This window comes from Macaca fascicularis, chromosome 2, assembly GCF_037993035.2.
Source record: "Macaca fascicularis isolate 582-1 chromosome 2, T2T-MFA8v1.1".
In the NCBI taxonomy this organism is placed as follows: Eukaryota; Metazoa; Chordata; class Mammalia; order Primates; family Cercopithecidae; genus Macaca; species Macaca fascicularis.
This window is the reverse complement of record NC_088376.1, coordinates 17,856,178-17,928,266: the sequence shown is the minus strand read 5'-3', so window position 1 is coordinate 17,928,266 and position 72,089 is coordinate 17,856,178. Positions and strand designations below refer to the sequence as shown.

At 37.9% G+C, this 72,089-nt stretch overlaps 2 long non-coding RNA genes across 5 annotated transcripts; one reads left to right on the top strand and one right to left on the bottom strand.

The window, feature by feature from the left end:
• The first annotated feature begins 15,676 nt into the window (after positions 1 to 15,676).
• On the top strand, positions 15,677 to 68,278 carry LOC123571912 (uncharacterized). Of its 4 annotated transcripts, XR_012430620.1 has the most exons (5): positions 15,680 to 15,795; positions 17,554 to 17,811; positions 21,040 to 21,161; positions 54,968 to 55,057; positions 68,052 to 68,278. It is a non-coding gene; the product is annotated as an uncharacterized lncRNA (long non-coding RNA). The 4 variants fall into 4 exon arrangements; XR_010584895.1 differs by lacking the exon at positions 17,554 to 17,811 and having other exon boundaries at positions 15,677 to 15,795; positions 68,052 to 68,240; XR_012430621.1 differs by lacking the exon at positions 17,554 to 17,811 and having other exon boundaries at positions 15,681 to 15,795; positions 21,044 to 21,161; positions 68,052 to 68,243.
• Positions 21,170 to 46,538, bottom strand: LOC135969605 (uncharacterized). Its single transcript, XR_010584896.1, has 3 exons — positions 46,403 to 46,538; positions 23,560 to 23,756; positions 21,170 to 21,781 (listed from the first exon to the last, which is right to left on the bottom strand). It is a non-coding gene; the product is annotated as an uncharacterized lncRNA (long non-coding RNA).
• Positions 68,279 to 72,089: the final 3,811 nt, after the last annotated feature.

Here is a 72,089-nt window from a genome sequence, read left to right as displayed (position 1 = left end):
TAACCTTTCATGCATACTATTAATGTGATAGTGTGGTAAATGGGTGGGGCTATCACCAGACAAATTTTGTTTTACATTCTAGTTTCATAGCTCATCAACTGTTAGAGCTTGGGCAAGTTACTCACCTTTTGGAGACTCATTTATAAAACAGAGAGAGTACTTACATTGCAAAGTTGTTATGAAATTAAACACCACCTGGCGCATAGTAGGAACTCAACAAACGAAAGCCATCATTCTGAGATTATTTCCTAAAAACTAGAGGGTGATGGGTGTTCAAGTGGGTACTGAAGTTGGAGTGGCAGAGAGAGAGACAGGGTTGGGGGAGAATAGGTGCACTAGTGCTCAATTACTGTTGTTCTGTTTAAACACCTATTACTTTATGAAATGCAACAATTTTTACATGAAACATTATGATTATTTATACTTTAAACAACCAGAGACCAAGAAATAGTTTGTTGTTTTCTTTCTCTGTAGAGATCGGTTGATGAATATTGATGACACTCTTTCCTCCATACTTGCAAAGCTACAGAGAAACCCACTAATGCAAATTCTAGGTTGAGGCAGTATCTGAGGTTCTTGTTGATCCCATTTCCCATCCACCTAGCTCTTTCCAAAAAAGGCTATTCCAACATGGAAAACAGAGGAAAATATCAGCTCCTTACAAAGCAGAATCAGTCCTGCCTCCTCTGGATTCTGGGGAATGGACTCAGGTCTTGGGTCTCTACATAAACCCCCAAATGCCAAGACATCTAGCTGTCTGCCCTCCAGTTATGATTCATCACAAGACTGACAGACATCCAGTCAATGTTTTTCTACAAACGACCCAGAATCTTCCTCATTCTTTTAGTAGGTGGTTTCTACTTCCTTAGTGACTTTTTGTGTGTGCCATTTGAAAACTGGTATTTGTGCCATATGTCACACCAAAATTTCTCTGCTTGCCTGCATTGAGTATATATTTGCTGACAGTCTTGGGAGTTAATAAAAAAAGAACACCTGTTCTTAGGTAAAATGTCCCCCAAGAACTCTGCTTTCATGTCATCGCATTTTCTTTCTTTCTTTCTTTTCTTTCTTTCTTTCTTTTCTTTCTTTCTTTGTTTCTTTCTTTCTTTCTTTCTTTCTTTCTTTCTTTCTTCTTTTTTCTTTTTTTTTTTTTTTTTTTTTTTTACGGAGTCTAGCTCTGTCACCCAGGTTGGAGTGCAGTAGTGTGATCTTGGCTCACTACAAGCTCTGCCTCCCGGGTTCATGCCATTCTCCTGCCTCAGCCTACTGAGTAGCTGGGACTACAGGTGCCCACCACCACTCCCAGCTAATTTTTTTTTTTTTTGTATTTTTAGTAGAGACAGGATTTCACCACGTTAGCCAGGATGGTCTCGATCTCCTGACCTCGTGATCCGCCCACCTCGGCCTCCCCATGTCATCCCATTTTCTAAGCTGTTGAGTCCCTGATTCTGTGAATATAAACTATGTTATACCTCTCTGATTCTGAAAGTGTAAATTAGAATATGAGACAGTGTTTGCCAACTATAGGATCTTCTGATACAGATGCTGATTCATTCGCTCTTTTTGTAATGGTTGCCATATTTACCCTAGTTTATGATAGTTTTATTATATAATAACTTAGAAAGAAAAAGATTGTTTACTGTGGTCTCAGAACTATTCTCAGCAATTTTCATGGACTTACCTCCTTCGGTTCTCAAAACAAAACCATGAGGTAGAAAGCTACTATTATACCTGTTTTACAACTGATAAAGCTATGGTGTAGAGGATTAAACAACTTGCCCAAAGTCAAACGGTGAAAAGGGGAGCTGGTATTTGATCATGGGGCCAACTGATTCTGGCACATACATTCTTAACACTTGTACCTTACAGAGTGTCAATTGTGAGTGAATTCTGTTAACTTTCTCTTCAAAGGCAAGAACACTCTCCAACTCTAATTGTTTGAGACATACACTTTTTTTTTTTTTTTTTTTTTTTTTTTGAGATGGAGTCTTGCCCTGTAGCCCAGGCTGGAGTGCATGGTGCAATCTAGGCTCACTACAATCTCTGCCTCCCAGGTTCAAGCAATTCTGTCACCTCGGCCTCCCGAGTAGCTGGGATTACAGGCGTATGCCACCATGCCTGGCTAATTTTTGTATTTTTTTTAGTAGAGGTGGCCATGTTGGCCAGGCTGGTCTCAAACTCCTGACCCCAGACATACACTGTCTAAAAGTTAAATGAACTAAATTCCAATCAACTTTAGACATGTGGTATGACAGGGCAGCTGAGCTATGTAAATAAAGTATTGTGAGTTACATTTCTTTGAACACCTACTGTATTAGTCTGTTAGCACTGCCATAACAAAATATCATCCACTGGGTGGCTTAAACAACCGAAATTTGCTTTCCTGTGGTTCTGGAGGCTAGAAGTCTGAGAACAGGTGCTGGCAAAATGCATTTTTCCTGAGGCCTTTTTTCTTGGCTTACAGATATCCCCTTCTTGCTGTGCATTTGCATGGTAGCTAATCTCCTTTACTTATGGGAATACAAGTCATTAAATTAAGGCCTACACTAATGATCCTATTTTAATTGGTTACCTTTCTAAAGACCCTATCTCCAAATATAATCACATTCAGAAGTACTAGGGATTAGGACTTCAACATTTTAATATTTGGGATATACAATTTAGCCCATAACACCTACTAAATACTTGGCACTACAATGACATTTTGGAAAATAACTTACAAAGGTGAATGAATCAGGCTTACTTCCTCTCTGCAAGGGATCTACAAGTTTCTGCATAACACTATTATGGGGAATAAGGTGAGATTTGGCACTTAAGAAATACAGAATAAAGTTCAGTAGGCATTCAGGAAAATGAGAGGTGACTTACTGTTCAGAGAGTAGGTCAAAACATGCTTCACGGTAAATATAGCATTTGAGAAAGTTTCTATGCAGGATTTGATCTGAGGTAAAAAAAAAAAAAAGGCAAACGTAGATAATTTTTGTCCATAATAGTCTAAATTCAAAGAAACAATGGGACAATGGGATAGCACACTGCTTATTCATGATTTTTGTTCTTTTTTTGTTCTTTTTTTTTTTTTTTTTTTGGTCTTTCTGTAACCATTCCCTCACCCCTTCTGATTGGAGGTCAGTTATTGGAGCTCACAGTTTCAAAGGAAACATGATAAGATGGGGGAAGATGGTTGTTAGATCTTAGGTGACTACAGTGGATGGATTCTTACTCATACCTCTCATCCCATTTGACCCCTCTCCAAACATTTAAAGTTGTGCCACCAGTCATTTAACTGATAGAGGGTAATAAGTCTCACCTAGATCCAGTGAGGATCTTGAGTCATGAACAGGTCACAAAAGTTAATATATAGGCCTTTCAGTCATATCACACATTGTGCCTTTCAAAGTATTTTGCCATATTTGATTCTCATGACAATGACACTGTGAAAGAAATGTTTAATAATAATGTGATGGGGGTTTTTTTGCACTACTTGCCTTATCAGATCAATTCTCCAGTCTTTTCTGTCCTGTTGCTTTCCTCTGTGTTGTTCAAAGCCTCGCTCTTGTTCAAAGGCTTCTTACTGGGTTTTGTAGCATCTCTTCAAGATTATTCCACTTCACAGATAAACTCCTACACACATACAACCTACCATGAATGAATCATGAAGATATCCGAAATCTCACCAAATCAATAACAAGTGAAGAGATTGAAGCTACAATATAAAGTTTCCCATCAAAGAAAAACCCAGGATCTGAAGGATTCATTGACACATTCTACCAAACATTTAAAGAAGAACTAATACCAATTCTACTTAAATGCTTCAAAAATATTGAAGAAAAAAGAATACTTCTAACTCATTATTTGAGGCCAGCATTACCCTGATACCAAAACCAGACAAGAACGCAACAAAAAAAGAAAACCACAAGCCAATATTACTGATGAACATAGATGCAAAAATCCTCAACAAAATACTAGCAAACCAAATTCAGCAATACATTAAAAAGATCGTTCATCGCAGTCAGTGAGAACCATCCAAGGATGGTTCAACACATGCAAATCAATAAACACAATACATCACACTAACAGAATCAAGAACAAAATCAATGACTGTTTTAAGAGATGCCAAGAAAGCATTTGATAAAATTCAACATTCCTTTCTTATAAAAATGCTCATCAAAATGCATATAGAAGGAATATGCCTCCAAATAATAAAGGCCATATATTACAAACCTATGGTTAACATCATACTGAATGAGCAAAAATTGAAGGCCTTTCCTCTGGAACAATTCTGGAAAAAGACAAAGATGCCCACTTTTGCTGCTATTATTCAACATAATACTAGAAGTCCTGGTGAGAGCACTAGGCAAGAGAAATAAAAAGAAAATATCCATGTTGGAAGGGAAGAAGTCGAATTAGCCTTGCTCTCAGACAACATGATTTTATCCTCAGAAAAACCTCATGACTCCACCAAAAAAACCTAAAACTCTAAGAACTGAACAGGACACAAAATCAATATATAAAAATCAGTAGCATTTATATACACCAACAGCAAACAATATGAAAAGTACATCAAGAAAGCAATTCCATTTAAAATAGCTTCAAGAATATTAATATAAAATACTTAGGAATCAACATAACCAAAGAAGTGAAAGATTTATACAAGGAAAACTAACACTAATGAAAGAATAGGAGAGGACACATGAAAAAATGAAAAGATATTATATGTTAAAAGATTTAAAGAATCAATATTCTTAAAATGGCAATACTACCCAAAGCAATTTATAGATTCAATGCAATCTCTATCAAAATACCAATAACAATCTTCACAAATACAGAAAAATAATCCTAAAATTTATATAGAACCAAAAAATTCCCCAGATAGCAAAAGTTAACTTGAGGGGAAAAAAAAAAGCTGGAGGCATCATACTACCTGACTTCAAAATTTACTACAAAGCTGTTGTAACCAAAACAGCATGGTAGTGGCATAAACACAGACACAAAGCAATGGAACAAAATAGAAAACCCAGTTATAAATACATGTATTTATAACCAACTCATCTCCAACAAAGGCACCAACAACATACAATGGAGAAACAACAGTCTGTTCCATAAATGTTGCTGTGAAAACTGCATAATTATATGCAGAAAAATGAAACTAGGTCCCTCTCTCTTACCATACACAAAAATAAAATAAAAATGGATTAAAGAATCTAAGACCTGAAACTATGAAACTACTAGAAAAAAAATTGGGGAAATGCTTCAGGACATTGATGTAGGCAAAGATTTCTTTTGTGTAAGAATTCAAAAGCACAGGCAACCAAACCAAAAATAGACAATTGGTATTGGTATTATATCCATATAAAAAGCCTCTGCACAGTGAAGGAAACAATCAACAAAGTGAAGAAACATCCACAGAATGGGGGGAAATATTTGCAAACCATCCATTTGGCAAAATATTAATAACAAGAATATATAAGACCTCAAACAACTCAACGGCAAAAAAACACAAATAATCCAATTTAAAATGGGCAAAAGATCTGAACAGATATTTCTCAAAAGAAAAGTACAAATGGCCAATAGGTGTATAAAAAAATGCTCAGCATCACTAATCATCAGCAAAATGCAAATCAAAGCCACAATAAGGTATCATTTCACTCGAGTTAAAATGGCTTGTGTGAAAAAGACAGAGAGTAACAGATGCTGGCAAGGATGTGGAGAAATAGGAACCCTCACACAGTGTTGCTGGGCATGTAAATTAGTACGGCCACTATAAGGAACAGTATGAAGTCTCCTCAAAAAACTAAAAATAGAACTATCATATGGTCCAGCATCCCATTTCTGTGTATATAATCAAAAAAAAAAAAAGGAAATTAATGTATCCCAAGGAGCTATCTACACCTCCACGTTTATTGCAGCACTATTCACAATAGCCAAAATATGGAATCAATCTAAGCACCCATCGACAAATGAATGGATAAAAAATATGTGGCATACATACACAATAGAATATTTTTCAGCCATAAAAAATAATGAAATCTTGTCATTTGCAGCAACCTGGACAGAACTGGGGCCGTTATATTAAGTGAAATAAGCCAAGCACAGAAAGACAAGCATCACACTCATACGCGGATGCTAAAAAACTAGATCTCATGAAAATAGAGAGTAGACTGTTGGTTACCAGAGGCCTGGAAGAGGAGACGAGAGAGGCTAAGAGAAAAGGAAAATCCACTGACTAGATGTATTATCTTTTTTTAAATTTTTAAAATTCCTTAATTTTTATTTCAATAGCTTTTGGGGTACAAACTTTTTTTCACCTACATATATAGGTGAATTCTGATATTTCATTTCACTTGACCCTGAAGTAGAATACATTGTACCTAACACAGTGTTTTTTATCCCTCTTCTCTCTCCCATCCTCCCCATTCTGAGTCTCTGAAGTTTATTATATCACTCTGTGTGTCTTTGATTACTCTTAGCTTAGCTTCTGCTTATAAGTGAGAACATACAGTTTTTGGTTTTCCACTCCTGTGTTACTTCACATAGAATAATGGCCTCCAGCGCCATCTAAGTTATGGCAAAATACATTATTTCATTCTTTTTAATGGCCAAGGAGTATTTCATGGCGTCCATATATCTATATACATATATATGATATCTATCTATCATATATATGATATATCTGTCTATATACATATATGATATATGGCTATATACATATACATTATATATATCTATATACATATATATTATACACATATATACATATATGAGATATATACACATATATGATATATATAATATCACATTTTCTTATCCACTCATTAGTTGATGGGCACTTAGGTTGGTTCCACATCTTTGCAATTGTGACTTGTCCTGCCATCAACATACATGCACAAGTGTCTTTTCCATAAAATGACTTATTTCCCTTTGGGTAGATAGCCAGCAGTGGGATTGCTGAATCCAATGGTAGATCTACTTTTATTTCTTTAAGGAATCTCCATATTGTTTTCCATATAGGGTATGCTAATATACATTCCCGAGGAGTGTATAAATATTTCCTTTTCCCCAAATTCACACCAACATCTATGTTTTTTGACTTTTTAATAATGGCTATTCTTACAGGTATAAGCTGGTATCTCACTGTGGTTTTAATTTGCATTTCCCTGATAATTAGTGATGTTGAGCATTTTTTCCTTTGTTTTTTGGCCATTTATATATCTTTTTTTTTTTCTAAGAGAGGATCTTGCTCTGTCGCCCAGGCTGGAGTGCAGTGGAGCAATCTTGGCTCACTGCAACCACCTCCTGGGTTCGAGCGATTCTCCTGCCTCAGTCTTCTGAGTACCTGGGACTACAGGTGCCCACCACCATACCCGGCTAATTTTTTGTATTTTTAGCAGAGACAGGGTTTCACCATGTTAGCCAGGATGGTCTTGATCTCCTGACCTTGTCATCCTCCTGCCTCAGCCTCCCAAAGTGCTGGGATTACATGCGTGAGCCACTGCACATGGCTTTGTGTATCTTCTTTTGAGAATTATCTATGCATGTCCTTCGCCCACTTTTTAATAGGATTATTTGGTATTTTTCTTGCTGTTTTTTTGAGTTCAGGCAGATATATTATCTTTCATTTAATTATTTATTTATCGTTGGATTTTGTAATGTTTTCAAATTTCATCATTAAAACCAAAGCCGTAAGAAAAAATGTTTCATTGCATTCCAGAAAATATAGAGCTGCTGCATTCTTTTTAATAGCTCCCTAATTTTACACTCTGTGCATTTTTTGTAACTTAAGGGTTAGTAATCTTCAAAAGAAGAATGATATACTGAAGACCCCTTCCCCCTGAGGTTTTTGCAGTGGGGAGGCATTACAGAAGTGGAACATAGATCCGTATGCTAAGACATTGTTCTTTGCATTCCTAATTTGTTAAGCAATCTTCTAGATCACATTATATAATAACCTTCTGCTATGACAAATAATACAACAATGTTCATATTGTTCGCTATTGTATGTATGTCACTTCTTACATAGAGAAGTATACTATTTCTAGAAATTGAGTCATCATGGGGTCAAACTGTATGCCATTTTTAATGCAAAAAACAAGCTTCTGATTTTTCTCCTTAAAAGATCTAACTATTTACACTCCTATACAGCGATGTAAAAGACATGTGTAGAGTCAAACTATATTAATAAGAAAGATAAAAATTGTTACCTCGATGATTTTAATTTGAATTTATTTTATTAAAATAAAAATGCACATTTTATTATTATTTAAGAGTCACTTGTATTTCATTCATCTCTAAACTCTCAATTTTTGTCTATCAGGTTGTCCTTTTTCTATTCATTCATAGAAACTTGGTTATGTGCTGCAAAACACACACATTTACACAACACGTATATTAAGTTTTTATTTGTGCTTTGAAAATAGTGTTTTGTGACCTGTAATGTTTTACATGTAGTTTAAGAGAATGCCATTCTTATACACATTTATTGCATACAGTACATTACTGTGGTTAAATACGTCCTTCCCTCCTATTTCCTTCCGCCCACCTCTTTCTTCACTCTTCCCACCAGCAGATACTGAAGAATTGCTAAATGACAAGCTTCCTAACCTCAAGTCTAGTCTCTTCTTTGCTATCTCAGATGGTGTAATACATCCTATTGCAACATTTTGGGAATGTGGAATGAGACAGCACCAAGAAAGATCCAGGCCAAGGTCTACAAGCGCAGTATCTGAGAGCTTCAGCATAAATGCACTACAAAATAATAGGTAAAATCATTGGAAACCAAAGTCACAGGAGGCAGTAATGTGATTCATAAAGTAGAAATCTTCAAACATTTATTTCAATCTTTCTTCATTTACAAACAATTCTTCTCCCTCTCTTTCTCTGTTTCTCTCTGCCTCTGTGTGTCTCTCTCCCCTTCTCTCTCCTCTTGCCCCTGCTCTCTCTTTCTGTCTCCTTCCCTCCTTGCATTGTTTCAAATCTGACTTGAAGAACAGGAAATAATTAATTTTCAAGTTTTAAATCTTTCTCTTTAACCTGAGGCAAAACTTCGTAATGTACGTGTGAGTATATGAAGATTAAAATAACATCAAATGAAAATCAAGAAGGGGGGGCTATGAAGTCAAAAGTCATACTTGCCACGCACGAATTGCATAGATAATTATGTGCTAATGAATGTGGGGAGTGTGAAAGGACATGTTTTTGAAATGTCTGGCCATTTTAAAAACAGTATTCTAGATTTTTTAAATAATCTGAAAAAACAGGTAATTTGGGAAGGCTACCTAAATATGTCACCCTAAATTATTTCCTGGTCACTTTTATTCTTTCCAAGTTTGTAGATGTGTTTCTGATTAAAGCTGGTTTCCTCATACAGACACACACACACACACAAATACACACACACACACATATATATACACAAATATAGTTAATCTGCGGAAAAACTAAGGCTGAAGTGAAATATGTATTATGAAAGTAATGCATACTTGGTGATGGCGGTGGTCAAAAAACGAGGATACCTCTGGAGTATGTTGTTATTGCTAAGAAACTTTTTTAGAAGGACAAAGCCTACTTTTTATACTGTGTAGAGCAGTGGTCAGTAAAGGCTTTTGGTAAAGGGCCAGATAGTAAATATTTTCAGATTTAAAGACTCTGCCAAAAACAACCATAGATTATATGTAAATAAATGGGTATGGCAGTGTTTCAATAAAACATTATTTCATGAAACAGGTTGCAAGCTGGATTTAGCCTATAGGTCATAATTTACCGGCCGCTGGTGTAGAAGGTAAGTACATTGTTTTGTGCAGGCAGTGGGGAGAAAGGGTCTTGCTCTGAGATCGGGTGCAGTAACCCAATCTCAACTCATTGCAACCTCCGCCCTGGGTTAAAGCCATCCTCCCACCTCATTCTCTCCAATAGCTGGGACTACAGGTGCATGCCACCATGCCCAGCTAATTTTTGTATTTTTGCAGAGACAGAGTTTAGTCATCGCGCCCAGCTGCTAAATGATTATTTAAAAGATGTTTGTTTGCAATATATATCTATGCTGGATATTTTCTATTTGACTCTCCGCATGCACTTGCCATCCTTCTCCATCCTGCTTTCTGCCGGGAAAGTTGGCTTATACGGACCCATCATTTGACAACCTAATTCCCTGGCTTCTGTTTGAGTTCAGCCAAGAGGAGACATTGTTTGAAACCCAGAAGGCCAAAGGACATTGGGGACAAGATGTAGTCTAGCTTCTTTCATGCTATGTTAACACAGGTTGCATATGTTCCTCTATAAAAGGTCACAGCTCTGGTCTGATGACCTTCTCTACAGCTACCACTGGGCTCTCAGGGTTCTGTTTACTGCTCCCGCCCCTGGTCCCTTCAGGCTTATGGGTTGTGCTTAGAGCTTCCTGATGTTACTAGCCCCTGAATATTCCTTGTTGATTTCCCTTAAATCAAAGTGGTTCCTATTCCCTCTTCACTAAATAGTTTCTTTCAGTAAATTGTTTTGAATTATTCTACTTGAATGTGCCATCTGTTTCCTGCCAGGAACTTTGACAGATTTAGTATATTTTTCCTTGAGCAATTTTAAATATTTTGCAATATCAATTTTATAATACTAAAATGCTATCTATCATATGCATTTCAGAGAGGTCAGTGAATGTAGAAATGCACTACTTTATTCTGTCCAACACTAAAATAAGGCACCTAACCCTGGCCACCAGGTTTTCTCTTCTGTATTTGCTCATGTTAACATTCTTCAAAGGCCACATATATTCAACAGCAGGACCTGAAAGCTTTTATTTACCCAAAACACTGATGAGCCCATGCTGTCTCCTACCTTCCTTCATCCTGTCATATGTAACTCAAAAACAAAAGCAATGCTAGACATTAAACACGGGTAAAACAACTCATTGTTTGGGGTATTTTTCCTAAAATAACTACTTTGATACTTTGAAAATTTACAAACAATTTCAAAAGAAAATAATTGCCCTTCTGATTCATTGATGTCTTAAGCATGTACTTGATTTTTCTTATTGGAAAATTCAGAACTGCTGTGTGATATGAAGGCCAACTTCCTCGTCATGGAATTAAGGATTCATGGTGAACTGCTTTATGCCTACCTTTCCAAACTAGGTTCCCAACATTCCACCCTCCATGCTTGCACTTTAAACCCTATATTCATGCAGAGTTTGTAGTGGGTATTAAATCTAAGTCTTTTTTGTTTGTTTGCTTTTTTCGTTTTTTGTTTCTTTTTCTGAGACAGGGTTTTGCTTTGTCACCCAGGCTAGAGTACAGTAGCATGATCACAGCTCACTGTAGCCTGGAGCTCCAGGGCTCAAGCAATCTTCCCACTTCAGCCTCACAAGAAGTACTTGGGACTACAGGTGTGTGCCACCACACCAGGCTAATTATTTTATTTAATTTTTTTCAAGATGGAGTCTCTCTATGTTGCCATGGCTGGTCTGGAACTCCTGGGCTCAAGCAATCCTTTCACCTCAGTCTTCCAAAGTGCTGGGATCACAGGTGTGAGCCACTGATGAACAGGGCCTCAAAGTCTTTTTGAATGGTGACCGGTGGAGTTGTGCAATGCGGTGACTCTGTTTCAGCCATTTTTCTGTACTCTGCTCTATTGTATCCACCCCAACTCTATACCCTACACATCCCCATACACACATATACATACAATGCAAGTTCAAGTCCCCGATTTTGTTTATGCTTTCACATTATGTGGACTGCTCCACCTCCTCCCACACATGCACCCAGGCCGTCTTCACAAGGCCTGTTATTCTTTGAGCCTTAACTCAAACAGCCCCCCACCAAGCAACCTTTCTCGATTACTTCACCTTTTACTTGGCACCTCTGCAGGCCTCTAACAGTGTATTGCATACTGCTCTGTGATCATATTTTGATATTGCTCTTTTCTATTAGGCTATAAAGGTCTTAAGGGCAAAGACAATTTCTTTCTCACCTTCTTTGTCTTTGGCTTGATGAACTCAACTATTTTAAGTTCTTTGCAGTATAGCCTTCCTGAAAGTTGTAATATAAGTGGTTAAAGTCATCCCTCAAAACTCTATGAAACTTTCAGACAGCTTTTAACACTCCTCCATGTGTCATTTTCACCACAGGTGTGTACCACTCCCAATCCCAGGTTCCCCTGGGCTTTCTGTAACAGAAAGCATCTTTTTGGATTTTCCCCTGCCCAGGTTGAGCTCCTGGCTTAAGACTTTCTCTTTCCTTATTAAAATTGCTTCTTTCTAGCAAGCTCTTCAACCCAACTATCTAGCGATTGATTTAATAAATTAGTCTACTACTTCCAAGAGCGTGTGGTAAATTATTTAAGGTAGTATATGGACAAACTATTTTAATAGAAATAATTAATTTTATTATTTTTATGATGTATATAACTAACACATGAAATGAATAGTTTAACAGTTATTATTGCTTATGAGAAGGCTGAAATTCAAAAACTAAGTTAGTTTTAAAAAAATGTTAAATAAGGATACAGGTAACACACAAATGTAACACCCAAAACAAGAAGAGAAATCTTCAGATGTGATGATAGTCAGTTCTATTTGCCTATTTGTCAAGGCTGTTGCCCCAGTGATTCAATCAAACACTAATATAGGTGTTGCTGTGAAGGTGTTTTGTAAATATGAATAGCATATATAATTATTTGTTTTTAAGTAAAGGAGACTATCATCTCTAATGTGGTTGACCCTGACTCTGTCCACTGAAAGTCCTTGAAAGCACAGGTGAGGTTTCCTTGACAAGGAAGAAATTTTTCCTGTGGACTGTAGCATCAACTTCTGCCTAACTTCAAACCTGCCCTTCCCAATGGTCTACTCTGCGGATTTCAGACTTGTCACTAGCCTCCACAATCATAAAAGCCAATTCCTTGCACAGATAGATAAGATAGACAGATAGACAGATAGGTAGATAGATATCCTACCATTTCTTTTCCTCTGGTATAATCATTGAATGATATATCCAATGACTAAAGTTTTACTTAAGGTTTTCCTGTTCTACAGTAACTGCATATTAACTCTAACTTTCTGGAAATAATGCTTAGAATCAGAACTTGACTTTATTGTCAACCACTATTGTAAATAAAAGTGAGATATCAGTATTCAAAGCTTGACAATATGCCCTTACTCCCCTTTCCTGCTTTTACCCACTTTATTTGTTTTGGCTTGTGGACATGAGGTCCCTGCCAAAATGTGTCAACTGGCATAGGAAGAGTAATTTATTTCAGCTAACATATGTAACTTGACTCTGTAAAATGGTACTGGTACTTGATAACCACATATGCTATCAAAATAGAGGTGCAACTTAGAATCCTAGGATCCTGGAGAATTCAAGCTCCACCAAGCTCTCATCAGAATAACTTGAAATGATATTTAAAATGGTGTTTCCTAGACCATCCATTTCAGTTCTACTACACAAGACCCAGATTTTTACAGGTTTCCCACATGATACTTACAATGATTTAGGAGTTCCCTAGTGGACCTGCAAAATGGTTCTGTCTTTACATTTTTAAAATTTTAGGGTTCTGCAACATACTGTATTTAAGGAATCTCTATTATAGCAACAAGGACCGCAATATTTAGAATCCACTTATCTAGTCTGTGGTAGGTTGATTTAGTGACCCCAATTTTTTACTCCTCCCTATGTCACACGCTTGCCATAGTAAGTTCATAAATTAAGTATATATTCACACTCCTTGGTACTAAATACTCATGAATGAAGCATATTTCCACACTCCTTGACTTAGGGGTTGGTCATGTGACTTGCCTTAGCCAATAGCAGGTTGGCCAAAATTGACCAATGGGCCCTCAATGTAAAACAAAGCCATCCCAGCCACTATGGCCTGAAGCTGAGCCACCCCAAACAACACCCAGCTCTATGAGGACAAATGATTATTGTTTTAAGTTCCTGAGATTCAGAGGTGTTTTATTACATAGTGTTACTGCGGTGATCACTAAACGATACATAACCTAATTCCCTAATAGTATGGAGGAGGCAACTGATGAACTAAGAAGCAAAGTGACTCCAATGGAGCCTTAATCCGAAGGAAAAACTCAAAATGGCAGGACTTTCATGGCAGGCCAGAATAACACATTGATAAAGAGGTTTTCTTCTCTTTTTCTGAGACGGAGTCTCACTCTGTCACCCAGGATGGAGTCTAGTGGTGCGATCTTGGCCTACTGCAACCTCTGCCTCCCAGATTCAAGCAATTCTCCTGCCTCAGCCTCCTGAGTAGCTTGGATTACAGGCATGTGCCATGATGACTGGCTTATTTTATTTTATTTTATTTTATTTTATTTTATTTGTATTTTTAGTACAGGCAGAGTTCCACCATGTTGGACAGGCTGGTCTTGAACTCCTGACCTCTGGTGATCTACCTGCCTGGGCCTTCAGAAGTGCTAGGATTACAGGTATGGGCCACCACACCCAGCTGATAAAGAGGTTTTCAACATCCTTCCTTCCAACCACATAAAGTAGGCTAGCATCTTCAGATTGATACACCTTTGGAGTAGCAACATCTTTCCCATCCACAAAACATCACCGTGCTGCTCAGCCAAGGAAACAGCTGAAGTTCAGTGGCACCACCTTATGGTCTGTAAGATGGGAGCTTGGTGTCCTTCCACCTCCTCCAATGACCTCAGCTCAGTTACTTTCTAACAACCGCATACTAGCTGTTGGGTTAAAAACAAATACCACTAAGCCTTATTGCCTTGAGCATGGCATCTTTTTTGCCAACCATTAAGATTTATATAGCCAAATGCCTTTATTTAATACCTCAAGAGAACATCTTGCCTATTGGACAATTACCTATGGTAGTTAATTTGACAGAAGGAAATTAGAGTAGAACTGTTTATTATAATCATGTCCAATTAGCCCTCAGATTCAGAATTGCTCACTAAGGCTCAAGAGTGTTTGAGCTGGGTGATTGATTACAGTGCTATGAAGAAACTACAAAAGGAATCTAAATGCCCTTGGGAAACTAAAGGGACATTTGTTAATGCCAGTACAAGTCACAGAGCCTGGAGCTTTATATTTCCACAGGGTTTCTTGGAAACTCTATTTTGCCAAATACCTTAAATTCAGGCCCAAGCATTCTCCCTGTTCACAGCCACATGGTGGATCCACTGCTGAAGGGAGATTAACACTGCAGTTTTCTTGCACAAGGCTCAGACCACACAATGCTAAAAAATAAAAAGATAAACATGATTCTAGGCACATTCCGTGCCTCATCTCCACAGCCCAGTTCCTGTTATCCATAAGTAGTTTTAAAATAGTCCACGTTTTTCAGTCCTGCAAAATCAACAGCACTGGAAAGTTGGCAGGTATACTTGTTTAAACAAAGCTCCCAAGTTTTCTGCTGGCAGGTGTTTCCAGAGTTCTTGGAGCACAATTCTTTGGATAGGATATTTGCCAATATACATAGCAACATGAAATTTAAAAAAAAAGTGTTTTCCTTTACCACAGTGGAGACACTGAAATGCCTTAGATGCAAAGCTGGATATTCAGTTCAGAGGCATATTTTGGCTGCAGGTCAAGAACAAACAATAATGAAATCCAGCATCTCTCTGCTCAGAACTCTGATGGGCTTCAGAGTGGAATGGGATCACTTATCAAATTGGCAACAGGCCCTCTCTGGCCATCTCTGTATAGTTTGACCCAATGAGTTTGGTTCTCCCTTCTTTGTCAATTCCCCTGTCTCCTGAATGTCTCATTCTCAAACTCATTTTGCTTGAAATTGTGGTGGGAGAGGGTATGTTTGAAACTTAATATGCTGAACACAGAACAGGTAAAACATTATTCTTCCCCCATTCATTCCTAGTCCTTGATTTTAGTTATGTTTTTAAGTCCAGTTTTCCAAAACTGAAACCTGGGACTACTTTAAAAGCATATGACTAATTTCATAATCTGTTCCTTTGCAGTTGGATTGGTTCATAGTTGTTTCCCTGAGATTTATTCTCTGAGCCATTCAATTAAGTTCAACTTTGGTGCTTCAACCCCACAAGAGAGAAGTAATACCTTGTCTCTTACCCTGAACTGCAAAAAAAACTAAATAGAAGATTTAAAAAAAAAAAAAAAAAAGCAAAGCAAGACTAAAGTCTGAGGAGGGGAAACATAATCAAAGTAGGGAAAGGTCTGGGGGAGAAGTTTTTAAACCTTAAAGGAAGTCAAGATGTTTCTGGCTTACAAGGTACTTAATGGCCATTAAATTGTAACTTAGTGAAAATTAAGAGTTTTAAGTTCTGCCTACAAAAATGTAGAATACCAGGCAATACTAAAAGTCATTGTAAGTCTTTTTTTTAGTTACATGCTAATGGAAAATGTGTATTGAATTTAAGTTCTTTCGTTTTTGTATTAATTGGCCTCATCTTGGGGTTCAACTAATGCCTCTGACCGTATTATACCTTTCCTTCATTTCCCTCATAGTGTCTTGTCTTTAGTATTTTGGGAACTTCTTTATAAGTTTCCAAGCAAAGATACTCTTATAGATGTTCTGGGTTCAGAATGGGCCATTTCGGTAGAGTCTAGAAGTAGCTGAGGACCTTCTCTCAGAAAATTCATCTGTTTTGGGGGGAAAAAAAAAGCCCACCTGCAGTGGCTCACGCCTGTAACCCCAGCACTTTAGGAGGCCAAGGTGGGCAGATCACTTGAGGTCAGGAGTTGAAGACCAGTCTGGCCAACATGGTGAAACCCCATCTCTACTAAAAATACAAAAATTAACTGGGTATGGTGGCACACACCTGTAGTCCCAGCTACTTGAAAGGCTGAGGTAGGAGAATTGTTTGAACCCGGAAGTCGGAGGTTGCAATGAGCTGAGATCACTCCACTACAATCCAGCCTGGGCAATAGAGCAAGACGCTGTCAAAAACAAACAAACAACAACAAAAAAAAACTAGCCATTCAATTGTCAGAGAGAAAACTAATTTTTTTCTTCAGTTTTACTTTAGAACTCTGGCCACGTAAAGAAATCACATTGTTCAGATTCTGAGTTTTTTACTCCAGGAAGACATCTGAGGAAATAACAGTGATTAATAATATAAAATTTGATCAGATAGACCTGAGTTTAAATTCCTGCTTTTCACCTACTTGTAGGGTGTTTTAAAAAATAAGGCTGTCAGTTCAGTAATGGTGTTGCCTCTCCTAGCTGTGATAATTAGATTCATTTATTAAAATCTCTGGGCTTTGGTTTCTCAGTGATAAAATAGGCGAGATGAGTACATATGATTGGAATAATTAAATGAAGTAGTATAGTCAAGAGCAGAGCCCATAAAGGCAATTTGATTAGAATAGCCACAAATATTTGACTGCACCTTTAAGATCACCATACTTTTTAACTTTCACGTGTTTTCTTCCACGAGTAATAAATATCTATTGTAGGGAAATTAGAAAATATAGAGAAGTAAAAATAATGAGAATTATTTAATCACTTGTAGAATCACTTGCCAGAAAGAATTATTGAGAATTTGATCAAATTCTATCAGACTTAATCATAAAAAATCAAAGTGACATCAGATTGTCCCTGAAATGTGTAATTTTCACCTTTTAGAGTGTCTGCCTGATCTCTTCTATGAAAGTGAGTGAAGAAAGACACAAGAAATTGATTTCTAGGCGGTAAACCAGGAGAAAGAATCCTGAGAAGATTTGAGAGGAAATGAACTTATTGTTTGTTTGTTTTCACAAAGGAAGAAATGTTGTGAATTCAAGACAGAGCATTGTTTCCTGCCAGAGTCTTTCTGGAAAAGGCAGTAGTGCTAAGGCAGGGTTTCTCTCAGAAATACAGCGAGCCCTGAAGGATTTCTATTGGGTAGGTTTCAGTAAAAATGATGAATCAATATTGTTTTTATTGTTAGCTCCCAGTGACTGAATGACTGAATTGGAAAGGACCGAGAAAGCAATAACTTTATTTTTCAAAAGTTGCCTCCCTTTTCCCTTCATTAGGATAATTTGTAAAAGCTTTTTGGCTCTTTCTGTGGTCTCTATTACCAAAAGATCTGAACAATGATTTTTGAAAATGTACCCCTAAAATCTATTTGATAGTAATGTTTTAATGTAATATCTAACCTATTGCTTCATCATATTTGGAATATTAACAGCATAGCTAAAATTTTTTGAGTGTTCTGTTTATGCATACGTTCTCCAAACTCCATTTTAAAGATAACGAAACTGAAGAGCTTAGAGGTGTTAAGTAAATTGCCCAAGATCACATAGGGAGTGTCAAACTGGAGCTTAAGTACATGCAGATCCACCACAGTCCAAAAAGCATCCCCTATTGACCACAGCACATTATGCCTTATTGTGTTCTTATGCAATATGCATTCTTACATATGTGGAGATGAAGGCAGAGAGGGAGAACTCATGTTTATTAAGCACCCACTAAAGGTCAGGCACTCACATATGTGCTATGTGCTTATGCTTTACATATTTAATCCCTTCCAACAGTACTGTAGATAGTATTATTCTCATCATCCAGTTAGAGAAGCTGAGGCTCAATAAGCTAAATAATTTGACTAATTTAACTAATCTATTAAATATCAGAGTTAGGATACCAGCCCAAATCTAAAACCTTTCTACTGCACTTGGAGAATAAGAAAAAGGTTCTGAACTTCTCTTCCCCAATTTCACAGCCATAGTGAGATTGATTTTTAACTCTGTTCAATTTGCTAATATTTGAGGTATCACACTCTTTGGGTAAGGATGATCATTTATAATTTTGAATTCCAGTTAAATCCCCAAAACTTATTCCAGACTATACATTGGAGTAAAAAGAGGTTTATGCAGTAACAGTTAAACTATGTTTCTCTCTGCTTTTGTGAGACATAGAGCCCTCTTTACATTCCTTCCATGGAGTTGGACATGTGTCTAAGTTGTTGTGATAAGCATGCTGCAAATTATCTTCTTATGACAATGGATGTCTGTCATTTTCCTCCTTTCACTCTACCTCACTGCGATGGTGTTTTTGGCTCCTTATACTACCAAGAGAGGCTGCTAATATATCTTCGGTGCCCAGAATACAGTCCTTCTTTGCTATTGCTCCTGAAATCACCAACATCGTCTCCTAAGACTCCAGTGCTATCTCCTGTCTCTGCCCAAGTGTCCAATGCTAATGCTGCTGACATATTGAGGTCCCAAAGCCCAGTAAAGCAATTAGTAGGAAAAAAAATGGAAAAAAAACTTCTTTTGCTTATTCATATTGCAGGTCCATTGGGCCTGGGCCAGAGAACCAACAGAGTGACAGGCCCAAGATCTATTCAGAGTCCCAGCTCTGTTCAACACCAGCCCACTGTTCTTGAACCAGGTTGTGGCTGTTTGTCTTCACTTACCATGTGATCTTTCTCAAGAGACTCCTTATTCTTTCTTGTAAAGACTGGCTACGGCTATATAAAAACCTAAGAATAATCTCAGGTTTGGTTCCACCTGGACTCTTTACTATATACATATGTATGTATGTGGAAATGAGGTCAAGGGAATGTACAGGTTTGTTCAGTGTTAACAAGCTTATTACTGGCATGGATACAGTTAAGTATTTGGGTATTCTAACTCCTAATTCAGAAAAGTATTATTTCCTTCATTCATATATTCACTCAACAAATGTGTTGAAGGCTGGTTTTGTGCCAGCCACTGTAAGAGGTAATGTATATGACACATGCTATCCCTTTAGAGCTCATAATCTACTGGTGTGATAAGTCCATTGCAGGGTTAAACTCAAGATCCAATGGGAGTTAATAGGAGAGATTTCTAACGTAGGAAAGGCTTCTGAGATGAGACGATCTTTAAGCTGAGCCTGCAGGCCAAGAAGTTAGTGAGGCTGAGGAAGAAAGCTGGTTTGTGGTCAGTGGGAAGTGCGGCTTGGGAAGGGTAGGCATTTCTGATTCAGTTAGTCAAGAAGACAGCTGAGCTCCAAGCTTTCTTGCCAGTAAGTTTACATTTTCCCTGGTCAAGCACCTGAGTTCCTCTAAATTACTTCAGAAGTTTAATGACTATTCCATTTTCTTTTTCTTGATAATAATATGGAACTTTGAAAACAGCAACTTCATTGCATAGAAGTTTCTTTGTGAATTTATTAGAATGAGAGAAAGAGGACAGGAGTTTAGTTCATGAGAAGGGTAGGGCCAGAAGCAAGACTGCAACTTTAAATAAGTTAGGTTAAACCAATATAAAATAACCCTCAGGAGTATATCGAGGTTTCATGGAGCCTGAAATTTATATAGTATTGCAGGGCTCTCTTTGAAAAAAATAATGTAGCGGGACACAGTGGCTCATGCCCATAATCCCAGCACTTTCGGAGGCTGAGGCAGGTGGACCACTTGAGGTCAGGAGTTCAAGACCAACCTGGCCAATGTGGTAAAACTCCTTCTCTACTAAAAATACAAAAAATAGTTGGGTGTGGCAGCAAATGCCTGCAATCCCAGCTACTCAAGAGGCTGAGGCAGGAGAATCATTTGAACTCAGTAGGCAGAGATTGAAGTGAGCCGAGATTATGCCACCACACTCTAGCCTGGGCAACAGAGCGAGACACTGTCAAAAAAAAAAAAAAAAGAGAAGAGAAGAGAAAAAAGAAAGAAAGAGAAAAGGAAAGAAAGAAAGAAAGAAAGAAAGAAAGAAAGAAAGAAAGAAAGAAAGAAAGAAAGAAAGAAAAGAAAAGAAAAGAAAGAAAGAAAATACAAAAATAAATCTTACTTTTGTAAATTTGTCAAGTATATGACTATGAGAACACATTGCGATTTTGGAGAGATCTTATCAAAGTGAAGAGCCTTGGTGCCTAAGCTTCATTAGCATCATGGTAAACATCCCTCTAAGACATGTTTCAGAGAGAGTGCCATCAACAGTGATAAAATCCCTCAAACCAAAGGCTGAAAGTACTTGCACTCATGTATGAGTGGTCTGTGGTAATTCGGAGAAGAAAAAGGGAAAAGACGAAAGTAAAGATTTGTTTTTCTGGGGGGTGGGGGAGTTGTGTGTGTTTTTACTTATAACTGTAGTCTACTAAGGGGGATTTTTTTCATGGTTATTTATAATAGACTCTGTGTTCTAGGAAGATTTCAACAACTTTTTAGCAAACAATGTTCACATAAACCTGAAATGAAGAGCCAAAGAGGATGTGGTCTTTCAGCACCTCCAGCTAAAAAATGCTGCAGAGGAACTTCCCGTATTAAGGTAAATGAACAAATAAATCTTCCTGTGGAGACACAAGTTTTCTGAACTGATTTTATTTGCAACACAGTTATTCAAGTATGGACTGGGAACAGGAATGGGAGGGAGTGGGGAGCAAAAGAGGGAAGATATAAAAGCGTTGTACTTTTGAACTGGCTCTCCAGAAATAAAGAAAAAGCCTTGATATGTATGTCGATTTCTGTGGTGTCCATACTGTCACTATGGCTCACTTCAATCTTCTGATTTGATACCACTAACAAGGTGTTGCGAAGACATGGGCAAAATCAATTCTTGTAGGTCAGTGAGATCCACTCCAGAAGACAAATCCCTGGATGTAAACTTTCTTTGGTCTGACTGATGCTTCCTTGTGGAGGTACCAGAACAGAACTTTGGTTTAAAATGCATCTCAAATGTGAAATCAGGTTCTTTTCTTTGCTTGAAGCACCCGCAATAATATGCAGAGATTGGATTTCAGGTCCCACATGCTCTTGAGTTAATTTTGCTGGATTAAAGGGTGTGCAGGCCCTTCTGAGTTAGGGCTGGCTAGGGTTTTGTGAACTCCAGCTGAGATTCTGGCATCTTCCTCATCAAGTTCGGTATTAACAGCTGCCACCTTCAGAAGACTGGTAGAGGTTCAAGGTTAGGCAAAAGCACAGAAATTACAAAAACTGACACCTTTTATCAAGGGCTACTTAAAAATATTGTCTGTTTTTGAAAAAATGTGGGTAAAGAAATGTTTTCAACAAAAGTTTGATTGGTGGGTACGTATCATCTATTTATATATTAACAGCACATGTAACTTGCAGCATAAATATTTTAAATAAATTGATATACACAATTCTTCCCTCCCTTCCTCCTTTCTTCCCTCCTTCCTTCCCTTCCTTTCCTCTCTCTCTCCTTGCTTCCTTCCTTTCTTCCTTCCTTCATTCCCTCTCTCTCTCTTTTCTTCCTTCCTTCCTTCCTTCCCTCTCTCTCTCTCTCCTTCCTTCCTTCCTGTTGAGTAGTTATAAGGTTCTAGGCATGTAACTTAATGTACACTTACTCTAGTAAAGCAATTAATAAGACAAAACTTGTACATTGAAGGAGCTCATAGTCAGGAAGAAGGAGACAGTTGCGTAAACACCTACTGAAGAATGTTTCAGGGATTGAGATAAGAAGCTAAGCTGGGTAGCAAGCAAAAGCATGAAAGCAGGACTGTTAATTCTGGCTGGGTGAAGGGCCAAGGTGGAGATCAAGGCTGAATTTGTAAAGTCATAACAGAGGAATTTGAAAGGTGAGAAGCCTGATAATCAAGGCTATGGGACGTGAAGGCAGTGTGAGAAGGGGTGGGTGGAAGCTTACTGACTGGTCAAGGCAGTGCAAGAAGTTTAACCTGTCTGGAAATATGCAGACAAGAACTGGAAAGGGCAGTCTGTGCATGAAGATTCCAGGAGAAGCCTGATGATGGAAAAACCTTAAAATCACATCGAGGTTTATTTTATAGTACTACTGTTGAGGAACCATTTTGGTTTTTAATTGGGGAATGATACGAACATTTCCGGGGTTGTTGCTCTGTTTTGTTTTTAAGGATCAGTACAAACTAGCTGCATGAAGAATGGATGGGAGAATAAGAAGCTATGGCAATAACGACAGTTAGAATATATCAATGGGCATGGAAGAGGCTGTTGACCTGGGGAGAGTACCAATAAAGATGGCCTATGCAGGGGAAAGAACTCGGGGATTTTATAAAGTTAGAATTGTCAGGACTTTGTCTTCATTTCAGGCAGGGTGAAGGAATGGTTTAAGTTGCCTCCAAGGTATTTTGTTGGGGGTGAGGGGTACAGAGGGGTCTTACTGAATGGTGATGAAAAAGGGACACAAGCGAAGGATCAACATTGGAGAAAAGATAACCAAACCCTGGGAAGCTTAAGGAACAAAATGTAACAAAACAACAGGGATTGTTTTATAAAATACTTTGAGATATCCAGGATCAAAGATATGATAAAAACTAGCATCGTGTATTCTTGCAGTAACTTTTAATTTACAAAAACAGTCCCATACATTATCTCACTTGACTCTGACCCTTATGCACTATGTAAGAAGGGCAGGGCAAGCACCAGAAACCCAGGGTTACAAAATGTAGTGATTGGGTCTCAGAGGGATTGCAAGGCATGCTCAAAATCCCACAACTGCGCTGAAATAGGACAAAGAGAAATATGGCCACTCAGTGCTTAGAACTCGGAGGGATCGTGAGGCATGCTCGAAATCCCACAACTGAGCAGAAATAGGACAAAGAGAAATATGTTTGCTCAGTCCTAGGTGCAATGCTCATGACAAGAATGGGAGGACAGACGGAACCCCTTTAGAGCTTGATTTTCCTTCCCTGTTGGAATATTTCTGCCTTTGGCACTGGATACGATACCTCCAGTATCTGGCTTTGTTGAGTAGTTTCTTGATGAGATCCCCAGTCGTATCAGTGGAGACATGTGGGTCTTATATGTGTTGCCTAAAGTTATGTCCAAACTGTTGAGGCCTTGATGTTTCTGGAGCTTGAATGACCCATCACCTTGGAGGGTTCTGAAGTACTGATCATTTCACTGGTCATCCTAAAACCTGAAACTGAAGACAGGGAGGCAAAAATATACTGTCATCTTTTCCTTTCTGTGAAAAACAGAAAGAAAAACACAGTAAACCTGCCATTTCCCTCAGGTCAAGTGACAGGCACTGACCCTTGAATTTTCCATTCAGAGAGCTCCAAAGTAAACACAGAATCACGTAAGCCTGAAGAAAAGAAGCCAAATTAGGAACATCACACTTCCTCTCTCCCAGAGAAGACCAGTTTTTCCTATTACTCTAAGTAGGACACTAGAAGAGAAAACAAAGTCCCTTAAAAATCAATTATAAATTAAAGAATTTGTAATGTAATACGCTTTGCACGTACTCAGATGATGGCATGCAATTAAAAAATCTGTTTAAGTGTTAGCTTAGCATTTGTAAACTCTACCAAACAACCTACATCTTCCTACCATTTGCTCATTTGTTATAACTGAAAGTAATGTCTCCTTAAATATTAAAGCTGATGGAGAAAAATGTACCATGCTTCTTCTCTTATCTCAGACATGAGAAAAATTACTCTCAGACTTATTTGCACAGTTAAGTTTACCCTTAGAAGTACCATCTCTTCAGTTTTGAACTTAAGTTAAAAGTGATGGAGTTCAGTAAAATTATCAACAGGATTAGACACACCTCAACCCCATTCTTCCTTATTAAAATGCATTTTTCTCCCCTTGGTGACCAGGACGACATGCTCTGCTGTGATTCTTCCTAACCCCTTCCCAGAATTCTCCATTAGGTCCTTCTCTTTGTGGTATCAGTCTCAAATCTCAGAACTCAGTCTTTACCTCCTCTCTTACTCATATTCCTAACAATTTTATACAATCCATCCTTTAACTCTCATCTCTAGGCTGACTACTCCCAAAATTATAGCACTAGTCCTAATCTTTGCTGTAAAATCTATACTGGTACAACCAACAGCTAACAACACCTCTACTTAAATATCTAATAGCCATGTCCAGGCCGGACTCTTGCCTTGCTGCTATCCCCAAACCTACTCCACCCACATCCCTCCCACCTCAGCAAGTGGCATCATCATTCTTCCAGTTTTTTAAGATAAAATCCTAACAATCATCCTTGATTCATCTATTTCTCTAATATCCCACATCCAATCCATTAGCAAACTCTCTGCTCCACCTTCCCAATACATTTCAAAGCCAATTGCTTCTCATAATCTTTATTATTTCTTACATGGATTGTTGCAATCACCTGCTAACTTGCTTCCCTGCTTCTCTTATCTCTCTTCTCTTCCCACCCAACAAAGCTATCTTTTTACAGTTTAAATCAGATTATGTGATTCCTCTTAGAATAAAATTTAAATACCATATCAGGGCCTCCAAAGTTCTACACAATCTGGTTCCTGTCTTCTTCTCTGCTCTTACCACCTAATATTCTGTGCTTTGCTTGCTCTACTGCAAATACATTCATTTTCTTTGGATCCCCTGAACATCCAAGCACTTCCCACTTCAGTGCCTTTGCACATGTTATTCCTCTCCCTGGAATGCTCTTCCTGCAGTTCTTTACACAGCTTAATTTTTAACATCGCTCAAGTTTTGGCTCAAATGTTACTTCTTCAAGAAAGGTCCCTTTCCTCACTCCCCCAGACTTTTCGTTGTCTATTTGCTACATTTTTATTGAAAACATTAATTATTACTACAAAAATTATATGTATCAATTCCTCTTAGTTTACTATTTTTCACCCCAGCTTCCATAAATCTAAGTTAGTAGGGCCTATGTCTCTTTTTGTATTACCTATGTATCCTCAATGCCTAAAAGAGTACCTGGCACATAGTAGGCACTATATAAGCATGTGATGACTTGATGAATAAGTTAAATAAATGTGTCTATAAGATTCAATATCCCTGGTAAACATTGTTTTTTTTTTTTTTTTCTCTTCTAACTTGCATCAAACGAGCAATATGTGTGAAGCTAAAATATGTAAATTAATGATCTCAACATTTACAACAACCTGAGAACTAACATCATACATCTAGAGAAAATAACTCTTCCAAACATTGGCTGGGTGGCATAAATATCAAATACACTACTGCTGTCAATATTAGCAAGACAATAGTGGAACAACTTTCTCCAGAATATTCTGATAAGACAGATAGTGTATTGGCATTACCTAAGTCTTTTAGGTGAATCCCTGTATCTTCTCACTCAATAAAGGGCAATTGAGTGACCACTATATGCCAAACACTGTGATAGATACAAAGACATGTGGATGAAAAGACAATCAGAATCTTGCCCTCATGCCACCAACAGGGAGGCCAGATGTTGAACAAATAATTATCAAGAGGCAGAAAAATGCTAGAACCATGGAATATTAGAGGAAACCATTACATCCACATTTATAGACAGGAAAATGCAACTTATAGAGAAAATATGGCTAACTCCTGGAACACCACTGGTTCATGGTAGTATTAAGGCTTGAATCTTAATTTCTTATTCATCAATATTTTGCTCTAATTAAGATGACATACATCCTGATTTGCCTAGGACAGTATTGGCTTAGTACTTGTCCTAATTATTAAAATATCACCTTGTTCACTCTCAAATGAGTCCTGGTTCAGATAATATGGCATCCTAACTCACATTGGTTCTACTAGATCAGAACTCATAAAAATCAAAGGGCCTGCCACACCCATTGGTTTGACTAGAAAATTAGTCTTTTACTCTTTTATGAAAATTGCCATAATTGACCTTATTTTATTCTAATAGTAGTTATTTAAGCTAGAGATCACGTCACTGATGAGGTGAAATAATACTGTGCGATCAGATTTTAATTGGGTGGGGATTAATTGGTCCTTTTTCCAGGAGTTCTGAGCTTGAGGTCCACATAGAGAAGCAGAAGTAGTCACAGTAAAATCAGGAAGTGATGAGAATGGCAGGGGCAGTAAAGTACAGACCGCAAATGGAAACACTTCCAAGGGGCAAAATGGCTGGGTCACTAAGGCTGCTCTATCATGATCATCAAAGAACAAGATTTTATTACCCTTTGAAACTTACGGCTCATACTAATTTTTTTTTTGCTTTCCTTATTTCCCTGTTTCTGACAAGCTATAAATACATGGTCATATTTATAGTATATGTGTACTCTCTCTTTCAATGTCTCTCTATATTATGCATATTGAGTCCCATTCAGATCTCTATATATTATATTCCAGAATTCAGGATGCATGCCACCTTACCCACAGCATAGGTTAAGGAATAGCCTTTATGGGGAAAATTTACACAAGTAAATTTCAGTACAAAGCTCTCTTCCACTTGCATGTGGAGACCTGTACATAGTTTGGTCCATAGAGAACACATAGGCTGCTTAAAGCCAACCATTCTGGATTTCGGATGGCAGCTGCTGTCTGGGAATGTTGGCTGCCTTGCACCTGGAGCCCTTAGGGTCAATGGGACATGGCATTCCACGCTGGCAGAGGAGAAAGTCCCTGGTCCCATAGGAATGTGAGCATGGGCTTAGCTCAGGCCCTCCCTCAGAGGGCCAGCTCAGGGGGTGGGTAGACACAGCTGGCTTATTACCCAGATAATGCACAGTGTCCGTCCATGGATTGCTCATCTGTTCATTGGAATGGATGCTGGCTAAGTGCCTGCTCTGATTTTCTACCTATAAAATGTCAAATACACACACACACACACACACACACACACATATGTATACGTAGGCAGTTACAGATTTATATAGATATGTAACATTTTTTAAAGGAACAGGGTCTTGCTATGCTACCCAGGCTGGTCTCAAATTCCTGGGTTCTAGCCATCCTCCTTTTTCCTGAGCAACTGGAATTACAGACACGTACCACCATGCCCAGCTTCTATATAAATATTGATTATAATTTATCAGCTCTGGTCATATTACATATAGGCTATGTAAACATATAATGTACATATATGCACACTTTGCATATGTATGGATGTATTTAAGCCACTAAATCCAATTGAAAGTGAAAATAAATTTCATTAGAAAGTCATGAAATAGTTTCGATCACACCATGAGGTTTCACGGTATGGATTTGGTGTCCACTAGACACGCAGTCTTTTCCCCCACACAAGTTTCTTTTCCTATTGTCTTTCTTTAGAGGTGGGCTACATCGACAATATGGAATCTGATATATCACTGAAAATTTAACCTTGATATGTAGCTTGATGGTTCAACTGCTTTCTATATTGTCATGAAAAGAAATAACTCCACGGTAATGAAACTGTTTTGAGTGGTTGTCATTATTTCACCATACAAGAACTTTTGATAATATTGTTTTTCCATTTTTTTCAACTTAAAGGAATTTAAAACATTACTGATACCATTAAAGTCCTTTTCCAACCCCCTTTCACATTTCATTTCCAAACTTCCATTTATGAAGCAACTACTATCATGAATTTAGCATTTACCTTTGCAGTGTATTTTTAAATATTTTTCTTACGTATCTATTTACCCAATCACAATATGAAGTAAATTGCTGTGCTATTAAAATTTACATAAATGACATCATATTATATGTATCAATCTAAAATTTTCTTTTTTTATTCACTTTTTAAAACTCAGATTGTATATTATATATACTTCTGATACTGTGATATATAATAAGAAACATATATTTGGGGCTTCATTTCTGTTGTCTAGCACACAGCTCCTAGAAACCTTTGATTCTCGGAGACGATAAATTTCTAATGAGGTGACTGGTGGCTGGAGGCTCCTGGACAGCCTCAGCACGGGGGCTGGTTGGGAGGGTTGGGGATCAACCCTGTGAATGCAGGTTGGAATCATAGCTCTACCCACTCCCCAAACTCTGGGGAGATAAGAGGGACTGAAAGTTAAGGTGAGAACCAACAGTCAATGATGTAATTAACTGTGTCTACATAAAGAGCCTCCATAAAAACCCAAAGGACAGAGTTTGGAGAGCTTCTGGGCTGCTGAACACATGGAGACACTGGGAAGGAGCTGTGCCCGGAGAGGGCATGGAAGCTCCCCCTCCCTTCCCGCATGCTTTGCACTGTGTACTTCATCTGACTGTTCATCTGCATCCTGTATAATAATGCTTATGATCAACCTGCAAGCAGAAGTAAGTATTTCCCTGAATTTCATGAGCTGTTCTAGCAAACGATAGAACTCAAGGAGGTAAAGAGAACCTCCAATTTGTAGCTAAGTGAGAGCAGAAGTATGGGTAAACTGAAAACCTACTACTTGCAACTAGCATCTGAAGTGGAGGGCGATCTTGTAGGACTGAGCCCTTAGCCTGTGAGGGTCTGTGCTAATGCCTGTTAGTGTGAGAATTGAATGGAATTGTAGGACAGCCAGTTGGTGTCGGCTGGAGAGTTGATGTGTAGGGAAAAAAAAAATTCCACACATCTAGTGTCAGAGTGAAGTACTGAACAGTGAGTGTGAGTATAGAGAAAAATAGTTTGTATTTCCCATAAAATAATACATTAGTAAAGTTAAAGAAAATCAATGACATGGCGGCCCATGTGCCCACAATTTGACAATCCTTTATAAAGGATATATGTGCTATCTCATTCCTTTCCCTGGATGTAACTATGATCCTGACTTTTATACTAAAAATTATCCCAATTTTCTTAAAACTTGTATCACATATGACTGAATTTCTACAAATACATTAATTACTTCTGCTTGGGGCATTTGCACTTTATAGAAATGAAATCACGCAGGATGCATTCTTCATCATTTCTGCTTTTTCTTTTCAACATTTTATTTTAGAGATTGGTTAATGTTGATACACATAGCAATAATTCACTGATTTCTAATAATATGATGGGAAAAACTATCCATGTTGATATATAGAGTTAATTCATAACAAATTGCATGCGTTTACTACAATGTGAGAATCTTTGTCTTTTAACAGGAAAGTTGATTCATTAATATTTGCTATTTTCACTGATTCTAAAGTGCAGTAACAGACTAAAATATTTTGGAATAAATCTCCCAATACAAAATATCTATAAATGTTAGTTTACTATATAACAAATATCTGTAAAGCAAAGGTTATATGAATGAAGGAATCACAAATGAGTGCCTTGTAACACTGTTGAGTCCCAGTTACTCATAAGTACCTGTTTTTTCATCCATAGACAATAGAAGTTGAACCACTTTCAGGCTATGTCCTTGGTTTATGGGCAGATTTTTCTAATCTGAGTTCATTGGTACTTTCAAAATTACTTCCTAATTACAGTGCATTCACTCCTGTCCCTATGAAGGTATTGGAAAAGCATCCTATATATGCATATGGGCTGCAATTCTTCAACTCTATCTCTCACACTCTACCTCTGAGTTCTCTCTTCAGTTTCAGTATCTGGAGATTTCCCATTCTTTGTTTTGATTACGTAGTTGAAATATTACATACACAAACACACATACACGGAAAATACTTATTTAGCGTTTCTTGTTTTGAGACGGAGTTTTGTTCTTGCTGTCTTGTTGCCCAGGCTGGAGTGCAGTGGTATGATCTCAGCTCACCCCAACCTCCACCTCCCAAGTTCAAGCCATTCTCCTGCCTCAACCTCCCGAGTAGCTGGGATTACAGTGGTGTGCCACCACGCCCGGCTAATTTTGTATTTTCAGTAGAGACGGAGTTTCTCCATGTTGGTCAGGCTGGTCTCAAACTCCCAACCTCAGGTGATCTGCCCGCCTCAGCCTCCCAAAAGTGCTAGAATTATAGGCGTGATCCACCATGCCCGGCCAGAATTTCTATCTATTCAAAGTAAAATAAGGAGCCTTTCATATTTGCCCAGTCTGCTGTCATTGTGAGATATTTGATGTGATCTTTCCAGAAACCAGGTTTTATAAAGTATATAATGCTACTATCAATATGTAATTAAACAGTTTTGTTGTAGCATTTTAAATTTAAAAAATTACTTACAATTGGCCTATAAATGAGCAAAAATATTTTTAAGACTTGAAATACATATTCAATATAAAATATATGTATTATATCCAAATATATGTAAAAATTGAAAATAGTGTATGTGATATACAATATATTACTTATACATATGTAATCTGTTACATATTATCTATAAGATAAAATTTTTCAAATAAACACAAATGCTATTAGAGCTGATTTTTGTGCATCATAGCAATGTTTACATTTTACTCCCCTAAAAGACCCCCAAAGACTGAAGGGTACATTCTTCTATCAATGTCTAAACACTGCAGAAACAATATAAAGCCAAAATTGTTTTTCCTCTTCAATAAATTCTTTCTGGAATAAGAATTCGATTTTTTTAAAAATAGTTTCTAAATTGGTAAATTTAAATTAAATTTTTTATTTTTTTAATTTCTATTTTGTTTTTGTAACTTTACTTCCAGGCTGAATCATTCACATCAGAACAGTCACTTGATTTTCAGTAGAGAATCAACAAGTATTTATGATACAGATGTTATTCACATTGTCCTCAAGTGACCATCAAACTTGCTTTTATTCCTTAATGGAAAAGTATTAGGAAACATAGAAAAAAGTTCTTGGCATGGCATGATATGAGCAGGAATGCTAAAAGATATTTCTTTTCAAAAATATCTCTCCTTTTTAGATCTCAACTTTAAAGTTTTATTATTGCAAATTCAAGGCTGTTGGTGAAAGTTTTCTGAAACCATCAGTTCTAAAGGTTTAAACTTTATTAACCCATAATTAACATTAGTATTGTAAAGTGAATTCAAACACAACACTTTTCAAAATATATTATTCCTCAGTATGCTAGTATCAATATACTTAAAAAGTGTTTTGGTTCCTCAAAAAATTAAACATGGAAATATCATCTAATCCAATAATTCTACCCCTAGGTACATACCAAAAAGAAATGAAAATTGGTATTCAAACAAAACATATACACAAATGTTCATAACACCATTATTCAAAATAGCCAAAAGGTATCCATTAACTGCCTACATCTAACAACAAATGAATGGATATCAAATGCGGTATGTTCATACAATAGAATATCACTCAGCCGTAAAAAGGAATGAACTACTGATACACGCTACAACATGACTGAACCACAAAAAAAAATTATGCTAAGTGAAAGAATTCAGACACAAAAGGTCATATGTTATGTTAAATGATTCCCTTTGTATAAAATATTGAGATTAGGTAAATCTATAAAGACAGCAGATTAATGGTTGCACAGGCTTGAGGGAGGTGCAATGGGAAGTAAAGACTTAATGGATACAGAGTTCCCTTTTGAGGTGATGAAAATGTTGTGGAACTAGGTGGAGGGGTGGTTATGCAGCATTGTAAATGTAATAAATGCCACTGAGTTGTACACCTTAAAATGGTTAACTATGTTGTGTAAATTTTACATCAATAAAAAAGGAAAAATGGAGGGTTCTATAATGTGTAATTTGGAGAGTCACAATTCACACTAGCATTTTACAGACTCTGAGAACTCCTGCAGTACCTTACACATTTAAGTCATATTTCTCAAATGCATTGGATTACAAAAACCTCTGTATTCTGTGTATATGCATGTGTGCATATGTGCCTGCACACACTCCTGCACACATTTGCACATGTGTTTGCTTAACAACTACCTCATATGCCTCATCTTTAAGGCTTAGCAGACCTGTTTTGGGTCAGAATCACAAAAAGAGATAACAAAGTACAGAGCAAATAAATCCTTTAAGATCAGTGAGGAAGAGGCCAGGCGCAGTGGTGGCTCATACCTGTAATCCCAGCACTTTGGGAGGCTGAGATGGGTGGATCACCTGAGGTCAGGACTTCGAGACCAGCCTGACCAACATGGCAAAACCCTGTCTCTACCAAAAATAAAAAAAATAAAAATAATTTTTTCTACCAAAAATTTAAAATATATATATTTTTTGAATTTTCTACCAAAAATATATAGCCAGGCATGGTGGCACATGTCTGTAATCCCAGCCACTCAGGAGGTTGAGGTAGGAGAATCCCTTGAACCTGGAAGTTGAAGGTTGCAGCAAGTTGAGATCGCTCCACTGCACTCCAACCTAGGCAACACAGTGAGACTCTGTCTCAAAAAAAAAAAAAAAAAAAAAGTCAGTGAGGAAGTAAAAAGGTGTCCACACTAAGAAGCCCTTAAATATCAAGAACAGAACTGAAGAAAATAAAAGACAGATACAGAAAGGAAAGGTGGGTGAATAATTAAAATCAAATTGCAAAGGAACATAGGTAGCGTCAGTGAGGTGAAGATCAGGAGATTTGTATCCACGTCTCAGGTCAGATTCTCTAGGACGTGGACTCTGAGATGGTTGTGAGCAGGAAGTCGAGGGAGAATCCTCTGGGGATGTACATCTGTAAGGGGAAAGGAACAAAGGATTGGGAGGAAGAAGAAGCCAAACTGTGATGCAGGTCCTACAAAGACTTCAGCTAATCTCAAGAGAAGCTGTAATACAAAATGGCCCTTCAGAGATATCCAGGTCTTGTCTCTCAGAACCAGTGGGTCATGGGGTGCTAGCTGCCTCAAGCATATAGCCTTGGTAAGGAGGACAATTCCTGCGAAGAACCATCAGAAGAAAAGACTCCTGGCAGCTGAGTGATCAAATGCCTAAGCACTGAAGCGGGAATGTGGAGACCATATCATAACACTCACTACACAGGGTCACAATTTTCTGAAAAGTGTCCAACATCCCAAAAACATAATTCTAATAAGATCTCTTCCCACAACCACAAATCCAAGAAATGGCACCTTCAGGAAGTCTCCACTCAACAATTATGAGTGATTTCCTATCCCCATCCATTGTTTGATGCAGTGGGTATTTTCACTTTGTGGAGAAAAGGAAAAATTATTTTCCAGTAGAGCATCCTCTCTAGCAGGGTAGCTCAACAAGTTTGTGTTAACACTACCCCCAAAACTTGTTACAGATCAATTAACCTCAAATTAAAATGATCATTTCTTGCTGGTATCCTCTAATAGTTCATTAATTGATATCAAATAATGCTACTTGTTGCTTTTAATCTCTGGTTTTTCCATTGTGGTCTGCCTACCTTCTACATTGGAGTCACTTCAAGGAAAGAGGGCTAATAATTGAAAATAGATATCTGTGGGTCTCTCTCCAGATGGACTAAACCTGAATCACTGAGGAAGAAGCACAGCAACCCATTCTTTATGTTTTGGGATATTTTTATGGATATAAATGTTCAAGAACTACTATTACGAGTTCTCTAAATCTCCCTAGTTTGAGTCAAATCATCCAGGAGTCATGGGCTCACAGCTCTTCACATTAGCCTCAACAGGTCTTTTTTTATTTAATTGCACTTTCGTGAGATGCCCGGAGCCAATACTGAGGTGTATTATATAAACTTCACTGAACAACTTGTGTCTGCGTTTACTGTTGAGATTATGTGTATGACAATACATGATGTCTTGTCTGTAAAGACTTGGGAGAAAATTCTGATCTCATAATCAGATAGAATTGTTCATCTCTTGAGCAACTAGATAGATTTAACACTATAAGTAGTGTGACTCACTCACCTTTAGTGTTTCCTTCTTCTCACTGGCTAGCAGAAACTCAGAGTCAAGTTTTTGGCACACCTCTAGAAAATATGCGTGACTTCATTGTGTGATTTTTGTGTCCTGACTCACTTTTACTTTCACTGAACTTTCCTGAGTCCTTTTTTTAAAACCATTTATTTGCTATTTCATATGTATTTCATTAAATGGTTTTTTAAATCCTTTCTGGGACAAGCCTGGGCATAAATAGTCAACTGTATTCCAATTATTAACACGTACCAGACATTCAACAAGTTCAGTCCATCAGTGAAATACCTTAACAGCCAAGAAGTAGCCCCTGCCAGTGTATTATATATGCTTTTGCACGGCACTGTGTGAAGAAATTCTAGCAATGTTGTAAGCAATTAGTTGGAAAGGATTTCAACTTTTGACACCAATAACCGGTCTAACAACATTCTGTGACTTGGCATATCAGTGAACATAGGAGAAAATAATAGGGCTTGTGCATTTCCAAAGAACTATTGAGGAAGGAATTCAGAAAATGTCCCGCAATTTTAATTCTCTTTTCTTTTCATACAATCTTCCTCGCTTATGCATGCACAAGCATAAAAGTAATATAAAAATTACAGAACCCCCAGATTTCATTTAAATCTCTCTAGCCCTTTGGACAATTACACAGTGCAAATTCCCTCTTTTCACCCAGTCATGCATTATACTTTGCTATAGGATGAAAAAATTCCTGATAAATGTCATCATGATTTAGTTCACGTTGGGAAAAGTAAGGTTACATTTAAAATATTTAGAAGTTTGAAGTTATTACATTACAGATGAGTTTGTATTTCTTAGTATGTATTAACTGTAAGAGTGTATTAGAATAAGTGTTAGATGTTGCCTATGACTATATAAAGTATCTGAGTCAACCAGAAATGAGCTCACACTTCTAATAACTTAAGCATGAATAAGTGAATCATAAAAAAGCCCTCCATTCCTTTTACTGAAATAATCCTGGGAAAGATGGAAACAGCACAGGCCTCTGCTTCTGATAACAGATATGGAAAGGAAACATAGAAGAGCCCTGGAAAATCTTTGGGCTGTTAGAATTAGCTTTCTTTTTTTTCTTTTTTTTTAACCTTCTTTTATTATTATTATTATTATTATTATAATACTTCAAGTTGTAGGGTACATGTGCACAACATGCAGGTTTGTTACATAGGTACACATGTGCCATGTTGGTGTGCTGCACCCATTAACTCGCCATTTACACTAGGTATTTCTCCTAATGCTATCCCTCCCCCCCTCCCCACAACCCACGACAGGTCCCAGTGTGTAAGATTCCCCACCCTGTGTCCAAGTGTTCTCATTGTTCAATTCCCACCTATAAGTGAGAACATGCAGTGTTTGGTTTTCTGTCCTTGCGATATTTTGTTCAGAATGATGGTTTCCAGCTTCATCCATGTCCCTACAAAGGACATGAACTCATCCTTTTTATGGCTGCATAGTATTCCATGGTGTATATGTGCCACATTTTCTTAATCCAGTCTATCATTGATGGACATTTACATTGGTTCCAAGTCTTTGCTATTGTGAATAGTGCCACAATAAACATACGTGTGCATGTGTCTTTATAGCAACATGATTTATAATCCTTTGGGTATAGACCAATGGAACAGAACAGAGCCCTCAGAAATAATACCACACATCTACAACCATCTGATCTTTGACAAACCTGACAAAAACAAGAAATGGGGAAAGGATTCCGTATTTAATAAATGGTGCTGGGAAAACTGACTAGCCATATGTAGAAAGCTGAAACTGGATCCCTTCCTTACGCCTTATATGAAAATTAATTCAAGATGGATTAGAGACTTAAATGTTAGACCTAATACCATAAAAACCCTAGAAGAAAACCTAGGCAATACCATTCAGGACATATGCATGGGCAAGGACTTCATGTCTAAAACACCAAAAGCAATGGCGACAAAAGCCAAAATTGACAAATGAGATATAATTAAACTAAAGAGCTTCTACACAGCAAAAGAAACTACCATCAGAGTGAACAGGCAACCTACAGAATGGGAGAAAATTTTTGCAATCTACCCATCTGACAAAGGGCTAATATCCAGAATCCACAAAGAACTTAAACAAACTTACAAGAAAGAAATCAAACAACTCTATCAAAAAGTGGGTGAAGGATATGAACAAACACTTCTCAAAAGAAGACATTTATGCAGCCAACAGACACACAAAAAAATGCTCATCATCACTTGCCCTCAGAGAAATGCAAATCAAAATCACAATGAGATATCATCACTCACCAGTTAGAATTAGCTTTCTATAGAGACAGCTGGTAACATATAGCATATTAGTTAAGCAGGTTCTAGCATTAGATTGTTAGGGGTTAAACTCCAGCCCTAATGTTTATCAAGCAGTCAGTACTAGGATATTTGACTTAGTCTTTCTGTGCCTCAGTCTCTCTTTCTATAAAGTAAGAATGATAACACTACCTATCTCACAGAATTGTTTTGAGGATTAAATAGGTTGATCTATAAAGAGCTCTTAGATCTAGAAAATAAAATTTTAATAAATATTAAGTGTTAAACTCCTTTCTGGATGATGTCCTGAGACACAGATTTACCTGTATTCCTTATTAGGAAATTTGATATGAGGTACAGGCCAAGAATAGCCATTCTTACGATAATTGCTACTAGCTCCATCCATAATGGAAGATCCCATTACATCGTAGCCAAGTTCAGAATAAGCAAGCCTTGTGTGCTTTGCTGAGGAAGTGGAACTTTATCCTCAAGACAAACAAGAGTCACTGGAAGGTTATAATGTAGTAAGAAGTGTTAAGTGCTCAGATTTGGCTTTTGCAAGGATTATTCTGTGGATAAAGCACTGTTGAGATGAATGAGAGAAACACACACACACTCAGCGGCTTAAACAAGATAGAAGTGTGTGTTGTGTGGTGCATGTGTGTGTCTGTGCATGCACGCATAGGTTTTGGGGGATTTTTCCGTTTCCCATGTAAATGAGATACATTTACATGACTAGTAAGGCAAATTCTCACATTGATCCATGAATCCTGTATTCTGGTTGCTTCTTCATCCTCAAAAATGTAGATTCACTTCAAATTCAAGGGTGGCTACTCAAAAGCTAGTCATTATGTTTCCGTTCCAGGATTAGGAAAGGAAAAAACAAAAGGAGGTTATACAGCCTTCCCTTAAGAACAGCTCCTAGAACTTACTCAAGAGACTTGAGCTGACTTGTCCTTGTTGGAGCTTAGTTAGATGGTTACTTTAGATGCAAGTGAATCTGGAAAATGTGTTGCTTATTTTAAGTGGCCATGTCATTAAAAATGCTCAACTATTAAGTGAAAGGGGGAAAGGCAATTCTAGGGGACAAGTAGGAGTCTTCACCATGTGCAAATAGCTAGTGAAGATGTCAGAAAGCTGTATCTTATAAGACTGGGTCACCAGCTTCATGAAAAAGGACCAGTAAAGGAGTATCGCAGGTTTCTGTTTTTGGTGAAAGGATAGAGGACATTTCATTCAACAACGTAAGAAAAAGCTACTTGGTAAGGAAGATCACGAATAAATTAACCTTTAAGCATATTAAGCTTAAAATACTGGACCAGGTGCTGTGGCTCACGCCTGTAATCCCAGCACTTTGGGAGGCCGAGGCAGGCTGATCACGAAGTGAGGAGATCCACACCATCCTGGCTAACACGGTGAAATCCCATCTCTACTAAAAAATACAACAAATTAGCCTGGCTTGGTGGCGGGTGCCTGTAATCCTGGCTACTCGGGAGGCTGAGGCAGGAGAATGGTGTGAACCTGGGAGGCAGAGCTTGCAGTGAGCCGAGCTATCGAGCCACTGCACTCCAGCCCGGACGATAGAGCGGGACTCCGTCTCAAAAGAAAAAAGAAGATACTGTGGGACAACCCAGTGGAAATTATATCTAAACAACTATATTTGAATTTGAGAAACTCAGGAGATAAATTCCCGCTAGAGATACAGACTTGCGAGTCACCTCTAGAGCAGGTAGTTAAAAACAAGAAAGCGAATGAGGTAGCATGGATCTACTTTCCCCTTTCTTGTTGTGGCCTAAACGGATGAGAGCATGCAGCTGGTAAGTGCACCACCCCACAGGCTCTAGGATAATGGACTTGTGTGGCCACTCCAGGGGCTGAGGGCAGGGGTTACTCTCTTATCTTCACACAGGTTGAGATGGAAAGAGGAAGCATAGTACAGACAGAACAAGTGGAAAAAGAATTCCATGGAGAGTCTGTGAAGACAGAGGGTGTATTTATAATGGAATGAGATCCCACAGGTTACAACAAAAATCCTGAGGAGGAGATCTGGAGGGCAGGGAAGAAGACCTGGGAAGATATCTAAGAAAGAGCTGGCCAAAGAGACCCACATTATTATGGGGATTAAAATGGAGATAGGAGTGTCATGTCAAATTATAAATAATTTGATTGAGACATGGTTTTTTACTTAGGTAGTACAGGGTTCTAAATCCAAGTAGAAGCAGAGGCCTGATGACTCCACAATCTACGGTCCTGTACTAGAGCCTTTGGCCTACATTCAGAGCTTGAAATGGAACCAGGACAAGGAGCAGCCCTGAGGACTGTGGAAGTCCTTTGCAGGGGCAGACCCTCTGTCCAGGTGTTAGAGAGATTTTTAAAATTATCTCCTTTCTGTTAGCAGCAGTCTTCAATGGTGGAGGCATGTCCTCAATATATAGCCCTCAGTTATTTATGACGGTTAACTTAGATCAAAGGACCTGCAGCCCAAAGGCCAAATCAGATCCACTGCTCATTTTTGTAAACAAAGTTTCATTGAAATATAGTCACAACCATTCATTCAATATCATCTCTGGCTGCTTCAGTGCCACAACAGCAGAGCCGAATAATTTTACAAAGATCGTATGGCCTGCAAAGTCTCAAATACAGTATTCTGTATCTGGCTTTTGAGAGAAAAAGTTTGTCAACTCCTAATTCGGGTAGACTATATGAAGCACATAATACACTATCTAGCGCAGAGTAAGTGCTAACAAATTACACTTGTTTTTGTTTTTATTTTTAAAGTCAAATCTTGATTACCAACGTCTTTGTTATTGGCCATTTGATTTTAGGCACTCTGGGGAAACCATTCATCCTTGCTAATTTACATGTGGTTGATGGTAAAATTTACACAACTCTCCATTTTATCTAAAGCCTTGTATATATAATTTCAGCCATATGGATTTTATGTGTTTGGAGATCATGGCTAATTCAACCATATGGAGATTATTTTAACTTAAAGACATTAAAAACCAACAGATGATTTCATCTCTCATATATGCAATTATAATAAGAGTCAAAATGTCCTACTTTTGGGTGCCAGGACAAATGAATTTAAACGGTGTTTTTAATCACTAATACTGAGCATAAAAATGGAAGTAAAAGTGAGATTCAATTTAAGATATAATATTAAAGGTTGTCACATTATGAAAATTAAAAATATTCTAAAACAGCAAAAGAAAACAAAACAAGACTCATGGATCCTATAAACTATTCTCTATTGACCTTAAGCCCATAGTTGAAAGACTTCAGTATTAAAATTAAAATCCTGTGATATGGTAATACACTAAATGCTAATCCAAATGATGTTTAGAGTTTGGTGGAAAGAAATTTCCCCTGGAGAATATAAGAAATATACCTATTTAATATATTTGGTAAAATTTGGCAGAGATTTGCTAAAGAATGTAATTTGAGAATGGGCAGATAGAGTTAACACCTCATTAAAAAAGTACCAAAGAGTGTCTTGTTAAATAAAAGGTCGTCACAGCACAATCTCACTGCCAGGAGGCTTCAGCGTTGAGCTCGATATTGATGGAAAAGGAAATGACTAATTTGGGAAAGTCTGTTTGTGTTGTGCTCAATCCTTAGCATCCTGGAGGGCAAGAAGAGTTCACATCTCATAAAGTCTCAGGCCTTGGCCAAGATCACATTTGAGGTAGTTATAGGTTGTTTTCAGTGCCTGGCCAGCTCCTCTTAGCACTTATTTACATGTTCATGAAGTTTTTCCCATTCCTCACAGTACCAGCGTTTACGATGAAAATGTCCCCTATCTGCACTATGCAGTGTGGTAATCGCGACCCACATGTGGCTACTGAGCACTTGAAATGTGGCTACTGCAACTGAGGAACTAGATTTTTAATCTGTTTCAGTTTTCATTGATTTAAATTTAAGTGTGTATTTGAATAGCCACATGGGGCTAGCAACTACCATATGGGACATTACAAGTTTTAAATTGAATAGGTTTCTGATTATCTTCAAAACAAAGAAAAGTGTTGGGGATTTTCTTTTTCCACAAATGACATTAATTATTGTTCAAAGGTGTTCTTCACTAGGTAGACGACCCACCCGATCTGACCTGCTACACCCTGTACCTTCACTACTCTCCCATCCTTCAAAATATACTTATCCCATGTCTCATTTCTGAAACTCTTTTCTTCTAATCACTTACGTGATAAATTAACACAGTAAAAGATAGCCACACACACAAAAAAAGCACAAAATGTCAAGAAACAGTGCCCTCTTCTAAAGACATTTTTAAGTCTAAAGATAAACGTCACAAGTTTATAAGAAAAAATAAATTTACGCATGTGGGGCAGGAGCAGAGGGTATATGGCAAATCTATGTACCTTCCTCCCAATTTTGCTGAGAACTTAAACCTGCTCTAAAATACTAAGTTTTGTAAAATCAACCAATTAATTAATCAATCAGGTTAGGATAGGATTGGAAAAATTCATTTAGAAACTGTGGAATATCCTTACAATATAATATTAGTAAGATCAAATATATATATATAATATAATTCCAATTTTGTTTATTTACGTGTACAATCCTTAGGTGTCCAGGGTATTGGATCAAACAAAAGTGTTATGATTTTATAAAAGGAGACACAAGAGTAGAAGGACAAAGCTGACTCTTTCATAGGAGAACTTTCTGGAAAATAGGTAAAATGGAAGGAAGACTTACATAACCCTAGATTTAGTTATTATTTAATCTGTCTACTGCTGTAATGCAATAAAAAATTGTGTCAACCCCATCTATGACTGAAGTAAGTATCGTCCACAAAGCTACCATAATCTTTTCAATGAGCTTGCTGGCTCATAGATGAGGAAATTACGTTCTTTTTCTGTTTCAGTGTTTCCACCTCGAATGGAAATCAAACACCTGAGTGACCTCCCTATGACTGAGAATTGGGTGGGGACATCCTGCAAATTCTCACCAAACAGTTTTGAGTGGAAAACGATTGCATCTTTAAAGGGTTTTAAAGAGTAGAATGTGCTTTCCCTGAGATGGCATTAATTTTTACTCAGTTCACACATTTTTATTTTAGAGCAATCGCCACATTTCAACAAGTGATTGGAAAGAACTCGTCCACATTTCTCTACTCAGGGCTTAGCTACATTACTGTTTTGCTTCCAGGTGCTGCTTGCATTACTCATTCTCATTCTGATAATAAAAAGTGACGTCTCCAGCGACTAAGTTGAACCTTGGGATAGAGAAAACTGCATATTTTTATAAAAGAAAAAGGCTCACTCTTTATTTTACGTGAGTTCCACCTAACCCACCTAAAATCCACCTCAAATCTCAGAGGTATTTTACCTCAGCCACCTTGTTGCTGTCATGTTCTATTTTCAGTTGACTATATTCTGAATACTTTTCAAATTTATATAATTAAATGTTTTCAATAAAATTCTTAAATGAAAAATTAACTTAACATTTTACATGTACATAGGAAAAGATCTTTTAGTTTTGGGGAGACAACAACAATAATAACAATTGACATAAAGATATGTTTTGATAAACAATATCAATAGAGAAATAAATATCGATAAAAGCTAGTGCCTTATTTAGAGCTCACACACTTTTACAAACTCTTTGAGGTGACACAATAAAAGACAAAAGCATACTTCAACTTTCTTTTTTAATTACCAATGACAGAAAGATGAAAATGGAAAAGTTACACAGGACGAGGGAAGTGGAAAACAATTGTCAAAAAAGTAAAGTCCACATAATACTTTAGTCCACAAATTATGTGCTAGAAATAAAAATAAGATCCTAAGCACTTCAACTGACTAAAAAGCCTCCTTCTTGGCCAAGGCACTGCAGAGAAACATTCTGATTCCTTGCCATGACTGGATGGGAAATTAGACACACCTCAGTATTCCCCTTCCTTATTAACCTTTAACCAGAATTCTTTCCTAAGAAGTAGGCAGAAACCAGCTCTAGAAGACAAGAAACAAATCACTTTTCTTTTTTTTTTTTTTTTTTTTTTTTTTTGAGCTGGAGTCTCACTCTGTTGCCCAGGCTGTAGTGCAATGGTGTGATCTCAGCTCACTGCAACCTTCGCCTCCTGGGTTCAAGCTATTCTCATGTCTCAGTCTCCCGAGTAGCTGGGATTACAGGGCCCGCCACCACGCCCTGCTAGTTTTTGTATTTTTAGTAGAGACGGGGTTTCGCCATATTCTTCAGGTTGGCCTCAAACTCCTGACCTCAGGTGATTCACCCATGTTGGCCTCCCAAAGTGCTGGGATTACAGGTGTGAGCCACCACGCTCGGTCATGAATCACTTATTCTTTTATTGCCTTTAGACAATCATCTGAGGCCATGACCAGACCTCCCTCTTGGCAGTTTCAGCTTGAAGGCTCACCTGTTTCACAATGAACCTCTTACTAAAAACTGACCACCATCCCCAGACTAGTTTTGGCTGGCTTATGGAAAAGGGACAGTGAGGGTTTTCATATCCTCTGCTTCACTTTTTCGTATCAGAAGGCCAAAAGCTCCACCAATGTATCATGCTGACGGTGCCATTTTTTGAACATGGAACCCATGAAGAGGCATGAAGTGCAACTGCTCGTGTTCATGTTCCTCTTTTATAAAATATTCATGGCTCCTCCGACAGCGTGTTAAGTACGTATACTTAGCCAACCCACTCAGCGTAAATTTCTGTTCCCTTTATCCCTCCCTCCGAGTGCGGGCTCTTACCTTCTGCCAGAAGCTGTGCTTCTCTGCAGGATGACCAGCCTGTGGACTAGCAACCCTTTATGAGAAATAAAGCTCTCCTTTCCAAATCTATGAATCTCATCATTTTTCAACTGATAGTGACCACTGTATCAATATTCAATATTAAAATTGTCAATCCTCACCAGCACATGACAGAGACTTCCCCAGTGTAGTCTGCCCCTCAATTCTGAGGAAACTAGGAGAAGCTCCATTTCTGAGCCCAGAGCTCAGGAAAAGAAAAACCTGTGACTTCCACATTAACCTGAGCAGTCAAAACCCTTTTCTGTTATATGAAGTGGGCCATCAGCAGCACAAGTGACATTTATAAACCAGATATATTTTTGTGACATAGTTGTCCAATCATGAGCTAAAAAGGGAGTTTCTGCAAGTAAGAAGTGAAAAAACACATTGTTATGATCCCAGCTGTGTTCCCCTAAAATTCCTGTGTCGAAGCTCTAACCCCTAGAAACCTTAGAAGAGGAATATATTTGGAGATAGGGCCTTTAAAGAGTAATTAAGGTAAAACGAAGTCATAGGAGACAGTCAAATGCCTAGGCAGCTAAAAAGGGGTCCCTGGAGAATCACCAACCCACCCTGCAAGTATTTACATCAGATTTTTTTGTACAGATGAGGAAATCTGCCAGGGCTTTATCTGAGCATGCCTACATGTGCACTGCGGGAACAGGGTGGAGCCACGGTCAGTGGGTGAAGCCACGGTCAGGGGTGGAGCCACAGCCAGCGGGAGGAGCTCCCTTGTGGTGGTGTGAGTTTCAATCTGTGAGGTGGGAGGCCTGTCAGCAGGACTCCATCTTGCTTTGCTGTGTTTTTTGTTTGTTTGTTTTCCCCTTTATGCCCAGTAAAATTCTGCTCTACTTACCCTTCAGTATGTCCACGTGCCTAAATTTTTCTGGTTGTGTGACAAGAACCCGGTTTTAGCTAAATTAAGGAGCAAAATTCTGCACCAATATGGGTGGGCCCTAATGGAATATGACAGGTGTCCTTATAAGAAGAGAAGGTCAGAGACACACAGAAAGGGAAGACTACATGAAGACCCAGTAAGGTGGACCTCTGCAAGCGAAAGAGAGAAGCCTTGGAAGAAAACGATCCTATTGGCACCTTGATTTTGGACTTCTAGCCTTCAGAATGGTTAAGAAAATAACGTACAGCTGTTTAAGCCCCCCAGTCTATGGTTCTATGTTATGGCAGCGCTGGCAAACTAATTACAGGCTCTTTTCCAAAATTTCTAAATCCAGTTGTTTCTTAGATTAAATGGCACATGGAAGACTGGTTAAAATGTGCCCTCATGACTATGAAAAGAGTATCACCAACACTGGTCTGACTTCTACAGGTCTATCATGTTGATGGCAAGACTTTCTCACTCCACTTTTACAGACAAGATTTTCCTCAAGCCAGATAGGATGCTGCCTGTTCACTTTTCTATTTTAAAAATGCTTTGCAAATGGAGCTGCTAAGTAATTGATAACATATGGTTAACAGGAGAAATAGAATAAAAGAAAAAGACTCTCTCTCCATAGCATTGTTCTCCAGACCTTTTTTCCAGCTGGGCTTCTACCAAAGGAAGCGCTCTGAAAAGAAGCAACTGAGGAGCACTTTAAAATGTGAGTCCTAGGAAACAATCAACCTCACTTCCTGGCACTTGTGTCTTTGTCAAGCAACAGGAACACCAGAATTGCCCTAATGGAATGGAACAATGACCTATTTATTCTGATATCCTGTCTCCTACTGAGACTTATGCCAGGTTCTTTTGAGGAAGGGCTAACCACCACATAAGCACCCTATTGTGTGCCACTTGATTGCATTTGGAGTTGGAAGACTTTGGAGAGTGTGGGAAGGGTGTTTTTCTTTCTAAAAACACGTGGGATGTATGAACATTATCGAGTCATTTGTCCCCGGAATTTGAATGTCTAGAGACTTCAGTTAGCAGGATTTCTGAGCTGCAAAGAATATAGAATATAGTAGTCACACACACCACTATGTATTTTATCATTTTCAACTACCATTTGGTTTCTGTACCTTGTCTTCTTTGCTCTCTAAGGTGATCATACTACCACCTTTTAAAAATTTTTTATTTTGACCTTCAGTAAATTTCATGTATTCAATTTCCCATGCCTTCCTACAGGATACTAATAGTCTCTAGTAATCCATACGGATCAAATTTTAATCTAGATCCGAGACAGAGTAGGAACAGGGCTTTGTTTCAGTTCATCCCCACTAGAGCATTCTTCCATGCATTCCCACTGATTGCAAAACCCATACCACTACCTGACACTGTACCATTAACTCAAGCCTTTAGTCATAGAAAGAAAATAGCCATTCTGTATTGTCTTTCTGTGCTTTCATAATGTTTAACCATGTCTTTTATTTAGAGAATTCCAGGAAATGGCCTTAGGAAATCCAAAATATGAAACCCAGGTTGCAGAGTGTCTCACCTCAGGCGTAAGTGCTAAATAATGGATTTGCAGCCTTGTTGCCACAGGCCAGACCACCAGGTGACCCATTGCTTAAGACAGCCATCACAACCAGATAATGCTGACCTGCATACCCTACCCCTGATTTAAATTCTTGTGCTTCTCCTAATATCCCAACTGGCTTTTTTCAAGGAGTGAGTCAGGGAATTCTCTCTCAGGCTGTCTCCCTTATGCCCGAGCATAAGCTCCAATGAAGACTTGTCTGGGAGAACTCTTTTGGCCTCATGTCAATTTCTATTGCACTGAAAGCCCAAGAACTCATGGTTGGTAACAGATCCATGAAAAATTTATAATCCTTAACTTTAGCTGGGCATCAGAACAATATTTTATTTATCTCTATTTGATATCTATTTTTGTTAGCGGTGGAAGAGATCTGAGTTACCCCGAGTTACCAGCGGCAAATCTATATGGGTTCACAGCAACTTCAGTCCTTGCCTCCTCAGAAGAAAGAATTTGACTGAGGGGCATAAAGCAGAAAAAGAGACCAAGGCAAGTTTCACAGCAGAAGTGGAAGTTTGTTTTAAAAGACTTTAGAGTAGGAAAATTTGCTTTAAAGAGGTCCAAGCAGGCACTTGAAGGTCCAGGAGAGAAAAGAGAGCAAAAGAAAACAGCAAAAATGACCTTTAACCTTGATCCTAGGACTTTATAGGCTTACCTCTTTCCCCTGATTCTTCCCTTAGAGTGGGTTTTCCTCATGCTTGGTGCTCTCCTTACCTTTGGGAATTGAACATGCTCAGTTTCTTTAGGTAATTATACACATGCACATCTGAGGCTTTCTTCCCTTTTCCAGTGGAGTGTGACCCAGAAGATTATATCTTAACACGCATGCCCCGGAAGTTGCTTCTCCCTGGGGTCTGCATTCAATTAACATTTTTATGTTAACAGGTGTGGACCATCAGGAAATGGCCTTTCCCTGACACTGCCGAACTATCATTTTTAGAGAGGCAATGTGATAATTGCTGAACCATCAGCTGACATTTCTAGTGGGTGGGGGAGAGCCCTCTCCTGTCCTGCTCATACTTAACTACCTGTAACATTTTCACACAGCTGTAAACAAAGAACAAGAAAAAAACTACTTTTTCTTTGGAATGCTTTAGAAACCTCTAATGCATCCTTTTATTTCCTACTACTTGCATTATTTTGTTAGATATCTAATGTTTACCCAATCAATTATTAGCTTTTGTATTACATAATGTTTATATCCTTGAAGTTTCAAAATACACCAACAATTTTAATATACTAATGAGTAGCTGCTGATGAGGCTCAGAACACACCACCACCCCAAACTATGACTGTAGATCTGAATAATCTGAATGGCGCACTCCAAATATGCCTTTTTCACCTAAGGATTATTTTGAGCTGGTTACATTCAGAAAGTAGGCAGACACAGGCATAGCTCTTTAAAGTTACCTTTTTGTAAATGAAATTTATATCTGTAAAGTAAGTGTCCATTTGTAAGGGTATCTTCCTCTCTACACCAAGAAGAGAAGGAAGACTAAATCACTAGAGACTCCAGAATCAATGGAGAAGGCACCTGCATAACAAACCTTACCTTTCACCTCTCTTGCTCATCTTACCTTAGCTGGGCCTTTCCCCACACCCTTCGTTGTTTCAGAATATGGTGATATTTACGTCTGAAGTTTAAAATGCCTTCTTTGAGCTACATTCTTGAGACTTCTCATTTCAGTGGTTTTTCCCCAATGTATACATGAGGAATACATGTTAACTAACTTCTATTTTTTTTCCTCTTTTTAATCTGTCTTTTGTTAGGAGGAGTCCCAGTTAAGAACTATGAAAGAGAGAGAGAAAATTATTTTTCTTCCCCTACACTGTATATTCTCTTAAAAAGAAATTTACAAATCTCTTGGCATATTCACATTATATCTGTGTCCTTGGTTCTGCCTATTGTTTGTCCCATTGGTGATGTAATGCCCTCAAACTGTAAATATGAGATTTTTTATATGGTGAGAGCTGCAAAAAGATAGATAAAAATTTACATAAAGCATTGTCCAAAGCAATCTTCTCTGAACAGAACACCCTGACTAAAGTGACAATGGAACTCATGTGGAAGAATGCTTCATTAGAAACACGAGAAGCCCAGGGCATATTTAGAGTACTCTTTAGAGTAACCTGAGGGAGTGGATGAAAACACAGGAGAAGATGAAGGGGCTAGAGGCATTGACATTCCATTTGAGTTTTCATTTATTCTGACTAATCTTTTGTTGTCTAGTTATTTATGTTGTATGAAAGTAATTTTATTGAACTCAATGCATGCACTGATTCAAAAAGCATAAAATACAAAGCAGACTGCCCATATAACCCGAAGTTTATAATAATGCAACCTAATGGGGAAAATATCTGGAAAGGAAAAGATAAGTGTATTACATGGCATAAATAAGAAAAGGGAAAGACCAACAAATGAATCCTATTTGATTCATCCATACTGCAATCAATGAAAAGCCCTGGTCCACATCACTTTTCAGGATGCTTTACAGAAAAGGCAGAGTACATTTTCCACTTGGTAATGTATTACTGTATACTAATGAATGTTCACAACCCACCACTTCCTAGTCTTCTGGTTCATTAGAGAATGAACAGATGTCATTTTATGTCAGGGAAAATGCTAAATGTAAGAGTATTATCTGCTACAAAGCCTTTTGTTGTATAACAGGGCTTGGAAAAAGTTTTCTATTAAGAGCCAGATAGTAAACACAAGATCAGGACTAAAGTGAGGCAAGTGAGGTATCTCAGTCACAAAATTTAAGGAAGCTGTCACTAATCCTGACCATAAGTAATTACTTTAGGCTTTGCAATAGAGTTAGTCTCTTACAACTACTCAGTTCTGCCATCGTAGCACTAAAGTAGCTAGAGATTATACTAACTGAATAGGTATGGCTATGTTCTAACAAAACTTTATTTACAACAATAGGCAAAGGGCCAGATTTGGCCTGAGGGTCATGGTTTACTGACCCTCGTTTTGTGACAATATGTAAAATAAATATAAATGTTTTATTATTTAATTTGTGCATAAAATGTCTTCAGTATGTAGAGAGTGTTTAGTGATGCCACCAAGCGATGTCGATATATATTTTTTAAAGTTTCTAGAACACTACTTAAACTTATATAACACTAGAAAGAAGCTTCCAGATTTGGGATCCAAAATGTCACTGATTCCTTTGATACTCTATGCATATATATGTTCACACCTTTTAAAAAATGTTTTCTTTCCTCACCCACCTACTTTCTAGTTCACCAGTCAAAAATACTACTCATTCTCGCAGTGGCTTCTGCCAGTAATCCCAGCACTTTGGGAGACTGAGGTGGGTGAATCACCTGAGGTCAGGAGTTTGAGACCAGCCTGGCCAACATTGTGAAACCCCCTCTTTACTAAAAATACAAAAATTACCCAGGCATGGTGGTGCGCTTCTATAGTCCCAGCTACTCAGAAGGCCAAGGCAGGAGAATTGCTTGAACCTGAGGTTGCAGTGAGCCGAGAACGCGCCACTGTACTCCAGCCTAGGTGACAGAGCAAGACTCTGCCTCAAAAAAAAAAAAAATTGCTCTCTCTAGAAAACTCTCTCTCTTTGCCTCATCTCCCCAAACACAAAATGACTCACACTTTCTCTTGATGATAGAGCCTTTGGTTCGGAATTCTATACTAAAAGTCTTCAAATTGTCTTGGGTTATAACTAACTATACATGTGTCTCTCTCCATATGGGACTATAAGGGCAGGGCTGTCTTGCACTCACCTATTTTTTCTCAAATAATAAAGTATATTGGATTCTTGATGGTCTTTAAATATGTATTGAAATAAAATGAATTGACTTTTTTGGCAATGATTTTTTCTTTAGGTTTTATAAGGTGCCATTCTTAAATATCTTGCTCACACCACTGCACTTGAAAAAGAAGTGCCCTGAAGCCATGTGCGAAGCATGTGTGGCAGACTCTTGGCTCTAGACCATGATCACAGCTCATACTTTGTGTTTTAACAAGCTGATATACCACCCACCAGTTAATAATTACACTCTAATTTTCTGATGCTATGTAATTCATAATAAGAAACTCTAAGAGTCGAAACATGCTATCCTTTATTAGAAAAATATTCATTGCAAACTATTTTTCAAAGTTATTAAACCAAATACTATGATGTCTGGAATTTTCTTAATAATAAGCTAGTGGAGCAGGGGAAGAAGGAGCATAAATGAAATGAGAATAGTCATGAGCTGATTATTGCTATACTTAGGTGCTGAATACACTGGGGCTCATTTTACAATTCCCACCAGTTTGTGTATGTTCAAAATTTTCCAATAAAAATTAATAATAGTAATTACACTAAAACGTAGAATATTTTGAATTCTTCCTTTGCCTCTAGTGTGTACACAGACACACACACACACACACAAAAGGCCTTTGCCTTTGCCTTTAGTGTGTGTGTATATATGTTTATATATATGTTTATATACACATACACTATATATAAACACCCACACATACATATACACACATATGCACACACACACACTAAAGGCAAAGGAAGAATTCTATATATAATTATATTTATATGTAATATAATTATATATCATATTTACTACCTTTATATATAATTATTTTATATGTACATATATTAAACAGGCCAATCCACAGGAAAATAAAAGGTTGGATAAACAGGCAAAACATTTTTCTTCTTTCTTTCTTTTTTTTTTTTTTTTTTTTGGAGAAGGAGTCTCCCTCTGTCGCCCAAGCTGGAGTGCAGTCATGCAATCTTGGCTCACTATGACCTCCAACTCCTGAGTTCAAGCCATTCTCCTGCCTCAGCCTCCCTAGTAATTGGGATTACAGGTGCACACCACCAAACTCAGCTAATTTTTTAGTTTTTTTTAGTAGAGACAGGGTTTCACTCGTTGGCCAGGCCCCTGACCTTAAAGTGATCCACCCACCTAGGCCTCCCAAAGTACTGGGATTACAGGCATGAGCCACCACGCCTAACCAAACATTTTTCATTTTTATACTTTTTCTAACTTTTGTCTTGCCTCAATTTTTTCTAGCCCTTCATTCATTGGTCAGGATTTATGTTTACAGCTCTGGTAATTTTCTCATTGTCTAGGGAAAGCCCAAAGCATAGTATTTTGGGATAATGGGGGTGAAAAAAAGAATTCTCGCATTAATAGTAACTAGCATTTATTCAGTGCGTGATATAGACCAAGCCCTCAAGTGCTAGGTGTTGATACACTTTATCCTCCTTGTACACCAGCTAATGAGTACACAGTCCTATTTATTACCCTGTTTTAGAGAAGACTTCATGTAACTTGACCAAGGACAAAAATTTGCCAATGGAAGATTGAGAATTAGAACCTATGTGTCTGGTCTCAAGAGCCCCTACTTATAACCACTTTGCTGTATAATATAAAAGACAACATTTGGCAAAATTTAAAGAATTTACCCAACCAAATTCATGTTCCCATTCTTTAGTGCCTGATCCTACTTCCCAGCTTCTAGTCACAATTCCTTTCTTAGATTATCATTTTTGCACTTTTGCAACTTTCTTCTTGGACTGCTTCTTGTCAATGAGTTGTTGGATCCTCTTTGTATGAATTTGCTGCAGTAACTAAATCTCTAAATTCTTACTGGCTTACAACAAAGGCATATTCCTTGCTCATGTTATGCTTCAGCTGTGGATTGACTGCACCCAAGCTGTAGGTCTGTTTCACATGTCTTCTCATTCAATGAAATAGATGAGAGAGGAAGCTTGATGGCACAGGAGAAGAGCAAGGGCTCTGTTGAAAATTTACGATGCTTCATAAGGTTTCTATGTGAAATTCATATTCCATTGGCCAAAGCACATTCCATGGTCAGGCTCAAAGTTGATAAGGTAGAATATTCACTCTTCTCCCAGGAAGCAAAGCAAGACATATGGGAATAGGAAGGAGTAATTGTTCTCTGATAAGAAAAAGATAATAAAAGTGTGAAAAGTGATTTAGTCTATCACCCTGTCTTTAATATCCATCTATTTCTCACATTATTTACTCCATACTCTTTGATCATTAGGTAATGATTTAACATGCCTCTACATTCTATCATTCTCCATTCCCTAGTTTAAGGTTTTCCTTGAATCGTACAAATACATGTCTTCAGGGTTCTTAAGTCCAACCTTCTCATCGTAGAGAATATGGAACTTCTTGTCCATTCTTATTGTAAGAACACAGGTCTCCCTAAGTGTTATCTAGTGTACTGTCCATAGTTCTCGTCAGAATGGAGAAATAAAAGTCTACCAGCTCCCAGAACTTCGGTGACCAAGGTTACATTTGGAACTAAAAAAATATTGTTTAGGGTTTCATGCAAAACAAAGAACATAAACCCTATCTCATGGCCTTAAACATCTAAGGGCTCCATTTTCCTCACATGATTAAAAACCCCCGTGTAGATTGTCCTGGACTAGTACAGTCAAGAACCCAAGTTCCTTCTAATTTTCTATATCACCTACTTAGGCAATGTTCTACTTCATACTTGTATGAAATAAACTACATCTCTGGCCCCATGTCTATGTTGTACACAGGAAAAAGGGTAAAAGAATGGAGGGTAATGCAATAGTCTGCCCTTCTTAAGTAAGATAAAGTGGCTCACCCAGGATCACCACCTGCTTATATCTCATTGGTCAAAATTAGTTTGCTAGGGAATCCTTACTTCCAAGGAATTCTCAGGTCAATATCTTTATTTTGTTTAAGTTTCTATGTTGAAATAATTACAGACTCACAAGAAGTTGCAAAAATTATACCAAAGATCCTATGTAGCCACGATGTTGCATCCCTCAAAGGTAACATCTTACATAACTAGAGTACATCATCAAAATTAAATTTCCATCAATAGATCACAGTTAATTAGTCTGGATGACAGACCCTCCTAAGATTTCACCAGTTCTTGTGTACATTCAGTTTTCAGGTTCTTATATGTTCATGTATATAGTTCTGTGATGTTTTATCACCCGTATAGATCTCTATAACTGTGGTCACAGTAAAGATACAAAACAGTTATATTCTCACAAAGGAACTCCAGGCAATGGGTCTTTTTAACTACAAACATTACAGTCCTGAACATAATCAGCGATCCTGCTAGGAAGGAAGAAGGAGAAATGGATTTGGGATAGGCAACAAGCAGTAACTGCCACAAAGGACAGCTATTTTTAAGAGAAGGAGTTTTCCATGATCTTGGATGTATAAACAGAGTCCATCCACCCCCATCCTTCCTCCTGACACATACACTCCTTTTGTTCTTTAGAAACCTCTCAAACAAATGCCATACGATTTAACTTATCTCATGCTGTAAGGCTGTAATGACTCCAGTGAGATGTGGAATTCAAGATTTCAAGAAACAGTAAATATATGTCTGAGTTCAATACCACTAAAAACACCCAAGAGACCAATGAAGGAACAAAGGGTTTTTGTTGTTATTGTTCTAATGAGAATAATTCCTTGACACAGGACCAAAAATCAACAAGTGGAGGGAAATGGAAAACCCAGAGTGTGTCAAATTGCATCATGTTTGGGCAGGGGGTTGGGGGTAAGAATGACCTCTTAAACAGAGGTTCAACCATTATTTGCAGTCCAATTCCAGAATTGCCTGAATAAGATCCAGCAGTTTGCTTACAATAGGACCTGAGGAACATTCCATGTTGTTCTTGAACAAGAAGGTTCTTAAAGTGGCAATAATGAGGTATATAGGTACACATAGAGAATATAAAGGTACACATAGAGAATGTTCACATTCCTAGTGGTATAAATATATTTTCCAAAAGGTACAAACATATGTAAGAAAATAGAGTCATTTACTAAGTGGTCTTTGCTTAAATGTTGGACAGAACAAATGTTCTGTCAAAACAAGGGCAAGCTTGATCTGATTTGATTGATTTGACTGGTGACTAATAAAGGCAATCTCATGATGTTCTAATACTTTATACAAGATTTTTTTCTCCCTACAATTGTTAGCTATTAGTGAGTCTACTGCAAGCCCTGCTAATATAATCAGCAATAGGCTGATTCGACTGTGGGAAAAATGGCCCCAGCTCAAGTAATGAAATAGCTACAGAGAAAGCAGCTTGCCTTTTTGAGCACATCTTTTAAAACACTGCATTTTTCACCACACTTGAGGTAGTCTTCAGGATAATGATGCTCAAGATGAATGACATAAGACACCAGAGTAAGCAGTGTAAAAATAAGAGTCTGGGCCAGGCCCAGAGGCTCACGCGTGTAATCTCAGCATTTTGGAAGACTGAGGCAGGTGGATCACCTGAGGTCAGGACTTCAAGACCAGCCTGGCCAACCTGGTGAGACCCTGTCTCTACTAAAAATACAAAACTTAGCCAGGCATGGTGGTGGGCGCCTGTAATCTCAGCTACTTGGGAGGCTGAGGCAGGAGAATCGCTTGAACCCAGGAGGCGGAGGCCACAGTGAGCCGAGATCATGCCACTGCACTCCAGCCTGGGTGACACAATGAGATTCCATCCCAAAAATAAAATAAAATAAAATAAAATAAGAGTCTGGATTGAAACCCTAGTGGTCAGACATCAAGACAGCCAGCAAAAGTAACCAGATGGTGACACACATTGTTATATTCCAGCTCTCCCACCATTGAGAGATGCGTACATCATTTCTCTTTTCCTTCAACTCACTGTGGCCCTAGTTCTAGAACCTACCCTCGAGAGCTAAGAGTGATACATTTTTTAACGCACTCATTTCCTTTTATGTTGGAGGTTAGCTTCTGAGCTCAAAGATGCTAAAGATCAGAGAAGGCCATAGAGCTAATGAGGCCTTCTCAAGTTCCAGGAGGTGGCTAAGCAAGCAATATACAAAAGCAAAGCAGATCAGTGTATCACAATAAGGAGTGGTAAGGACTGTGCCTGAGTATCATGAATGCTGTACGCAAATACTTAAAACTCACAATAAAAACATAATACAGAAAACATCAACAAACCACAACAATGTGTTTGCTGGATATTCTGAGGGGCAAATTCAATCTGGGATCCTCCACTATGTGACTTCTACCAGGTATAAGGCAAATATGAGACCCATTGCATTCTCCCAAAACTTCTCACTTTTTCTTTATTGAATAGCTTAAATCCAATTTTCTGCCTTTCTCATAGTTCCTTCCAGTCATAAGCATTTTTGCAGTAGGTTTCAATGTTAGTATTTTATTATCGGTCTCTAATACAGGTTATTCACATTTCAGTTGACATACAAAGCCTGAAAGTCAACATGCTAATTAATCTTACAGTTTGGATACTGAACTGTGATGACCGGAATCATCAAATGGCTTCTGGTAAGTAAGTAATTCTGCCTAAGCACAGAATTGTCAAGTTCTGAGGGCTTGAGTTTTCTTGTGACCCAATTCTCAGAAGAGAAAATAGAGATTGCTGATCTCAAAAAGAAATCCTGTGTTTCACGATACAAAATAGGTTTTATTGATACTAAGAAAATATGAAATGATTAGTAGTACAGTGCTTTTTGTGATCAAAAGTCTTCAAATACAATTTTCTTCTAAAAGAATTTAAATTGTGTGCATCCTCATATTGAAGAGCTTCATCTAGCATCTCTATGTCACTGAAGAAGGAATACATACGATGATGCATATGATGATGTAGTGACCCATGTCTCAGACTGGACCAGGAAGGTATATTCTTGATATGGTAGATTAAAGATGGTTGCAAGTTCTTTATTCTCTTTCCATTGGGATGTGGAGTTTAATTCTTCCCCCTTTGAATCTGCATTGACCTTTATGTCTTGCTTGAACAATAGAATGCAGTGGAAGCTACATTCTGGAACTTCTAAGACCCGGTCTGAAAACACTTTGCTACTTCTACCTGGATCTCTGGGAATATCAACTCCCTAAGAAACTTGAGCCGCTATATGAGGAGTCTAATTGCACTGAGGCTGCCTGGCTGGATAGGTCATGTGTAGGCACTTTCTTTTATAGTCTCAGCTGAGCCCAGACTTCAGACCAGACCAGCCACCAGATTAATACCACTGAGTGACCCTAGTCAGTGCTTTGAGCAGCAGAAAAATTGTTCATAGGAGGCCTGCCAAAGTTTTGACCTACACAATCATGAGTAGAAGTGCTTGCTTTTCAAAGCCACTAAATATTAGACTAACTTTTATGGGGAACTGATGACTAGAACCCAGAATGATTTATAACATGGTTTAGTTCAAAGCTCATGGTAGAGCTACCTCTAAATAAGATAATGGCAATCACTAACATAATACTTATCATGTCCCTGGCACTGTGTTAAGCAGCACATTTGCTCCTCACAAAACTTCATAACTAAGTAGTAGTATAATTCATATGAGGAAACTGAGATACAGAGGATTATGTAGCATGTCCACAGTCACTCAGATAATAGGCAGCAAGGGTGAGATTCAAAGCCAGGCAACTTGGCTTCAGAATCTATGTTCTTAACACTTACATTGTAATTACAACACTCTTTTTAAGAAGTTAGTTTCCATTTACTCAACCCAAGCAAAGTTGTCCTAGTGTGCCCCATGAATCCTTTTTAAGAAGTCTGTTTAGGTTGACTCTTTGTTTTCTTTGCTTCACTTTGGACTACGCAATAAGCTTCGTGAGTCAGCTGTGGTGGCTCTTGCCTATAACCCCAGTGCTTTGGCAGGCTAAGGCAGAAGGATCTCTTGAGGCCAGAAGTTTGAAACCAGCCAGGGCAACATAGCGAGACACCATTCCTGCAACAAAAAAAAAAAAAAAAAAAAAAAAAAAATTAGCCAGGCACAATGGTGTGCACCATTATGCACACCATTATGGTACCAGATACTTGGGAGGCTAAGGTAGGAGGATCACTTGAGCTTAGGAGTTCCAGGCTGCAGTGAGCTATGATTGTACTACGGCACTCCAGCCTGGGTGACAGAGAGAGACCGTGTTTCAAAAAAAAAGAAACAAAAACAAAAAACAAAAAACACCTTCACAAAGGGCCAGGCACCCTGGTGTGATGATGGAGGCAAAGGTCCCAGGATACCATACCACAGAGCCTGACTACACCACACAATACTCTATTTATAAGAATTCTCAGGGAAAAAAATTCCTTCCTGACATTTGGATCAGGAATAGTTACAATTGTTTCAAACAATTGGTTTGCTTCAAATAACTACTGGTACTTGGTTTAAAAATAAATATATGGTCTCACCGTATAGCATCTCAGATTATGGTTTTTTTTTTTTTTTATTTCTCTTTACCTAGGCTCTGTATCATGACTCAACTCTTGCTTCCGTTTTGATTTTGCTCTAAGTCTTTCTATGTAATATTCTAAGTCTATAATTTGTGAATAGTTATAAGTTTTTCTAAACACATTTTGGAGGAAAACAAGGTATATATATATATAAAAATCAATGTTTTAAATGATGACTAACAAGATAGTTTTGAGTGCTTGTGCAAGTTGCAGAATTTACCTCTGGGTATTCTGATTTTGAATCTGAACTAGAAATGTGTGTGTGTGTGTACACATTATACCATTAGTCACCCAGCTAGAAATGCTTTCAAGTTTTAATATTAGATTACTTCAAAAAGTTCCTGGGAAAATATTCCACTAAGAGAAGATGACCCAGTGAGGAAGAAAAATGTTATAAACAACATTAGTTAGAATGCTCTTAGGTAAAAGAAACAAAAATACAACTAAGGAGGCCTATAATTCAAGGATATTAATTTTTATAAAACAAGAAAGTTGGAGGTAGACCCTTCTGGCGTTCACTCATCAGCTGCACCATGGTAGGGTAGAAACACGTGTCTCTATCATTCTCCTGGCCGTTCCTTGGGATGACGAGGCAGCTGCTACCATTTCTGACAGAACTTCGTGTGACTGCTTCCAAGGGCAAAAAGCAGAGGGCAGCCAAAATGTCAAGAAAGCTCTCTTTAGTACCCTGCTGCTTTTATCACCAAAATATCATTTTTTATACTGGCTCCAGAAGACTGCCTCTTACTTATGCTTGTTCGAAACTGGGTTGCATGGCCGCTCTTGGCTGCAAGGGAAGCCAAGGAGGTCAGCACTGGCTTTTTCATACTCTTTGCATCCTTTAGTGGAAAACAAAAAAAGCCCAAATGAGGATGGAAATGGTTGTTAGGCAGCCCAATATTGCTTTCTTACACAATAATTCAATCAAAAACACAGGTGATATAAAACAGTTAAAAATGGGTTTGCCAGGGAAATAGCTCATCAGAATCAAGGTAACCTTGAACATCTGGTTAGACTGTCTTGGGGCTGACCTGTTATATGTTAGTCTGGATTAGAAAACACATCCCCCCAAAATGTTAGTAAAATTCTCACAAGAATGTTCATGTTAACTTTTTAGTTCTTCCCAAGAGGAGATAGAAAAGCTATTGTTTAATCAAGTTTTGAGGACAGAGGAGTACTGGTTGTCAATAGTCCACAGGAATGGGTTACCTCTTAAGGTTGAAGGGCAGGCCAAGTACGCCAGTCTTGAGACTGACAACCTGTCTTTGTCAGAACAGCTCTGTTTTCTTCCCATGCTGGGTTTAAAAAAGCATTTAGCTGCTAGCGAAATATCTAATAAACATGAATAATTTGTTACAGCTCTAGTGTAGCGTTTCCCAAAGTGTCATTTGCATCAGAATCTCCTAAAATCTAAAATTCAGTTTCCTAGATCCTGCACCAGGCCCATAAACTAGATATTCTGATTCCTAGATTTTTGCTAGGGCCCAAGTTTCTACATTTCAAGTAAGATTGCAAGGTTCGGCCGGGCAGGGTGACTCATGCCTGTAATTCCAGCACTCTAGGATGCCGAGGCGGATGGATCAGGAGGTCAGGTGATGGAGACCATCCTGGCTAACACGATGAAACCCTGTCTCTACTAAAAAAATACAAAAAAATTAGCCGGGTGTGGTGGCGGGAGCCTGTAGTCTCAGCTACCGGGGAGGCTGAGGCAGGAGAATGGTGTGAACCCGGGAGGCGGAGCTTGCAGTGAGCCAAGATCACGCCACTGCACTCCAGCCTGGGCAACAGAGCAAGACTCCATCTCAAAAAAAAAGACTGCAAGATTTCTCATAACCCATACTGCCCTAAAAAGACACCTCTTTAAATAATTAGGGATGTGTACAAAGATTAAGATATAAAGATGATTGGTTGTTTTAAATTATATGTTTTTTATTCTTCTTTTCCTCTAAATTCTTGTGTTTGACATTTGGCATTGAAATTCTCTTAGAGATTCTGAAATTACATTTCTGGTTTCTTGTTGCTTGTGTCTATATAAAGGGTAAAATATTCATTGAAAATGTTATGTATAATTCACTTCTTGGCCTTTGCCAGAAATATTTTATTCCTTTCAGCAATGAGGCAATATTTTAGAATAATTGTTTTAAATGCCTGATGTGGTTATTTTCCCCCAGGAATTTAATAAAAACAGGCAAGCACAGACAAATGCAAATGTTTTGTAAATGGCTGAAATTCAGGTACTCCTTTATTAGATCACAGCACTGTTAAACAGATTAAATTTCAAGCATGGAGACTTTCAACATTGTTCTTGTGATTGCAAAGCGTTCAAATGCATTCCTTTGCACTAATAATGACTCTCTCCATTAATGCAATTGTTCTAGAAATTAAACAGACAGATCCTAAGTAAATTATAGTTTCTTTTTGTTTCTCACAGTAGTCGAGAATAAACTGAAGATTAAACTCTCTCGCATTAGTTTTTATATGGTATTGATTTTCAATTCAGAGGTAAAACTTATCCTCTCATACTAAAAAGCCTGTTTATAAGATCATTTTAATCTTCTTCTGAAAAGGTTTAATTTATAATTGTGTGCTCCAGTTTAATTGATCATAACAAAAGATGCAAATGCATAAGTTATGCTTCAAAAATGCCCTTCATTACATGAAAAATTGGGACTGAGAGAATTTTCATACATTGACTTTCGGTATGTTTCCATAAGTCTTCTGGAAATGGCATTATATTTGAATAAGTACCCTCTCCCATTACAATGGAAGCATTAAACAAAAGAATGCAAGTATGGATTTCTGTCACTGAGGAAAGTCCACTAGACTCAACATGACAATCAAGAGCAGCAGCTTTGATTAATGATGGACAATGATAATTCTGTTCAGGCTTCCTTTCCCCAGTCTTTGCCTTCTTCTGATCCCCTGCCTTTCTTTCCTCCTTTTCATTCCAATTACTTTTAATCTCTTGTCAATCTTTAGAATTCCTTATACTTTGTGAATTTTAGGAAAATATCAAATAAATAAGGGAAAAATAAAACTTGAAATGGGTAGTGAGTTGCAGTGCATTGCAAGTAAAACAAAACAAAACAAAACAAAAGTATCCCTAACTTACCAAACCAATTAACACCAAATGTTAGCAGCAAAAAAAAAAAAGAGTATGTAAAGAAAAAGCAGTAAAGATAGTTCTTATCTTAATTCATTCTTTCACCATTAAAATAGAAGAGGCTCATTAACATGTAGAGATTCTGTACTTTAATTTTGTGTGTTCAGTTTGGGAATTTTCATTTGTTTCATTTCCATTTCCATTTGTATTTATATCCTAATAGAAAAAGCCAACATAATCCCAAATGGACCTCAAAGTCATGATGTAGAATGGAAACCATTGACAAAAGATAATCCTCCTTTTCTCCCAGCCTAGTGGGTACAAGCTGTGTGGATTAAACAGATTTAGACCAAACCAACAATGGTTTATAAAAGGTCAAACTGTGAGCTTGGCATCAGATCAGAAACCATTTTTTGGATGTTCTCCCCAAGGAATAAAGTCAAGCTCCTCTTTTCTAGCATGATTGAATCACTAAGGAAACCCAAGAATAAGAAATCTCACAAAATTCAGAGACCATAAACTGGCCTGTAGATATGTATTTGTCTCATGAAGATTTTAATTTTCAAAAATTCATTTCCAGCATTCGAAAGCATAAGATTGAACATTTAAAAAAGAAGGTAATTGATCTTTCTGGAGAAGTAAACATATCTGGCAACACCAAACCTGCATGTGGCATTGATTGGTGAATATGGAGCAGGTGCTACCTGCTTGGGACAGAATGTGGGCTGTCTGGTTTTTGCAGTCTCTACTCCTCCCTTTTGCTCAGCCTTTGCCATCTTCAGTCACAGTTATTACCTCCTGGCTTCTGTAGGGATGTTTGTGTCTTCTGATGTAGTCTAACATCTGCACTTTTTCATATGAGGAGATGCAGTTGTAAGAAACAAAAGCCTTGACTAAAGTTGCAAACCTACATTGGAATCAGCTGATCCCTCAGTGGGTAAAGGAAATTGTAACACAGTAAGTCAAACTGCTTTCCGCTGAAAAGATGATGTGGTAGCATTCCAGACACAAGTGAGCGAGAATCTCAGAGGGCAGGATGTGTGGACAGAATTCCTTACCTGGATATGCTTCTGCTTTCTTCCCAATAGACTTAAGAATTTCATACTGAAACTGAAGGTTAACCTGATTAGGCCTGCCAAACTTAACTTGCTTCATTTGTTTTTAGTCACTTGCTTTTAGTTGATTTTGAAACTCATATACCTAAAAGTCACACAGTTAAACAATATATATCTAAACTCCCACTAACTTTCTTATAGATAACATCACCAATGTTTGGGTCACCATGGTAACAATTGCTTAAGTTATTTTTCAGGGACTTGGGGTCAGTTCTTGTCCAGTTCGTATCAGCTAAGACCATTGACCCTTCAACTGGGCCTATGTGAATGTTTGATAGGTGACCTTTTGACTTCAAAGGGCAAATAACTCCACCTTCCAATCATGCTAACCACACCATTGTGTGAACATGAGTCCTGTGAAGAGCTATAAAACTTGACTACATTAGTGCAGATCACCAGTTGACTAATTTTTCTTTACCTCCAATCACTTTTCTCCATACCTTGGACCACTTTGCTCATCTATGCAATAAACATCCTTAAAACTCGTGTTTGGGCTGTGGATTTGTGATCTGTTCTCTTATCTCTTTACTTAGCTTCCTGGTGAATAAACCCTTTCTTTGCTACATAACTTGTCATCTTAGTGATTAGCACACCGAATGACAAGCAGAATAGGCCTGATTCAGTATCAATACTTAGGGATTTGAGATTTACTGTTACTATTATTAACAACAATATTAACCTTAATAAAAAGACAAAGCCTATTTCCCAGTTCCTGATTAGAGATGATTTAGCTCTACCCTCTAACTCAGATTTTCCAAGAATAGTGGCATTCCAAGGGTGGGGCTGCCAAAGTTGTCAACCTCACATGTAGCCAATAAGACAGACATAGTGCATATAGCAAATGATAAAGCAATAATAAAACTAACTAAAAGTCAGTCTACTTTATTAACCCTATGCATTAGTGGGGAGGCAGAGCAAGATGGAATAGAGAGCTCACCTGATTGCTCCCCTCAACCCCAGACATTAACACTAAGTTAACAATTTACCTTCACAGAAAAACACTTTCATAAGAACCAAAAATTAGATGAGCACTCATAGTACCTGGTTTAAAATTTATATCGTGGAAGAAGCACTGAAGAGATACAAAAAACAGTCCTGAATCACCAAGGCCACCTCTCCCCTATCCCCCTACAGCAGCAGCGTAATATAAAGAGCATCTCTGGGCACTGAGGGAAGGAGAACACAGCAATGTTGAGACAGTGAACTCAGTGCTGTCCTGTTAGAGCAGAGAGAAAAACCAGATCAAACTCAGCTGACGCCCACCCATGGAGGGAGCATTTAAAGCAGCCCAGGCCAGAGAGGAATTGTGGATCCTAGCAGTCTGAACTTGAGTGACCAAAAACCTCAGCACTGAGGGCCAAAGTGCTCTCAGTCTCCAAGTAAACTTGAAAGGTAGTCTCAGTTACAAGGATTGCAACTCATAGGCAACTACTAGGGCTGAAACAGACCCAAAGACAGGGCACTGGGGAGGCATGTGACATACTGAGACACCACCAGTTGGGCAGTCAAGAGAGAACTGGCATCACCCCTCCCCTAGCCCCAGGCTGCACGTTTCATGGCTCCCAAAGAAATCCCTTTCTTCTACTTCGGGAGAAGAGAGAGAAGAGTGAAGATAAATTTGTTTTACATCTTGATACCAGGTCTGCCACAGCAGGATAGGACACTCCCAGCTTTAGGTGGCTCAGAACAGAGAAAGAGAGACTTCATATGTTTGAGAGAAACTAAAGAATGAGACCAAGAGTCTCTGCCTGGGTAATGGAGAGAATTTTACCAGATTTTGTCCAAGACCATCAAGGCGATAGCTCTACAAGTCTGCAAGAACCACAGTGTTATTTGGCTTGGGATGGCCCCCAAAACAGAAACAGCTTAGGTCACAACACTCAAGTCCTTTCAAATATCTGGAAATCCTTCCCAAGAAGGGATGGCTACAAATAAGCCCAGACAGTGAAAACTATTATAAATATGTAACTCTTCAATGCCCCGACACCAGAGAACATCTACTAGCATCATCATCATCCAGAAAAACATGACCTCATCAAATGAACTAAATAAGGTACCAAGGACCAATCCTAGAGAAACAGACATATGTGAACTTTCAGAAAGGGAATTTAAAATAGCTGTGTTGAGGAAACTCAAAGAAATTCGAGATAGTACAGAAAAGGAATTCAGAATCCTATCAGATAAATTTAACAAAGAGATTGAAATAATTTAAAAGAATCAAGCAGAAACTCTGGAGCTCTAAAATGCAATTAGTATACTAAAAAATACATCAGAGTTCTTTAACAACAGAATGGAGCAAGCAGAAGAAAGAATTAGTAAGCTTAAATACAGGCTATTTGAAAATACACAGAGGAGACAAAAGAAAAAAGTGTGATTTAACCCTGGGATGCAAGATAGTTCCTAGGCAAATCCATCAGTGTGATACATTATATCAACAGAATGAAAGATAAAAACCACATGATCATTTCAATTGATACTGAAAAAAGCATTTGACAAAAGTTAGCATCCTTCATGAAAAGAAAAAACCCTAAAAAACTGTGGATAGAAGAAACATACCTCAACATAATAAAAGCCGTATACAACGGACCCACAGCTAGTATCATACTGAATGAGGAAAAACTGAAAGTCTTTTCTCTAAGATCTGGAACATGACAAGGACTCCCACTGTCATTACTGCTATTCAATATAGTACTAGAAGTCCTAATTAGAGCAATCAGACAGTAGAAAGATGTAAAGGGCATCCAAATTGAAAAGGAAGACGTCAAATTATCCTCATTTACAGATTATATGATCCTATATTTGAAAAAACCTAAAGACTCCACAAGAAAACTACTAGAATTGACAAACGAATTCAGTAAAGTTGCGAGATACAAAATCAACATACAGAAATGAATAGCATTTCTATATGCCAACAGTGAACAATGTAAAAAAGAAATTTAAAAAATAATTTCATTTACAATAATCACACATAAAATTTAATACACAGGAATTAACTGAATAAGTGAAAGTTCTCTATAATGAAAACTATAAAACACTGATGAAGGAACTTGAAGAAGACACCAAAAAATGGAAATATATTCCATGTTCATGGATTGGAAGAATCAATATCATTAACTTGTCCATACCACTCAAAGCAATCGACAGATTCAATGTAATTCCTATCAAAATATCAATGACATTCTTCACAGAAATAGAAAAAACAATTCTAAAATGTATAAATAGATTACAAAATACTCAGTATAGTTAAAGCTATCCTAAGCAAAAAGAACAAAACTAGAGGAATCACATTGCCTGACTTCAAACTATACTATAGAGCTATACTAACCAAAACAGCATAGTACTGGCATAAAAACAGATGCATAGACCAATGGATTAAAATAAAGAATCCAGAGACAAATCCACACACTTACAGTAAACTCATTTTTGACAAAGATGCCAAGAACATAGACTGAGGAAAAGACAGTCTCTTCAACAAATAGTGCTGGGAAAACTGGACAGACATATGAAAATAGAATGAAATTAGATTTCTGTCTCTTGCCATATACAAAAATCAAATCAAATGGGTTAAATACTTAAATGTAATACTTCAAATTATGGAACTACTACAGGCAAACTTTGGGGAAAGTCTCCAGGACAATGGTACTGTAGACTGGTCCTGACAATGGGCAAAGATTTTTTGAGCAATATCCCACAAACACAAGCAATCAAAGCAAAATTAGACAAATGAGATCACATCAAGTTAAAAATCTTTTTCACAGAAAAGGATAAAATCAACAAAGTGAAGAGATAACCCATAGAATGAGAGAAAATATTTGCAAATCACCCCTCTGACAAACAGTCAATAACTAGAATATATAAGGAGCTCAAATAATTCTGTAGAAAAAAAAAATCTAATAATCGATCACAAAATAGGCAAAATATTTAAATAGACATTTCTCATAAGAAGATGTACAAATAGCAAACAGGTGTATGAAAAGGTGCTGAACATCCTTGGTCATCAGACAAATGCAAATCAAAACTATAATGAGATACCATCCCACTCCAGTTGCATATGCACAAAGTAAAAATGGCTTATATTCAAAAGACAGGCAATAATAAACACTAGTGAGGATGTGGAGGAAAGGAAACCCTTGTACACTGTTAGTGGGAATGTGAATTAGTGCAACCACTATGAAGAACAGTTTAGAAGTTTCTCAAAAAACTAAAAATAAACCTACTATATGATCCAGCAATCCTACTGCTGGGTATATACCCAAAAGAAAGGAAGTCAGTGTATCAAAGAGATATCTGCCCTCTTATGTTTGTTGCAGCCTGTTTACAATAGCTAACATTGGGAAGCAACCTAAATGTCCATCAATAGATGAATGGATAAAAAAAATGTACATATACATGATGGAGCACTATTCAGCCATAAAAATAATGAGATCTTGTCATTACAACAACACGAATGGAACTGGAAATCATCATGTTAAGTGGAATAAGCCAGGCACAGAAAGACAAACATCACATGTTCTCTCTTATTGGTGTGATCTAAAAATAAAATCAATTGAACTCATGGACATAGAGAGTAGAAGAATGGTTACCAGAGGCTGGGAAGTATAGTAGAGGGTTGAGGAGGAGGTGGTGATGGTTAATGTATACCAAAAGATAGAAAGAATGAATAAGACATACCATTTGAAAGCACAATAGGGTGACTATAATCAATAATAATGTAATTATATATTTGAAAGTAACTTAAAGAAGGTAGTGGATTGTTTGTAACTCAAAGAATAAATGCTTGAGAAGATGGATACTCCATTCTCCATGATGTGCTTATTTCACATTGCATGCCTGTATCAAAACATCTCATATACCCCATAAATATGTATACCTACTATGCACCCACAAAAATGTTTTAAAATAATAATTTAAAAAATACTATACACTAGCAAATCTGAATAATGTCAGTGACATAAAGATGTTCCTCTGTAAAAATCAAAATATGTTGTTAGTTTAAGCTCTAAACAATTGCTGTGGTTATAGTTGAATTTTAACCATATATATCTGTGTGTGTGTGTGTGTGTCTGTGTGTGTGTGTGTCTGTGTGTATCTGTGTGTGTGTGTGTCATTTTTTGTGCTGCTGAAAAGGACACCACAGACTGGGTAATTTATATTGAACAGAAACATATTGGCTCACAGTTTTGAAGGCTGGGCAGTCCGAGATCAAGGGGCTGGCATCTTGCAAAAGCCTTCATGCTATATTGTCCCATGGCAAAAGGGCAAAGAGAGGGCGAGAGAGAGAGAGAGTAAAAGGGTACCAAACTCTTCCTTCTATAACAAACCCATTCTCACGATAGTGAACTCACTTTTGCCATAATGGTATTAATCTATTTAATTTCCCCTTATGGCCTAATCATTCCTTATTAGGACCCACATTTCAACACTATTATATTGGAAATTAAACTTGGTGCCTGTGGCATAAGAGGCAGTACCATTAATCTCCAAAGTGGCTTCAGGGTCATTCTTCCAGTGTCTCATGACTAGCCTCTGACTTCATTCTATCTATACTAATCTCCTTATCAAATGGTCTCTTGGCTATACCCTTGGTTTCCCCTCCTGAAAATGTTCTTTCATTTTCTACCACAGGACCAGACTGAAAATCATTTAAATCCTAAACTAATGTCTAAAAAGTTTCATACTTTTACTACAGTTCTCTTCTGAAACCTCACCAGAATCACTCTTTATGCCCTGTTTATGGCAATACAGCGTTTTTCTTGCCTCTTCCTCCAAATTCTTTCAACAGCTGCCCATTACCAATTCCAAAGAGGCTTCCACATTTTCAGGTATTTGATATGGTAACACCACACTTCACTAGTACCAACTTTCTTTGTCCATTTTGTGATGCTATAACAGAATACCACAGACTGGGTAATGTATAATGAACAAAAAGTTACTGGCTCATGGTTCTGTAGGCTGGAAAATCCAAGATCAAGGGGCCATTATCTTGCAAGGACCTTCTTGCTATGTCATTTCATAGCAGAAGGGCAAAGAGAGGGTGAGACAAAGAGTAAAAGGGGGCCAAATTCTCACTTTTATAATGAATGCACTTATATGATAATAAATGCACTCTTGTAATAATATGGGTTTTAATCCATTCACTCTACCCTCATGGCCTAATCACCTCTCATTAGGCCCGACCTCCTAACACTGTTGCATTGGGGATTAAGTTTCCAGCACATAATTTTGGGAGGAACACATTCAAGCCAACATAATATATAAGTAGCAAGTTAGCATATTTTATAATTTCTACATTAATACATTTTATATTCTACATGAAAATTGAGAGAATCTTTGGTGAGACAGCTTGACCCAGAATACCTAGGCTCAGCTATATAAACTCACTTTGAAAGGAAGTCTGTAACACTTTGAAATCCTTTGAGCTTGCTTCAGGCTAAAGTTCTGTTTCTGACTCCTACTGCGTTACATATTCCTGTGTTTAGCAGTAGCTTTGAAGTAAACAATGACAGCACAGTGATTGCAAAGACAAGAAACATAATTTACGTGACTTTAATATGTCATTCTATGGTGTTATAATTTCTGTTTACAATTCTTCAAGAGCAGAAATATTTAGAGGCTTTAAAATCAATTACCCTATCGAAGAAGAAACAAAGATATGGGTAGTGGCATTTTCTGAAATTTATTATAAAATGGAATTTTTATCATCTCTGCCAAACTTATCCTTATGTTTAAGACTTTACATAACTATTTTGTATATCTTGCTTCATGTTAAAGAAGTTGTCTGAAATGAAAATTAATAAAATGTATTATTGGATCAACTGTGAATGAAATAGGTTAAAAGCCCTAACTAGACTATTTTTTCTGCAGGAGTATGATGAAGAAGATTAATTTTGATGAAGTCATCAACAATGACAGAAGTTAAGACTCAAAACCAAACTAATGTAATTATTCATTAGTATAAGTGACCAGTATAATGGTATACATATTCCCCTTTGTTCAAAGAATTCATTAAAATAATTAAAAATATTAATCTATTATACTGTATTTCCTTTCTGGCCAGTTTTATTGTTATTTCTTTTACTTCAGGGTTAATATTGATAATGATTTTATCTTATAAAGAAGTGTGCTGTTAAGTAAGATAGAATCAGCTCTCTGGGTATCAATTACGCTAGATATTTTTTTTTGAGATGGAGTTTCGCTCTTGTTGCCCAAGTTGGAGTGCAGTGGCATGATTTCAGCTCACTGCCACCTCCGCCTCCCGGGTTCAAGTGATTCCCCAGCCTCAGCCTCCCGAGTAGCTGGGATTACAGGCATGCGCCACCACTCCTGGTTGTTTTGTATTTTTAGTAGAAACAGGGTTTCTACATGTTGGTCAGGCTGGTCTTGAACTCCTGACCTCAACTGATTCCCCTGCCTTGGCCTCCCAAAGTGCTGGGATTACAGGCATGAGCCACTGCATCTGGCATGCTAGATCTTTTATAATGTTAAGCACTATCTTAACCCCAAACTATAATCCCATGATTTGTCAGATGCAGGTAGCAGATTTTCAACTGTGCTGGATCCGGACTGAATTCAGTGCCAGCTTATTATCTAAAATAAAATTCTTTGCACTGTGTTGTTTCCCCAGAGATCCCATTCCTAGAGAGGTAGAGAGTAATTCTCTCCTTGGTAGATCCCATAGCACTTTGTCCACAAATAACTATGTCATGAATAAATGTTTAGATGATTGACTTTCTTAGAAGACGTGAGCCCCTACAAAACATGGGATGTGTGTAATTAATTTCTACTACATTTCAGATACTCAATAAATTTCATTGAATAGATGAATAAATGCATGAATAAAAGAACAGTGCTTTCATCTGTGATCATGAATACATGCAATTTACATACCTACTAAATTAAACAGATACATTTGAAAGGAATGGTACCTTTTCTTTTTTTTTTTTTTTTTTGAGACGGAGTCTCGCTCTGTCGCCCAGGCTGGAGTGCAGTGGGCAGATCTCAGCTCACTGCAAGCTCTGCCTCCCGGGTTTATGCCATTCTCCTGCCTCAGCCTCCCAAGTAGCTGGGACTACAGGCGCCCGCCACCTCGCCCAGCTAATTTTTTGTATTTTTTATTAGAGACGGGGTTTCACTGTGTTAGCCAGGATGGTCTCGATCTCCTGACCTCGTGATCCGCCCGTCTCGGCCTCCCAAAGTGCTGGGATTACAGGCTTGAGCCACCGCGCCCAGCCACCTTTTCTTTAAGAGCATATTCTAACCTAATATTATTGATATCACTGTAAAATCAAAACTTAGCTTGTGTTTTATCAGTAAATCTGAACAAATTCTTTCAAAATTCTCAAATAACCAATCAATGAAATGAGGACAGCCCAGAATAGTCTAGTTCCCCAAACATTAATCACTTCATGCCACTTCATTTTTTAATTTATATATGATTATTTAGTAAGCATTTTTGCTCTAGCTATTTCTATTTAAAAAAACTTAAATACATACCTTATCCAGGTTGTAAGAAAGAATATTCATGAATATTAAGGTTTTATGTGCCAATTACATTTTTTAATGCACACTAAAAAAAGCACATAAATATTGGAATATATCATGTCTACTAAAAGCATGTTGTATATACCGTGAGAAATACCGGCAAAGTGGAATAAACATAGACTTGGGGGTAAGATGGACAGGTATTCATCTTTGCCACTTCCAAGGTAATATAACCTCTTTAAAAGTCAATGCTTCATATAAATATACAGATAAGAAGACTGGCCTCAGAGAGTTTTTGTGAAGGTTAAATATGTAAATCACTGAATGGAAGTCCTGCATAGATTATTCAGGTACTTGATAGTTACACCTGCTAAGATGATACATATGTCTCACCTTTTGAACAGACTGCATTCCCTCTTTCTCCACTTCTCACTTTCTCTAATAATCTGTTGGCCACTCTTATTCTAAATATAGCCTCACAGAAACAAGTGACCAGATCTTATGCTACACAGATATTACTCACAGCAGTTGCATAGGATAAAAATAAATAGGGACAATATAGTGTGAAAGCAACAGACAGAATGGAGGCTTCTTCTCCAGGCGCTGCCTCCATAAGTTATCCGCCACCTCAAATATAGCACTCTGGGCCTGTCCCTTTATTTAATAAAATTAAGGGAGAAAATTCCTTTTCTGTTTACAAAGTTGATGAAATATTCAATATTTGACATCCTTTTGCTTCTTGTTTTCTCTCTCTTAAATTTTATTTTTCTTATTCTTACTGTGATAGTACATGTGGAGCAAGGTTCACTGTGAAATGAAAGGCCTTCTCCTGGAGTTTCAAAAAAGGGTTTTACAAGTTCAAACAAGTTTTAACTTCAGTTCTCTTAATCCTTCTCCTATTGAACCATCAACTCAGACCCTTATCAGGGTGTTCTAACCCCCTCCTCCTCTATCACCCAGGTGGCACTGACTTGCTCTTATTTATTCTTCTCTTGTTGGGGGACTTGCACTCTCAGAGAGAAAGTAAGTTAAAAATGAGCAGAAATCAATAGCTGGAATCTTAACAGTGGACAGGAATTTTAGTTTACTTTTTTTTTTCCCATAGGGAGAAGAGTGCTTAGAGTTTTGATTGTATGGTAGAGGCCTCTAAAGCATTTAATTAAGATGTCTGAAGCAGATAATAACAAATTCAGAGGTCTTCTTGGATGATCATCCAGCAGACATCCTGGAGACAAACACACACCAAAGCAAAAACACGTTTCTCCTTCTGCCTCTTCATCCTGTGGACTCAGCAGGCTGACCATGCATGTCCCCCAGAGGTCGGTCCCACTGTGGTTAGAAAAACATAGATTCTGCCTTAAGGCAGACCTGAGTTACTATCCTGGATCTACCATTATCAATAGTAAGACTAAAAGTTACTCAAGCTCTCTCCCTCCCAGTTTCCATCTATAAAAATTGAGATGAGAAATAAAAATAAGATCCCCGACCCCCCAGTCCACTGATCTGACTCCCTCTTGGCCAAGGCAACTCCATACACGAAAGCAAAAACATGTTTCTCCTTCTGCTCTTCATCCTGTGGACTCAGCAGGCTGACCATGCATGTCCCCCAGAGGTCAGTCCCACTGTGGTTAGAAAAACATAGATTCTGCCTTAAGGCAGACCTGAGTTACTATCCTGGATCTACCATTATCAATAGTAAGACTAAAAGTTACTTAAGCTCTCTCCCTCCCAGTTCCCATCTATAAAAATTGAGATGAGAAATAAAAATAAGATCCCCCACCCCCCAACCCACTAAACAGACTCTCTCTTGGCCAAGGTAACTCAAGAAACCTTCAAAACTGTGTTCCTGGCCATAACAGGACCAGAGGTTGGATATGCCTCAGTGTGCCCCTTCCTTGTTAAACTTTAACCAGAATTCTTTCCTAAGAAGTAAGCAGAAACAAACTCTGGAAAACTACCAACAAAGGATTCATTCCTTTATTGCCTTTAGTTAGTCATCTGAGGCTGCAACTGGACTCCCTCTCCCTCTTTGTGGTTTCAACAGGACAGCTCACCAGTTTCACAATGCATCCCTTCCTAAAAACTGACCGCCATCTTCAGACTGGTTTTGGCTGGCTCACAGAGGATGGACAGTGATGGTGTTCCTGTCCTCTGCTTCACCTTTTGCTGTCAGAGGGCCAACCCCACCACACCCTGGCCTGTGGATCATGCTAAGGCTGCTGTTTTTTGAACATGCAACCCATGAAGAGGCATGAAGCTCAGTTGTGCGTGCCCTTGTTTCTCCTTTCGTGAAATATTCATGACTCCTCCTATAGGTTATTGACTGTGTAAATTCAGCCACTATGCTCGGCATAAATTCCTGTTCCCTTTAACCCTCCCTCAAAGTGCTTGTTCTCATATTTTGCCAGAAGTGAGGCTTCC